The sequence below is a fragment of the Brachyistius frenatus genome, unplaced genomic scaffold, assembly GCF_029030835.1.
Source record: "Brachyistius frenatus isolate BFR_SWC_R1_liver_20210118 unplaced genomic scaffold, ASM2903083v1 Contig_288, whole genome shotgun sequence".
Taxonomy (NCBI): Eukaryota; Metazoa; Chordata; class Actinopteri; family Embiotocidae; genus Brachyistius; species Brachyistius frenatus.
This window is the reverse complement of record NW_027210887.1, coordinates 287,372-357,652: the sequence shown is the minus strand read 5'-3', so window position 1 is coordinate 357,652 and position 70,281 is coordinate 287,372. Positions and strand designations below refer to the sequence as shown.

Below are 70,281 nucleotides of genomic sequence, written 5' to 3'. Positions count from 1 at the left end.
TATTAACATGTATATTTAAAAAAGTCTAGGATCAATAATTTTAAGTCTTAGAATGACTTGAGTTCCACTGCAGTCCTCCCATGTACCCCTCAGTCACAGCACTGGTGTCCCCGGGGTGCAAGCAGCCCTGGTTGGGAATCAATGCTGTTGTTGCCGAAATCACCTTCACAGTCACCTTCACTACAAACTCAGAAAAAGACATTTTCAGTAACTGTAAAGGTTACAGTGGCAGTACACATAAATTAAATCTTAACAAAAGAATGCAATTTTCACATTGTTTTCTTTCTGGTTTGATCAAAATGAGCTGACTGGGAAGTTAAAAGTAAAGCTAAAAAATATGACATTTAAACTCTGGCACACTTTGATGCAATGTGGAAGGGTGATGCATCTCGCTGTTGCCTCACTAAAAAGGTGTCTGCATCAGTCCCTGGTATGAGTTGTCAGTTTGTTTGATTAGCGAGGGGGCACTCATTCAGTGCAGCTACCGCTTCAGCAATGTTTTCCACCGAGCCCCTGTCGAAGTTCTGCAGTCTGAAAGAAAGATCATGAAGGAGGTCAGGGAGGACTCCGCAGGCTGTCCACCCACACATGTCCTATGCAGGACTGCTATCTCTGCTGGCCAGCAGCAGATTCACACATGTCAAAGCCTCGGAGAAGGGCCATTGTTCACACTGACAGGTGGAGCTGGAATGTCAAAGGCGTGCATTGTGCAGCGGGACAATGTTCCTTCAGCAGATGCACATGCAAATACACATGCAGCTTCAAGTTTAATTTAGATTTACAGGCACACACATACACCGGCCTATACAAACATCATCCCTCCTCCCCACCGCCTACACTCAAGTGCACACAAATAATTGCCGTCAGATATATGCGCTCTCCTTCACCCATATCCCCACGGTCCTGTGTGATACTCTGCAGTGACCTGCTGTGAATTTTCTGGCTAATCACCAATTTCTACACCCACGTGTTGCATTCGATGGGTGTTTAAGATGAGCATTTACACAGAATTGTGCTCATTATCCCAAAACCAACGTAGTGCCAATTATCATCCAGCTAGCTCATGTTTGTTGCTCCTCTAACTGAGAGAGTATTTTTGATTTATTTTTTAACCACTTCTGTGAGATATGGAGGGGAAGCAAGATGAATGTTGGTATAGATTTTCCTTAACACTCAAAACTGCTTAAAGGATCGCATACAGTGCAGGAGAAAAGTTCTTCAAATTGGGCACTTCCTCTTTAAACAATTTTAGTTATATACACCAACATGCATAGAAGCTGGAGAGTACAAATCAACAGTTCAGTCCGGTTTGTTTCAGTATGATGCTGCTGTGTTTCCACTTCAATATTTAATTAAATATAGTATTAAATCATGTATCATGCTTGTAGGATGCTGTAAATAAACTCAGTATGATATTCAACGTGACCTCTCAGCTGCTCCACAGTCAAATTTACCGGCAATTTCATTGCAGATAAACTTGGAGAGACAAAAGTCACCAGTATAGTTTGCATGTGTTTTAGGTAATCAGAGTGATTCCTAAAACTCACGTGTCCCATCCATCTGACTCCCAGCTCTGATTGTCAACCGGTGAGGTGCTGGCATGTTGGTATCGAGTTACACCCAACCATTTCGATGACAGCATTACAGACGGTTCCCCCTTCTATTTCCCCCTCTGCCTCGACCTTTAAAACGGGGATCGTCCACACGTTCCTCGTCTAAAAATAGGGAAATCCCTATCGGGTATTCTGTATACAGGTACCGACAAATGAAAGTTGAAGACAAATTAAGGCTAATTATGTTCCATATTTATGTCCCGATTGCAAGTGCTTCAATTTTGTTTTAAAATATTAGTGTAATAGATTTTCTTTGGTATTACTAAGAATCAAAGTTGTCGACTGACATCAGATATAGTAGAAAGACTAAAACCTAAAACCAAAACATAAATAAGAGAAAAGAAAAGTGAAGAAAGAAAAACTGAATAAACCACAGCCATCCAAGCACATCATAGATGCAATATTACTCTGAAGACCATACTGAAAGCAGATGTCTGTCCTGAAACGGTTCAAATGGGATATTTTAATGGATTCATATCCTGCAGAAAATGGTCAAACACATTCATTTGAATAAGAATGTGCGTGCATAATGCTATGGCTTAACAGCCCACCCCTCTGAGCGCTATCTCTGTTTGAGAGATATTTTCAGTTCAGAGAGGGAAAAGGTAATCTCCCTGATGTCAGATTCGCAAGAAGAGGAAAAACATGTTCCAGAAGCGATATTGTGTGCTGAATGAGTTTCTTTTCTTTCTTTTTATCCAGCAGCGACGTTTAAACCGCTGCGTAGGTGCACCTTGGAGCACTTTGATTCAGGCGGAGAGCGACATGAAACTGCATGACAATAATTACATAGATTAAATATGACTTTAATAAATAGCAGAATTGGATGATGCTTTGAACCCGCCGAATATAGTCAGCAAAAATGCCCCCCACCCCCACCCCCCATATCACTTCTTCCACTTTTATCTTACAGAATCGTCTGCTGCTTAACATCTGCACTTCTTTACAAGAAGGCAAATCAAAAATCTATGGAATGTGCAGAACATAATACACTTTCATTTAGATAATCAAATAACTTACGTGGTCAGTGCATCGTGTCAGATGCATTCCTAAATGGTTTTGCAGCTGACGATGCCGAAACCTTTCAAGATGTCAATGTGATGTGTTAAACAATGAAATCAATACTGTTGTGCTTCTGCAAATGAAACACTGACCAGTGAAAATGAAACCTGATGCAGGTTGCTGATATATTACCCTGGACTAATACAAATGAAATGAAAAACATGAGTGCAAATGTAATATGAGAAAAATTGTTTGCCTGTAGAGTAGCTCTCACCAGTGAGTTTCTTTTTCATCTTAGGGACTAATAGAGAAGCAGGCTGGTGCAAAGCTTTTACGCCTGCAGTGAGTTGAATGAGGGTTTGCAAACAGTGAGATTCTGATTGCAGACACCTGCAGGAGAATACTGAGTAATAGTTATGAGACAACAAATACCAAGGCATGGAAACAGCATCATTCAATAGAAATACGCACTGACTACCCTCATGGATTACAGTTGCAGTTGACTGCCTTTTAATTTTTTCTTATAATGAAAAAACAGATATCTGTTCAGAGACTTCTGAAAGGAAAATTAAACTGATAGATGTTCCAAAAATATGGCTTCGATGCACATAATAAACCTGTTAATCTAATAGTTTCCACAAAACCATTCACCTGAAAAGAATATAAAGAAAGTACTTTTTATGTAAAAAAAAAAAAAAGAAAAAGAAAGAGAAAGATGATTCTGGGCCATCACGGTGTAATGCTGAGTCTCAAAGAAGTGATGTGGCCTTTCCTCACTGAGGGCGTTTATGGTGGTTCTTACTGAGCACGTTTAATGACATACTTACCCTCGACCAGCCCTCTGCTGCCACGAACAAGTGTAGTCTCAGGCGAGTGACATCATATCTTCTGGAAAATACCTGTCTGATTAGATTTACAGTAGTGTATATGTTAAACCAAGGGGAGCGATAAAATGTTTATGTGAGCTCATTATAAATATCATAGCTTCTCAAATTATTGGTTTTGGAAGCCTGAGATGGAAGCATAGTTATGATTAGCCTGCGCAGTCTGCCTCAATACAGCAAGCAATTCAAAAGTGTATAAATACTGAAGCTCATTGCTTGTAGAGATCAGTTCTCTTCTGTTAATTATAGCACTTTGGAAATTAGTTTAATCTACATTAAAGTTGATACAGTATTCACCCTTATTGGAACTCTCCTGTTGTAGTGTGACAACACTGTAATTACAGGAAATTAAATGTGGGCTTTTATTTGACATTGAGGTAAACAATTTAATGCCGAAGTGAAAGTGAATGGTACTTAGGATGAAAGTTTTGCCATAATATATGATACGTGTATTTATACTACTCACTGAAACGTTTTAGCAACTCACAATGGATTTCACTTCAACTAATTATATGTAAAGCCTTTTTTTTTTTGCAGCAGTGACGACATAAGTGGGATTTATGGTCTGTCTGCATGTTGGATGGTCTGATAGCATCAGAAACGACCTCCCCCGACACTGTTTTAATGTCAGATGAGGGCTTTCTATGTCGTCCATTAACCGGTCGTTCATATTAAAAGGGTGAATAGTTATGGAAAGAATATTGTATTTTATATTGTATTCAATTCAAATAATTTAGTAAAAATATGTTCCCAACACATTTTCTGTTGATCAGTCAAAATGATCAGATTAAATTTACTTTGATTCACAAAAAAAAAAAAAAAAAAAAAAAAAAAAGTTTAAAGGGGGAGAAAAGTGCATGGTTTTGGGTTTTTTAGCAGGAATCTGGCTGCCTCATCAATATTTAACTCAAAGAGCAGCTCCTTCAAAGAGAAGACTGCTAAATGAGACCGTAGCTTATAGTTTACCAAATGAAATCAAGTTGAAAGCTGCAGTCCATCAGAAAGTGGAAAAGTTCAAAGTTGGTTGTAAACTTTTAAGAAAAAGTGTGGTTTAGGTTTTCCCAGACCGGCCAGGATTGTATATAAGTACGGCCAGAGGCATTGAATAATGAAATCACAATTTTACAATCAATTAAAAAACAAATCTGCTGCTCTTGAAGGTAACTTAGAGATGGGCTACCTGGTTCCACCCTTTATGTTACACTAAACTGATGGTTAGGCTCAGGGAAAAAACAAATACACAAAACAGAAACACAACAAACACACATCTATAGTGTCTACTCCGGACTCACATTCTGGCCTCCTGCATGGCGGTCACCTTCTGCTACCCCTCCAGCCTCTTTATAAGAACGTCACATTACCCGTCTCCGTTGATGTTTGTCTATTTCTCGTGCTCAGTCTATTCTGGGCCAGTAGAAACGTGGCGGTGCAACACGCTCTGTGGAGGAGGACCGGCTCCCTATGCAGATATGAAGAGGTCAGTCTAAGGTCAAAGAAAACACAGCGACTTTTAGTTGCAGGTACTTATACAGTAATGAAAAGATAAAAGTGTTTTTTATATTCCATTTCTGTCAATAGATCCCCTAAATCTTACTCGCTGAACTTTTAAAGACCTCCCATGTTTTCTATTTTTATTTGAACTCTCAGCCAACAGTGGAGGTATTCCTTTGAAAGTGAAATTCAAAACATTATTAAGAAAACATACAAATGCAGCTCGTGAAGGCTTTGTTAAAGCCAACCTCAGTAAGGGCGGGAAAATGATGTGTAATCCCTACTTTACATTCCACTGTTGGACTCTGCATACTCCTGCAGCTTTGAGTGAACAAACATTCTACAAATATAAATATGTAAATTAAAAGTCAAGATGTCGTTGTATTTATTCATGTTACACACTTGTTATGTATTGTATTGTGTTGTTTGAATTGTCGTGTTGCAGCAGTGCACTATTTTTTTGTGGTACCGCTTTAAACATTGCTGTTGTGCCGACTGCTTTGATCAGGCCTCATGTGAAATAACAGCCTTCACATTTCGGCCAAACACAGAAAAGCGGATGGAACTTTGGAAGCTGTGTCCACAGACGGCTTCAAATAACTTTTTCAAAGCCAAAGCTTGTTAAAGCCGCCTCAGTTTATTTCAAAATCAATCCATCCTCCGGAGGAGATTTTAATGAATTTAATTAGAAAGTTTAAACAGCAACACATAAAAGAAAAGTATCGGCTCTCCTGTGTACCACATCCGCATTATAAAGAGCTACAACTGGGTCTGCTCTCTGTCTGCCACAAGTTGTTCTTTCTTTGGTCTCAACCACTTCGTTCATGCCCTTGCCAGGCGTTCCCCACTTTAAATGTGGCTTACAAGGGGAACATTTCGATGAATCAGCCATGTTGCAGTGGCCCTGTGTCACTTCTGCTAATAAATGTATGAACATCTAATTAAGGAAATTGGCCTTGAGAGACCAAAGATGTAGGGAGATATCTGACCTGCACACTGATGCACTTGCCCCTGCTGATTATCTCATCCAGACACAATTAGGCTTTATTGAGTGGAACATTCTTGTCCTGTGCTGGATCACTACAATGATAACAACTCATTTAAGGTGGCAGGTCATAAAAACAATATTTAGAGATGGTATTATAAGACATACCTCCCATGGGGTGAGAGATTTATCTCTGTCACAAAGCAACTCAAACATGTATTTTCCATGAGTCGAAGTGTGACAGCTTTGTATTATTGTAATATACAGCCTTTGGCTTCTTCCCATGCAGACTCGTGAAGAAATAGAGTAAAACAAAGTTTGCTATCAGTCTCATGAAAAATGTAACAGACAAAACTAAAAGACTGCTTTCTGTCATAAAAGTGAAACTTACTCTTGAGTATTGCCTGAGGGTGCGTTCAACAACTGGGAAGTGGAACATTTCTGTCGAAGATTTGATTTTTTTTTAAGCGCTTCGAGATGTAGGTTTGACGTCACTTCACATGGGAGCATTTGTGGTGAAAGGAAGACGTGTTTGCTCCAAAAATATGGTGAAATAGCCAGATTTAGTTTACCAAGGCACCGAGCAGTGTTAAATGCTGAAAACATCAGTTGCGTGAAAATAGGCAGAAATGTCGTGCATAAATAATACCGACCTCCTGAGCTCTATTTTGTTGGTTTATATGGAGGATGACGAGATTGTTTGTCACTTTTCTGCATCAGGACAGCAGGAATAGAACAGATTTTCTGGGGGAGGCCATGTTGCCTGTTTGTTGTCCTCATGTGAACACACTCAACTGAGGACGTTCCCAAATGGGAATTTACCCAACGCCCAGCTGCATGAACGCACAATGAGACTGCAAATGAGAGGGATGATTATGTGAAATAAAAATGTCATACAGAATTTTGAAATGAAGCCATTGGTAAATATGAAAAACATGAATAACACAATGAATCGGAAAAAATGACTAAAACAGATATTTGCAGAAAATTCACATTTTAAGGAAATTAAATTTTTGCCTTCTTGTGAGAGAAAAAAAAATAGAAGAGCAGTCTCATGCTCTCTATCTGTATGAATTAGTTTGACATTTAGGGAAACACAATTATTTGCCTTTTTGCTGAGTCAGATTAGAAGATTGATCCCACTCATATCTGTTCATTAACTATAGCTACAGTCAGTAGCAGGCTAGTTCAACACAAAGACTGGAAAAGTCTTAAGTCTCCTTAACATGACAGATCACAATTCATAGACTTTTGTTTTTTATTTTTATAAAGATTATCAAACAAGATCGAGGTCTAATAAGTGAGCTTCAGAGAATGCACAACCGTGGTATTAATCCTCTCATGTAACTCTGCCAGAAAATGAATGAGCATACTTCCCACAAACTATTCCTTTAAGTTTGAGGTCGAGCCAGGAGAAGGCCAGCGTTAGCGTAAAGGGTTCAGCTCCTGGCTTCTACTTAATACTTATGCACAGCCATTCCTGAATAACTTATTACCCAGAGTGAGATCTTCTCAGAAGCTTGTCAAATCCTTTAATCAATAAATTGTAAATGAATGTCTCAGCTCATGACAATCGCTGTTTTTTTTAGCTACTCCATCTTAATCTGCCCCCAGGAACAGTTGGCCTGACCTCCTTCCTCTGCACATTAATGAAACATGATATTCCTCTGTAGCCTTGGCCTCCTTTCTAAAGGCTGTGAACAAGTTTCAGTGGCTGCAGGTGCCTCTGACTCCTCTCCAACCACTGCAGCAACAGGTGAAAGGTCTGTTATAGGCACTGCAAAAAGCCCCCCACGACAAATGGAGCCATATTATAATCCAAATAAGCTGTGAAAGAACATCAGTGAGCCGCCATGAAAATGTATGACCAAGAGAGGATGTGGGGACTCATCGAGGAGATTAAGACGTCAAACTGTGATGAAATGTTGTGTCCTTGTCTTTGTGCCGGGAAATAATGAAAGTCCCTTGGCCCGTTTGTCCCCTGCGTGGATCACTGTTGGTGATTACAGACACACAGCAATGTGGAATTCACTCTGTCATCCCTGGTAAGGAAAATGACAGAGTGAGACAAGAAATGAATATGACAGTGACACGACTATCTACTACTATCCCCCCCCCCCCGCAGCAGCCTCAGATCAAAGCTGCAGGAGTGATAAACAGTGTGTCACTGCAGTGGGATATTTATACAGTCATTACAGAGAGGATCTGTGCAGTCTGAGGGGAGCGGCAGAAGTTAGGCGAAGAGTAAAAGATCTGTTAGAATATTATTTTTAAAGGAGGCAATTAGATCAGAGCCAACAGTGAATGTTTTCTGAGGGTGGGCTACTGAAAAAATATTGATGGGAGTTCTGTTTAATTTTATTTGTCTCTTCACAACCGAGTGTTGGCATGAAAATGAACTTTGAAAGAGGTCAGTCAGGCCTTCTCTTGAAAATGAAAAGTTCAATAAGCAATTAAACGTACCAAATCAATACTCTGTTGTTTGCTGGTCTGGTATGATCAGTGGTTTATAGTGGCTAATATTAGCTGATGTTAATTACATTAGTTTGGCAACTTTATGACTTTTCTTGTTTCACTTGAGGCCACCTTGGAAGTTGGTCTTTTAGCAAAATTGACCACTTGTTCATCAACATTTTCTTAAAGGGTTACTTCACTCAAATAGTTAAATACACTTTTGCTAAATTTAGTTAACTGCAATTTTCTTTCTTACTTTGATGGCAGATAGTTTTGGTTTAGTTTGCACAAGTTCAGGAAGCCTATTTCTGTTTTTGTGTCCACTCTAAACTCACAACACTGAAAAATTCAATTTGAAATATTCAGCAGCAATTTCAGAGGTTTTAGACTATTTCTTCAAAAGAAGGACAGTGTTTCTGTTGATGTGTCCAAAAATGCTCTATTATTTCTACTTGAACAATTTCGTGTCTTACCAGTGTGTACGATAGCTTCAACATATTTTCCTTCACAAGTGGTCGACTAGTTTGTTTTAAGCATCAGCTTTTGTTTTGGAAAGACAATTTGCTAAGGATTTTTCAAAATGTGATTTATTTCCCTTTTTTTAGGTACAAATGACAGAGATAGAAACAACCCCTGGGCAGATGGTTACTCTCTCTTACAATTTCCACTTTGTCAAGGTCATTCTTAAATTAAAAAAAAACAAACAAGCTGTATCTAGATTTTTTATTTTTTTTAAACAGCTTCCTTAAACTGATACTCCATCTCTCATTGCTGCTTTATGTCCTTCATAAATTGTGTTGCCGTTAAGTTGTTGTCATCCGGACATTTTGGTTGCATTTTTAGGATAAACAGGTGTTTTATTTCTCAGCATTTCTATGTGTAGGTATACTGAGACAGCCTCCAACCAAACCTTTACTCCTGCAATAAAACAGCCTCGATTTGTGGCAGTGTTAAACATGGCATCCATCTAGGAAGAACTGCCTAATAGCCCATTTCCCTGGAGAGCATAGGAGGCCATTTACAACAAGCAATCATACAGTAGACGAAGCGACCTCAGTCCTTTTTGCCAATAATGAGATAATGCTCACAGGCAACACCACATTTCTTTCCCCATGTTTATGTTGTCAAGTGGTGCGATGATTTATGAGCGGGGGAATGACATGAATAAAATCCATGTATTATTATGATAAATGAAGATGCAGATTAATGCACGGCCTTGTTCTATATTTCAACACTCACCACCCTCAACTGCTAATGGTGACATTTATTAAATGTGCTGAAGGAATACGTGCTGCAATGCATGCCGGTCCCGAACATGCACAGGTTTGAGGGATAAACAAAACGCTGTCAATCCAGAGTAAAAAGCGTGGGAGGGTTGATAAAGGGCTCAGTGGGAGTGTTTTACTGTTAAGTGCTTGCACGGTAATGGCCTGAAGCTCCTGACGGCAGCCACAGTGTGACTTCTCTCACCCACCTGGAGGTAAGCTTTTAATGAGTCTAACAACCTATTTTCTTATTTCAGCCTGGGCTCAAACACGCATAACAGAAAGGGTGAACGTGACCTGTGAAATATCAAGGTTGAAGAACAGAGGTGCACTGCTGCAGTGCAGACAGACAAAAGATTTTTCTGCTGGTGGATTAGTGTCTTGATAGAGTGGAAAGGGAGTTTGGGGATTTTCTTTGTATTTGTGATTAATTGTATTGCAGCCCACAATATTTGGTTTGAACTTGGTAAAAACAAACGTGATGCAGTTTTGGATGTATAAAGAATGAATTGTATAATAAAGACTACGTGGATCACGTATTCACATCCTGAAAGTTATGATGCAAACCAACATAGAAATATTTTAACCCTAAATGATCATAATGATCATTGAAGTGGCCAAACATCTGTTTTTCAAATTGACATGATTACAACTGCTTGCATTTAAAATCTGTCTGATGAGGTTTTAGCAGAACAAAATTATTTAAATATCAAAGGTATATATGCAGAATGGCTCCTATCAGGATGTTATTTTGAATACATATGTAAATTACATTGTAGAATCATTAGCACTGATGCATTAAGATGTAATTAGTATGGTTAAGGTCAAGTCTGGCATGTTGGCCATTTCCATTTTGTTTTTCAGAAGTGATCATATTTGGAGGAGCAGGGGCTGGATCTGACTGAGAACCTGAGGACACTGCGTCTGCCCACCTATACCGCAAACCTGACTGCACTTGGTATGTCAATCAAAACAGGCACACTTTTAAGCATACCTCTCTTTGCATCCCAATATCTAATCAATTATGGAATTATTTTCAGTAGGACTACCAGAATACTGACCAGAAGAAGTAAATGTAGAAAATGACATCATAATAATGTGTGGACATTTTTTATATTGACTTTGTATTTCATGAGAGAAGTTGATGCTATTTAAATGGGAGTCTATGGAGCCTGAGGTTTTTTTGGAGCCAACCTGTGGCCCACAGCGGTATTGCACTTTAAGGCACCTCTGTATTACCTTCAGTTTTGAGCTGGAGACCAGATCCATTTTTATATAGATAGAGATAACTCACCAAAAGGTACATTTTTGTTTAAAATTGTGTGGTACTATTGTTGTTTTCCACGAGTGCTCGTTTTGGATTGTTGTGAACAAGGTGTTTCAATCTATCGTTGAGCACTGAAAAAAATATTTTCAAAATTCGTATCGTTGCAGACAGAATAAAAAATAGAATTCACAGCATTGACAACACCTCAAGTAAAACAAAGTAAAATAGAAAGATAAAGGAAAGACTTGCCTTAGTTTAATGTCAAGTTAGAAGCACTCTATTATGTGCTAATGAGCAGCCATCAAAGAAGATCATGTCTCAATTATTACACCACTAAGTCAGAAAGGACACAGTAATTCTCAAGTACATGAAAGCCTTGCTTGTGACCTTTTAGATTTCAGTGTCAGTCAGTCATCATGAGCAGACTGCAAGGCAGCACGCCAGAGAGCAGGCTCTATTCCGCCATACTGATCAGGGCAGGAAGCTTCATCCTCATTTATCCAAGGAAAGTAATGTCCAACACGATATACTCACAGTCGGGGGGTTCACAGGAGCAGATGGAGATTGAATGTCCTGCCCGAAGAGCAGCAGTGGTTGATAAGGTAGAGGAGAGTGCGCTTTCCCCCAAAACAGATGTTCACATCCATAGGGGATTCTTATAAAAGGGAATTAGGATTTGAACAGGCAAGCCCACTTCCTCAACCTCTAACCTTCAGGATACAATTCAGAGAGGTGGAATGAAAGACATACATCAAACCTCTGAAGTTCTCCTTCAGCTCTTTGGGGAACATTTACAAACAAGGTTTAATTTTCATGAGTAACAGTCCCGAGAGGCGGCAATGCTTTATATTTTATAAGAGTAATAAATTACAGTCTGGTGCACTCAGTGTGATCAAAGCTTGAGGATGGGGGTTTGTGGGCATAAGGATGATATATATTCACGTACAGTATGAGAGAGAGATCTAAAGAAAGAGAGAGAGAGATATTTAAACACATGCAGGAGAGGTCAGCTTCAAGACTGAACCATTGCGCTGCCCACACACTCCCACATGCTCAACATCATTAAAAACAAAAGGGCACGACTAAAACAATGCTGCAATCTGTGATGCAACCAACAACAATTGAGACAGATCTGTTGGGGTAAGGATGCATCATAAGGATCGCAAAAGAGCTCGTTTCCCTGCAAATCTTCTGCCACCACAGATGTCCATGTCTCCTCTTAATCACAGCCTCTTGAACTATCCATTACACATTTATGAAAATATTATCAATCACCTACAAAATTGAACATTTTATACGTATAATTATACTCACTTACAATTAGATCATGAGCCGAACAGAAAGTTAGTTTTAAAAGATCAATAAAATCAGAATTTATGAGCCACAGCATTTGCTTTAAAACATTTTTGGCAGGGATGTACTGAGTCAATTAGTTCTTAAGGGAGCTGCACTGTCTGTTCAGCTCACTGGTTTGAACATTTATTGAGTAAGTTACGCCACCCGGTGGGCTGGACAGAATCCAAATAATAGAGAAATTAAGGACAGATCTTAAGAGAGCCGTGACACAGTGGGATATTTGTGAATATTTTATTTATTTGACAGAAGGATGCAGGGAGGAAGTGCAAAATATTCACTTCTCTTTTGCTGTGCTTGTGATTTCTTTTAAAAACCAAGCTGGTCGTCAGTTAAAGATACTACTTGTTGGTTTTTCAGAGCTTCGGGTCCATCACAGGTCACCTCCTCCAGAAAGAAAACATTTTGAGGATGGACAGTAAGCCACCTCCACAGATATTCCATCTTCCCATCACACTCCCAGGGGTTACCTGTGATAATCATCCGAAACGAGGGTTTTCTGTCATCCAGCAGGCCTGAGGGGAGATGCCGCAGCTGATTCTGATTGAGCAGCAGAAGTTCGAGGTGTTGCAGACCCTGGAGGAGGGTCGCTGGCAGCACCTGGAGCTGATTCTCCTGCAGAAACAGATGGGAGAGCTTAAGGTTGTGAGCAAAGGTTGCCGGTTTCAGGGAGATGAATTTGTTTCCGGCGAGGTTTAGTGTCCCCAGGTGATGCAGGTCCTGCAGGGCGTCAGGTTGTAGCTTTTGCAGGTTGTTATGACTCAAATCTAGATTCTCCAGCTGGGGCAGCCTCTGAAGCAGAGCCGCTGGGATGCTGGTTAAACGGTTCCCAGACAAATCCAGCCAGGTGAGGCCGCTGTCGCCAGGAAACCACTCTGGATCTGCCTTTTCAAACAGGTTGTTCTTCATCACCAGATTACGGAGAGAGGCGTGGCTGAAGACTTTTGGAGGCAGATGAACCAATTGATTACCAGTGAGATCCAACGTGTTGAGGTGTGGAACGACACCCAATAGGTCTGAAGGAAGGCCTGTGAGGTTGTTGTGATACAGCTGGAGGTTGTTTAAAAGGGGCACAATGCTCAAGTCAACAGCTGTAATACTGCTGAGGTTAGTGGACTGGATGGACAATCGTGTGGTGTTGGGAGGTAAACTGTCTACAGGGAAATGTGTGAGCGAGCTTTGGCTGCACTCCACCTCTGCACCTGAGAGTGGAAAAGAGCAGGAGCAGAGATCTGGGCACGAGTAGGCGCCTCTTCTTTGGGAACCACATTCAACCAGTGTGGTGAAAGTCAGGAGCAGCCACAAGTTCATCTTTGGAGCCCTGTTCTGGGAACAAAATATACATTTTAAGCACGAATGATTTACCGGTAACAACTAAATTGTGAAAATTGATGATAATAAATGCATTCCTACCTGAAACGGACAGCAGATTTGATCCTCTGTTTTTGATCACGGATTTGGTTTTATGCAATGTTGAGCATATTTGTTCACAGCAGTGAGTCAGGACGAAATGTTGAAAGAGGCAAACAAAACCGAGCAAACAAACCAGTTAATCAGCTGGTGACTTGACTTGTTTCTGTACTTTCTAAAAGTAAAGATGTTACCACACAAGGATCAATATTTTCTCTTTTCACTACTGCAAAAATAAGTGATGCAACCCTATATATTATATGTGATGTAAATAATTGCTCTGTGCAAAACAAATTCAAAAAGGAGGAGTTTAATGTAGCTCTTTAATACATTTTAATATTCACATGAGATGGATTTCTTTTTGTTAGAGAACATACAGTTTGTTAAAGTTAAGCATTTTGGAAAATATCCTTATTCACTTTTTTGCTGTGAATCAGATGAGCACATCATGTTTGTCCATTCAGTACAAAACTAACGACTGATTAACACAAAGGCTGGAAATAAAGGGAAACGGTTAGCTTGGCTCTGTTCAAAAATCCACCTGTCATCTATTCCTTAAAATTTACCAAATGTTTAACTTTTACAAGACTCTAGGGGTTCTGATAGGTGGTTTGTTATTTAATTATGAACAGAGCTGGGCCAGGTGTCCCCATTTATGCTGAGCTAAATGTCACCATGTGCGAGTGGCATTGATCTTCTCATCTAAATCCCATCAAGAAAGCAACACACGAGCTTTTAAATGCATTCAAGTAAAGACAGAAAAGACTAAATGTTCAATTTATTTAATATTTAATCATACACTCATTCACAAAAGGGAACATTTAAGTGATTAAAATGTAAAGACAGTTGTGACAGGCTGAATTGAATACATTTCCATATCAGATCATAACAAATATGAAGAATGTTAAGACTGAAGATTTAGTTCACTTTCAGTCAGTGACATTACTGAGCGCCCTGTTAGAGACTCAGGTCTGGCACATGTGATGGTGTCTGGCAGGAAAACCTTCTCCTTGTTCTCCTGAAGCCATCTCCACAGGTACCCCACCTTCCCATCGCAAAGCAAGGGGTTGACTGTCAGGTCCAGACCCTGCTCATCGAGGGACTTCAGCTGGTCCAGCAAACCTGTAGGGATGTGATTTAGCTGGTTGTCATCCAGACTCAGGTGTCTGAGCTGTGTGAGCTCCTGAAAAAGGTTTTGGGGGAGTTTGTTGAGCTTATTTCGAGTGAGGAACAGATTGGTGAGGTTACGCGTGCTCTGAAATATGGAAGCATCCAGAGTGTCCAGCTTGTTGTTCTGCAGGTTTAACCTCTCAAGTTTGGTCAGCGGTTCCAGAGAATTTGCAGATAACTTCTCCAGATTGTTGCTGGAAAGGTCAAGCACCTCCAGGTGGGGCAGCTTCTCAAGCAAATCTGTGGGAATGTTTGTTAAATGGTTTCCAGACAAATCCAACCAGGTCAGGCTGCTGTTGGCAGGAAGCCACTCAGCATCAGCTTTTTTAATCTGATTATCCTTCAGCACCAAGCTACGGAGAGGGGCGTGGCTGAAGACATCCACCGGCAGATCCATTAGTTTGTTTCCTGTGAGATCCAAAGTGGTGAGGTAAGGAACGCCCCTGAGAAGGTGAGAGGAGAGACTCTGCAGGCGGTTGCTGTACAGGTGGAGCTCTTGCAGCAAGGGCGTGGCGTTCAGATCCAGTTCGGACAGGGAGGTGATGTTTGTGAACTGGATTGTCAGCATGGTGGTGTTCTTTGGGAGTCCCTCGGTGGGGTACTCTGTAAGGGGAACCTGATTGCAGACCACCTCGGTTCTTCTGGTGTAGCATTTGCAGAAAGCTGGGCAGGAAAGAGCCCCATGGCAGAAAAATGCCAACCAGAGAAAAACGAGAACACACCGGCACTTCATGACTAGAAGACAAGGAGAACACAGACAGTTAAATATACGAGGGAATTATTGCAACACTGCAAAACGTCAGACCGCAAATAAAACCGGTACAAGGGACACATCTTTTCCAGTCATGCACATGATGTTCAGTAACATGAGTAACAAAATAAACTTACTGATGTTTTCCTGTTGAATGAGCATCAGCCAGACAGCTTCTTACATCAGAGTCAGTAGTGGGAGTCATTTGGGAAAAAGAATCAGCCAATCTAATCATTACTTATTGTGTCAACAAGAACCCGTCACTGCACAGTCAAGGACGGACAGTTGCAACAGACTGAGTGACTCTGATCTGCAGGGAAAGTACAAAACCTAGCAGCTCTGATTTTGGTGATTTGTTGAATTAAAATACTGCATTTCTACAACTACTGCTGATTGTGAAACACGATGTTGAATTCATTCAGAACTGCAAGCTATACATGTAAATACTGTGGATTTGATAAATATTGGAAAGGAGGAGGAGAGAGAGAGGGAGGGAGAGAGGTAAAAATGCATCATCATCATTTTAAAATTAGGTGGATTTGATTTATCTTGCTGGAAATTCATTCATCATCAGAATATCCGAGTTCATAAGAATGTCTACTTAGCAGGAGCAAAAAAAAGTATTCAGAAGCAAACAGTATACATTTACAGTTTCTATTTTTCTAAAAGTTTAGAACAGTCGGTTTCCGTTTATTTTCTGTCTCCACTGTATGGATTGCAAACAGAACTATACTGACACCACAAGTAAAATCTTTTACTTTGGCAACAGTGGCCACAAAAAAATGTAAAAACAGTCCTGCATTCATTTTTATAAATCCAAGTAAAAATTCACGAGTATTAGCAGCTTCAGGTACAAATAGTACTCTTGCAGAAAATGTCATTTGTGTTATAGATGTATCTTTTAATATTGCAAAATTATATGGTGTATCATTGGATTATAACTGTATTACTGATGCCTTAATGTGCGGCATTGTACCACTGCAGCTGGTCATGTTGGGGCTCATTTGAACTATATTAGACTGGTGGGTGGAACAATTATCATAGTTTACTGTATATTCTACAGTTTATCACACTTCAGGTGTTATATCTTGAAATAATGTTGACGCCTATATAATATCTTCTAAAGAGTGGAAAATAATCCATGCCAGTTACAGTTTAATAAACTGTAGCTATGAGACAAAACCGAGGCGGTAAAGAGCAAAGCCAGGACAAAGTTGAAACTTCTAGAAGCAGTGGCCTACCAGTGGGTTGGCCATTACAAAGTTTATGCTCTGCATAGATCTATTTATGTCCAGCCTCATATAATATATGTAGTCAAGACTTTGAAGGAATTTGGCAAATAAACCGATTCCGATTGACCACAGAGTTGTAGCCATGACAGTAGAAAATGCTTCAAATATGGATATTGCTGCAAAGAAGCTACACATTCTCAAACGTGGATGCTTCACACACATCGTCAACCCGACAGCACAGTTGGAAGGCGGCATGGGATGGAAGAATGGAGGAGTGGACGTTCATATGTCTGGACAGAAAACCTGAAAACATAATGCCTCTGACCACAGCTGTCATCAGCACGGAGGCATGAAAAACTAAAAGATTTCAATTATAGTGGAAATAACAAGGTTTGTGTGTTCAGTGAAATCTTGATCTCTGAAGTAACAAGTAACTACAATTCTTAAATACGGCAAATTTCCCTCCGAAATATAGAGGAGTACAAATATAAAGGAGAAATACTTTGGTTAAATGTGTACTAAACTTATGACCACTGGAAAAAAGCTACACCTGTTTATAATGCAAATGAAAAGAGCAGAGATACAAGAATGAACGTACATTCATGAGGGGGAAGAGAGAGACCACACTCATCTGTACAGCAGGTGTCATTCATGGGTCAATTAACCAGATCACAGAGCCACACAGCTGATTGAGAGAATGGATTAGACCTGCAGTATGAAATATGATTTTAGCAGATGGGCAACATGATGAACCATTACATTATGTATGATGAGTGCCAGTTGGCTTTAGGCTGTTCTGAAAGATTTATTTCAGTCAAGCCCACTCACTCCACATGCACTTGTGAGATAGAAACAGACCTATTCTGGTATAGTTCAAATGGTCTCCTGAAATACACTGCAGTCAGATGTAATACTGCGACAGGAAGGATCACAACGGTATGACTGGAACATTTCTCTATTAATAATGTGTCTGTAATACCAAACAATGACTGGTTATTGATCTCATTGTCCTTTTTGGCAATGTTTAGTATCATTAAACAGCTTATACGTAGACTTTTACATATACTTTGCACTCTACTCTAGTTTCCACCCAATTTTCTCCGCAAAAACCAAGTAAAACTCATTATAAAGGAGTTTAAACTCTCTTTTTATAGTTCTTACATTACTTCACTATTGCTTATGATTCATTCTCTACATTATCTTCAAAGGGGAGTCTGATAAAAGCTTTCAAATAGGAAATCAATGCACAAAATTCCTCTTTAGAGTCACTGATTCAAAAGCTGTAAATCTGTCTTTTTTTAAAAAAAAAATACATTTATGAATCAGGCCAAAATCTACCATTTGGGTTTTTAAACATAACTGAGAAGTCAATAATTGTCTTGAATGGCAAGAAAAAAAAAAACACTGTTCCTGTTCAAATCACATTATTCTGTCATATTTCATGATGGATATACTTTGTGTAATGAAAGAAGTCCAAGAAATAAAGGCTCAAAAAGGTATTTGATCTTCCAATCAGGAAAAACAATTGTATTCATACATTTACAGGACAAGCATAAACTGTATAATGTGCTGCTGAGTTATATTCATAAAATAAAACAATCATACTATCCGCTACACTTTCTGTGCTACAATACACAGACAGATCTCTTAATCCTATATACAAATGTTCACACACATGCCTAACATTTCACAAACACAAATCAAAGTGAGTCTGACATACAAAAATGTCCATGTTTTTGTCACGATGATTATTAAAAATAGCTATGGTTGTTCTTTTTCTTTGGATGAAGACCCGCTGTAATACGAAGACTGATTTTCCTCTTGTTAAAATGAGAAAGGCAATCCCAGTTCTCATGACGACAGCCGGCCTCTGTGAATGTGTCTGTCCATGATTAGTGTCAGTCTACTTCTCTGAACAAATAACACACGTAGGCACCGCGTCCAGACCACCATCATTAATCCACACGGATGAAAATACAGGTCTCTGATTAGCCAGGGTTAACTGTGAAGAGAGAGGGAAATAAACAAAATGATGTGAAAACCTGGCACGTGCTCATCTGAATGGCAGGACTTCAAAGACACGCCCACACTAAATCCACAGATACTAAACAAGGAAGCTACGTGGTGTCCACACAATGCGAGTAAAATGCATGAAAAGCAGAAAGACAAAGGAATAATCTTGGTCTGCATGTCTAGGTTGATGCTAGATTGGATGAGTCGGAGCAAAGAGGATCTTCTCAGCCAAACTGGTATCACGCCAAGGCGTGTAATACACACAACGATTCACCAGAAGACAGCCTGTCAGTATCACTGTTTCGCTTCGCCTTAGCAGGAGAAACACGCGGTTATGATGTGTATAAAGCTACAACTGGTGGCGAGTTACCTTACAGGACTTTTTGTTCGGCACAAAAACTACTTAGAAAATGGTTTCTTTAAAGAAATCCACATTGATTTACCACAGACTTGAACCCTGATCTCCTGGGTGAAAGTTTGCTGTTGTACCCATCCAACCACTCCAACCTGCATTAACTTAAGCAGATTTTGTATTTCATCAGATGTCCTCCGTCACAAGACTCATGTCACATGTCAAGTGACGTGCATCTACTGTTTATGCCGAGCGAGGTCAACCATCACACTGACACGTTATCCTCTGGTGGACGGGCCGTGATACTGGCCTGTCTGAACTGTGTGCTGCTGTGACTGGTTGTTTTACTGTCGTTCAAATGGTCCTTCACTGTACCCTATCACTACTGGCAACCCTAACCTGCCCACAAAGTAACAACCAATCACAGGCCGATCGTCCCTCTCCCTGATCCGACCTAGCACCAGCGATGTGAATATTTACAAGAAGTAACAGGTTGACATGTTGGGGAAGATGCTTATTTTCTATTTAGTAGGCTAAGCTTAGCATGGAGACCAGACAAGGAAAAATAGCTCGCTTACTAAATCTGCCTACCTGTACCTTTAATGGTCACTAATTAACAGGCAGCAACTTAACTTGCAACACTGATGAAGTTCAAACAATGAGTTTATAATTTGCACTCAAGTGTAAATGTTGAAATCACTCAAAAACATGCTTCTGGTTACATTAAGGCCTCCTACAAACTGCAAACACACACGTCTCATGCAGAGGTCCAGTTACCCTCTGTCCATCCTCCTTCACTTCCTTCAGAAGAACATATCATCATCATCATCATCATCATCATCATCACCGACATCATCCAATGCCCAACTCCAGCCTTTCAGGTCAAAGTCAAGCAGTCTGAAACAGTAAGTGTGAGGTTCAAGGAGGGGTCAAAAGCCTTCAGTGATTCACAAATCTGTTGGGGCGTTACATGCCACGTTCAGCAGGGGGCGGTGTAGAGCTGATAGTAGTCCACGGGTGACTAAAAGCGCTTGTTATGATGAGAGGGTTATTATGCACAGCAGCACAGAGATACAGCGGGCGGAGAGGCTCACAGAGCGCTGCTACTTACAGTCTCCCAGCATGAGAGACGTTACAATGGTTGGGGTCAGAGGTGAAGAGGTCAGTGGAGGATGATGCGGAGCATGGGGCCAGTGCTGAAGGATGAAAGCCAGTTAGGGTGTGGCTGAAAGTACAAACTACTGAGTGTTTTAACTGTCACAGAAAACAAGACAGATACAGTTAGTTAGCTCCGTAATGGTTTGATGCCATTTCCTACTCAGTTAGGTCGATATTAATGCCGAGTGAGGCGCCATGTTGGAGCATTAATGCTGCATACAGTGATATGTGAATGTTTCAGGAAGCTTGTTTAAAGCCAGACAGAAGCTTTGGGCCCCTTTCATCAACAGACACAACAAAATGGTTAAACATTTTTTTTTAATATAGATTAAATTTCAAACCAAGTCTTACTGAAAAATGAATGGGTTTTCTTTGTAAGAGTTCAAGATTTCTATCCTCATTTTGGGTCCCGAGGACACTTAGCACCACAGTTTACAGTAGATTAAGTTGTCTTGTGATGAAAAAGGTTGAGGTAAATGGAAAAAAAAGGAAACACAAATGAGCTGCTGATAAGCACCAGATCATCCAAGTTAAATATTAGTTATAATAATTATAACTGCTTTTGGAAAAGGGTATTTTCAAAATCGAAATTCAACCCAAAACTTTGAGGATACGAAACTGTATCCTGAAAGACGGCAGCTGAATAAGGAACAGACGCTTTTACAGGGCCGTGACATTTTGACCATATATCCTTAATTGATTTAGTCAAAACACGGTAGCTGTGCTCATTAAGTAGTTTGTTTCGAAGCATCTATTGCCTTTTCTCGCAGCGGACTGTATATGTCCATACACCGTTTTATGGTTTTAACATCGTCTTACAGATGACTGTGAATGAGATGGTCACACAGTGGATCAATAGTCATTGTATCTGAGTACTTAAACATTTCCAAACTGCTTTTTCTAGGGTTGCTCACCTCGGTTTTCCCGACTGCTGCTGCTGCTGTCTGCTGGGCTGGATCTTGATGGCTCCGCGGTGGGCCGACAGGTGGGGAGAACCCCTGGGTGAAGGTCGAGGGGAGATCCGTGGAGGGGAACGTGATGTTGCTTCCAGGGGAATGCTTGGTGCCGCAGAGGGAGGACCCATCGTCGGGTGTTTCCTCGGGATGCGTTTGAGGAGGTGACTGACCCAGCGCTGCTGATCCTCCTGAGAGCCGGTCAGCAGCAGCAGGTCTTTGGCAGTGGACATGTCATAGTTCACTAAAGGATTAAAAATAGATCAGAAACAGAGTGAAGATGAGAGATTTCCTCTCCTCCTGGCGCGAACAGGCATTTTTCCATCATAATCAAATCCAAGGCTTCAAAATATCAACAAATCATCATCACAAAAACAGTGTAATTCAAAAGCCCCTCAGATATTTAGCTTTTACTTAACATGTGCAGTTTATCCTGTGAATACTTTATTTTGTTGTAAAGTAAAAAAAAAAAAAAATCATACAACTAAAATATTGAATGTATTGTATCTTTGTGGAACTAATAGTTTCTACAGAACCAACATCCATACATTTGGGATAGTGTTTTCCATCATTCAGTGCATAATCTAATAATTATTTAATTTTTCTAGCAAAAATAAACATTTACTGACATTTAATTGTTGGCAATACAAAGAACAGGAAGCTATTTGAAGATTGTGTTGGGCTCTCGTAAACTGGGAAGGACATTTTTGCAATTTTCTGAGTTCAAAAGAGCAATTTGAAAATTAATCAATAGTTAATTGACAATGAAAATGTTGGCTCGTTGCAACCCTGAATATTACATTACATTTATCTGACTCTTTTATCCAAAGAGACTTACAATAAATTCATTTCAACCATGAGGGTTCAAAACCAGAACAACAGGAATCAGGAAAATACAATTTCTTCCAGAAAGCCAAACTACAAAGTTCTGTCAGAAAGTTCCATTTTAAAATACTAAAGTTCTGCTGTTCAAGGTGAAGGAGGACGAGGTGTGCTTTTAGTTTGTGGTGGAAGATGTTCAGAGTTTCTGCTTCCTGATGTCGTTGGAGCTCATTCTACCGTTTAGGAGTCAGGACAGCAGAATATAAATCTAATTCAACATGTTTTTATAGTCAGAGATCAAAGCAAACAAGCACAACGATGGTGGGATTCTCATCTTCTAATTTTACTCCCTGTAATATTCCAACAACCTCGCTAAGCTGCAGGCATTGGGGCTGTGAGCTAGCGAGACATGTGCACCAAAATATATGTACTCCATAATGATGAGAAAACTTTTGGTTCCACGGTAAAAGCTCTACATGACCTCTTGAATGAGCATACTGACCCCTGCAGGGTACAATAACCTCCTCCTTTTTGTCCAGGTGGTCTTTGTGGCACTTGGTGTGGCAGCGGCGGCACTCGAGGGCCGGCGGGGGCTTGAAGACGTGCCACAGGGGCCGAGTGCAGGCCTCACAGCTGGAGGGGAAGTGGTAGAGAGTGAGGATGAACTCGTGGCCCTTGTGGCTGATGTAGGAGGGTCGCTCACTGTACGCCGTGGATTCCACCACGACTTCCTGCTCGCGTTTGCTCTCGCCTTCATTGGCATACAGGATCTGGAGAGAGAAAAGATTGAAAATTGAAGGTTTCATGAGGTAAGAAAAGCATACCTGATCCATACCAACGGCAAGTGAAAGAAGGGAACGGGGACAGAAAGAGAAGGAAACGAAGAGGGTCCTTGCTCATTACCTGGAATATCTTTGGAATTTCTCTGGCATCTGCTCGGTACACATCAGTTTGAGTGACAGGTCTGACATGAAACAGCTTACTGAAGGAGGAAGAGAGATAGAAAAGTTAAGTGTGGAGCTCAGCCAAAATAATTAATGTATTTACTACTCTGTGTAGATTGATTTAACTCATTGTAAGTAAAGAAAATGATGTAAAAAGATACACCAGTTATAGCAGCAACTCATACTTTTGTTGTGCTGGGTTGAGCTGATTCTACTCACATTATTCTACTCATTTATACTCAGTCATTGTCTGCCACGACAGCTGCACAGCTCCTGAGCACCCCTGACACTATCCAATCAAAGAGCAGACTGACGGGTCTACTGCCATGAACTGTATTGCAGATATTTGCAGTTTCCAGATAATAAATCCCAACAAAATGAAACATTCTTAGTTAAATCTCTAGACAAATACTAAATGGATAGTCATTAAACCTGGTAAAAAATATGCATGTTCCTTCAAGATGACTTAGAATTCCTTAGCTTTGTATCTAAAGCCCAAATGTAAAATTGTCATTTTTCCAATACTCTGCTGTATGATTAAACATCTGCTGCCATTCCCATCTGTCTCTGCTTCATGTTTAATAAGTTACATGCTTCAATGTTGCTTTCAGTGACTCACTCGATGTCCAGGGTCATGAACGGGTTGGCTTGCTCTCGGTCCAGCTCACTGTTATAGAACAGGATCTTCTTGCTGCTCACCACTACATACTGTGAAGGAAATGGAAACAGTTAAGAGTGGCAAGTGACTCATTGGTAAAGGTGATTTCTAAGAAAACAGATTTGTACATATAATGTTGGATACGTTACCTTTTTGTCCCAGCCAAACCGCTTTGTGTTCTTGGTAGGAAGTGAAATCCAGCCCTCCAGCCTGGCATCTAGGGAGTGTAGAGAAAACAGGAAAAAGTTACCATAAAATGGAGAACAGCCTTTAATCATCTGAATCGCTTTAAAAGAACACCACGACATTTTTAAGCTTTGGTGGCATTTCCGTCAAGCAGACACTCAGAGAGGAAACGATTCCTCGCTAAAAGCAAAGGGCAAGCTCCTTGCTTTAACCAACAGCAACAGAGTATTCAGCAGGAACGACAAGGAATCACCTGCACAGAATACAAGAGGTGTTTGTAAAGAAAAATATATTACAATTGTAACCTTTAATTATTAGTTAACAAAAAAAGCTTCACACACAAACTTCACTCTCCCCACATCTTCTGTCGTGGAGTAAACTTTCCACAAAGCTGGGCAGTTTCAAGCTGTGAGTATTCACGTGTCTAATGAACATTAAAAAGGATTAAAGCACAGCAGACACAGAGTCAACAGACTGCAGGGATTAGCTGCAAATTTGCAGGGTTGAACAAGGTAGGAGTTGTTACTTTCCAAAGTGAGTGAGTTTAGAAAAAAAAAGAAAAGAGGAGAACACTGGAAGTATTAATAGATAAATGTTATAAAACAGTGTTTATGGTCAATTGCAGTTTATAGTTTCCCAGGTTTGAAGTGCCATGCAGGGTCACCTCCAGGTTCAGGCCCAGAGGACGGTTCATAGGTGAGAGCCAGGGGACGTTGGCCCCGCTCCTCCTGCCCGTCATATTCTTCCTCCTCCTCCTCCTCCTCAGAGTCAAAGAGAGTGCGGGCCGAGCGAAGGTTGGGCCGCGTGTCGATGCAGACAGATTTGTGTGTGCGCTGGTAGGTGAAGGACATTGATTCTGAGGTGTGAGAGTGAGTAATGCGCACTGCACCGGACCACAAGAGAGAAGTTGAAGTGAAATGAAGGGGCGAAAAAAGGAAGAGGAATAATGAGGAAGAAGTGAAAACAAGGGAAAAAGAAAAGGAATGCATGCAGAGATGTATTTGTATACACAAGTGTCTTTGAGCATTTAGATATACATGTTGGTGCCAGATAAACAAAGAGTTAGAGAATAAGTCTCGACCTGGGTATCCCTCTCCCATGTCCAAGTCGTTGCCACTGCTGATGCTGGTGGAGTCCAGAGAGTGAACGCTGAGGGAGGTGATCTGGCAGCGAAGCTGTTCGATGTCACTGTCTTTACTGTCCAACGCCATCTGAAGCTCCAGACGGACCTGGTTCTCTTCTGCTATCAGCTGAACAACAAACACAAACAGATTTTTAGATGCACACAGTTCTTTGTGCTACATTATTTATCTGAGCAGGTTATTAACCGGAAGCATGGTGCACAAAAAAGAGCCTCTGCAATAATTCGGAGAAACAATCTTTACACACGTAATTCCAACGACAAAAGATGCCCATTTTTTCACTTTTGCTGTCAACCTGGAGGAATTTCCTCCCATCCTACTACCAAAGAACAAACCTATTAATTCCAAGCAAATGCAGAAGTCAGTATCTCCATCCACATCTTGCTGCGCAGTAAGAATTGAAATTCGTCATAGAAACTCAGCCCCCCACTTTCTCCACTGACTCAGAAATACAGATGTTTTTTGCTTTATGTATATATTTCTGTGCATCTTCAGACGGTGTGGGTGTACTGACCGCCTGCATTTCTGTCAGCTCTTTCTGGTATTTGATGATAGTGCTGTTGAGTTTCTCCTTCTCTGTTCTCAGCTCCAGCTGCAGCTTCCTGTTTTCCTTCTCCTTCCTGTGCACCTCGGTGTCGATGGTTCGGTGGCCTCCCCGCAACGTCTCCCTTCTGTTCATCACCTCAGCCAGCTTGTTCACAGCCTGCGAGCAACACAGCACGATGTAGCTTTACAAAGATCTATTTATGATAAAGATGAACTCAGTAAATACGCAGGGAAGCCTGCAGGAATATCAATGCTGCTGCAAGAACCATTTTTTTATGCTTGCTTCAAATACCAGTGATTTTGCCCAGAGTTCAACACAAGCCTGTGGGACAAAATTATTCTTAACAACAAATGATGTGAGATAAGACTTGTCTGTGAAAATAGATTGAGTATAGAAGGTATTCCAGGCTTTTGAGACCTGTGTAGGTGCCCAGACACACACCTGAATTTTTAGTGTCCTTTCATTCTGCAGCTGCTTTTCAAAGGACAGTTTGAGAGAGTTGATCTGCTTCTCCTCCTCCCTGGCTTTCTGGAGCTCTGTAAAAATAGCAGTGATAAATATTAATCAGGGATAATATACATTTTTATGTGGCATAAATTTCATAGCAGTAATGCACATGGCCAGCAAAAAAACAATATTCTGCTGTACTGCAGGCACCTTACTCACATGAGGACATCAATCATTACATTTCATGACATTTTTACAGCTTTCTCTCCATAAACCATGTGGACATGTAAGACAGCTTATAAACACATTTTCCTGGACTCAGGAAAAATGTCATTTTGGTGGAAATCTGTTCTCTCTGGTGCTCATTAAGTCAAAATGACACTCACGTTGCTGCATGTCTTTCAGCTGGTTGTTGAGCTCTTCTTTCTCACTGGCCAGATTGGCTACGTCCACCGTCAGAGTGCGATTGGACTCCTCCAGCTGTGATGGGTGAGAGAATGGAGGCGAGCTGGTGTCATTAATACATACAGTGCTGGCAAGAAGAGGTCATTTTTATGTTCATTTCGGAACAGAAGTGACGGTGTGCTTTACAGGAGGAAGAAGTCGAATAATATGTCAATGGGTCTAAAAGTTTGTATAATTTATGACCCTTTTACTACAAATGTTTTCATCAAACTGTCTAGTTACAGGAGAATTTTATATCTGAACCACCTGCAAAGACAAGCAACTCATTGATAATCAACTCATTAAAAGCAACGTGTGTAGATTATGACCACCAGGAGTGCTAAAGAGTCACCTTTTTGTGTGGAGGTTCCCAACTTGTTTCTATCTTTTTATAGTCTTGCTACCAGGTTTAGGTGATTCCATTGAGGTGAATCTGACTGAGAACCCAAGGACACTATGCCCGCCCACCTACAGCTGAAACCTGACTGCACCAAAGGCCTGTCAATCAAACCAGGCATGCCCCAAACATACATGTCATACCTAATTATTTATGGAACTAATTTCAGAAGCACCACCAGGACACTGATCAGAAGGAGGGAATAAATGACATCATGACTTGTGAATTTTTTTTTTACTTGAAGTTGTCTATGGATGAATGTCTATGGAGCCAGGTGTTTTGTGGATCCAACCCCTAGTGGCCCTCAGTGGTATTGAACTTTAAGGCACTTCTGCAATGGCTTTCATTTTATTTAGACACGGAGACACAAGCTAGTGATGGTTACAACTCATGAGGAAGGCCAAAAACTGAACAGATTTGTTAGAGCTAAATGACACACATAATACCTTTTGGTGAGTAATACTCATTGTAAACAGAAATTGTTTACAAAAGTCAAGAGGATACTTTTAGCTAGCAGAACAGAAAAGCAGAAATGAAAAGGAAAGCTGTTTTAGATGAAGTCTGCACATCTGCTGAAGTAATATCAATTCAAATTCACACCTGAATTTGAAAACAAAACAAAGAAATCTCAAACTTAATCTTAAAATAAACTTTCTGGATCGAATCAACTGACATCTGATCTGATCTCACCGAGCTGATGGTGGCCTCCTTGTCGCTGAGCTCCTGTTTGTGTCTCGCCATCATGTCTTTGATCTCCAGCTCCTTCATGATCTTCTCCTTCTCCAGGTCGGAGTACTGCTCCTCCGCAATGGAGCGAGCCAGCTGCTCAGAGTCCGCTTTGGTCAAACTGATTTCCAGCTGGGCTGTCATCGAATCCCTGTGGAGGGAGACAGAGCATGAATTGTTATTACCTTGTGGCACAGCTAGAGCTGGATAAATATTTGAGCTACAAAAAAAATCCCTGCTGTTAATATGCCAGTCAGAAATCGACTACCTGCAGTGTAACCGTCCATTATTATCGCAGTGCCCTTTTTGTCATTGCAGACCTTTACAGCATTTTCGACGTGACACTATGTGAACTGGTTTAACTACATGTAATCTGTGGCTTCTGTGCATCTGGGAAAGCCACTAATCTGGTTCAACTTTATTCAAATCCTGCAATTTGGCTGAGATGAATTCACAGAGGGCAAATAACGCTAATCTAGGAAGTCTGTTACATTCTTTAAATTACAGAGAATATGAAGTTTATAGTGTTTAAGTGCCACTGTCATTTAAATGTAAAAATACAGTGGGTACGGAAAGTATTCAGACCCCTTTAAATTTTTCACTCTTTGTTTCATTGCAGCCATTTGCTAAAATCAAAAAAGTTCATTTTATTTCTCATTAATGTACACTCAGCATGTTGACAGAAAAAAACAGAAATGTAGAAATTTGTGCAAATTTATTAAAAAACAAAAACTGAAATATCACATGGTCATAAGTATTCAGACCCTTTGCTGTGACACTCATATTTAACTCACATGCTGTCCATTTCTTCTGATCCTCCGTGAGATGGTTCTACTCCTTCATTGGAGTCCAGCTGTGTTTAATTAAACTGATTGGCCTTGATTAGGAAAGGCACACACCTGTCTATATAAGACCTTACAGCTCACAGTGCATGTCAGAGCAAATGAGAATCATGAGGTCGAAGGAACTGTCCAAGGAGCTCAGAGACAGAGTTGTGGCAAGGCACAGATCTGGCCAAGGTTACCAAATAATGTCTGCAGCACTCAAGGTTCCTAAGAGCACAGTGGCCTCCATAATCCTTAAATGGAAGAAGTTTGGGACGACCAGAACTCTTCCTAGACCTGGCCGTCCAGCCAAACTGAGCAATCGTGGAAGAAGAGCCTTGGTGAGAGAGGTAAAGAAGAACCCAAAGATCACTGTGGCTGAGCTCCAGAGATGCAGTAGGGAGATGGGAGAAAGTTCCACCAAGTCAACTATCACTGCAGCCCTCCACCAGTCGGGGCTTTATGGCAGAGTGGCCCGACAGAAGCCTCTCCTCAGTGCAAGACATATGAAAGCCCGCATAGAGTTTGCCAAAAAAAACACATGGAGGACTCCCAGACTATGAGAAATAAGATTCTCTGGTCTGATGAGACCAAGATTGAACTTGTTGGCGTTAATTCTAAGCGGTATGTGCGGAGAAAACCAGGCACTGCTCATCACCTGCCCACTACAATCCCAACAGTGAAACATGGTGGTGGCAGCATCATGCTATGGGGGTGTTTTTCAGCTGCAGGGACAGGACGACTGGTTGCAATTGAAGGAAAGATGAATGCGGCCAAGTACAGAGATATCCTGGAAGAAAACCTCTTCCAGAGTGCTCTGGACCTCAGACTGGGCCGAAGGTTCACCTTCCAACAAGACAATGACCCGAAGCACACAGCTAAAATAACAAAGGAGTGGCTTCGGAACAACTCTGTGACCATTCTTGACTGGCCCAGCCAGAGCCCTGACCTAAACCCAATGGAGCATCTCTGGAGAGACCTGAAAATGGCTGTCCACCAACGTTCACCATCCAACCTGACGGAACTGGAGAGGATCTGCAAGGAAGAATGGCAGAGGATCCCCAAATCCAGGTGTGAAAAGCTTGTTGCATCATTCCCAAGAAGACTCATGGCTGTACGAGCTCAAAAGGGTGCTTCTACTCAATACTGAGCAAAGGGTCTGAATACTTATGACCATGTGATATTTCAGGTTTTCTTTTTTAATAAATTTGCACAAATTTCTACATTTCTGTTTTTTTCTGTCAAGATGGGGTGCTGAGTGTACATTAATGAGAAATAAAATGAACCTTTTTGATTTTAGCAAATGGCTGCAATGAAACAAAGAGTGAAAAATTTAAAGGGGTCTGAATACTTTCCGTACCCACTGTATACTGTACCCGAGTTTGCATCTTGTCGTGTAGCATGTTTTATTATTTATAATTTTTTGTCTTGACATGTCCATGTCCCTTTTTGTTCTTCTTGTTAATATCTGGACGAGTGTGTTATGTGTATGTTGCAAGTTCATTGCTATACTGTTTCTTGCTAAAGCGTTTCTCAACCAGATAAGGAGTCCACTGGAGGTCCAAGCACAGACAGCAGTGACAGTTACCTTTCCTCCTGGTATTCTGCCAGTCGCTGCTGCGCCTCTTTGTACAGCTTGTTCCTCTCATCACATTCATCCTTCAGCTCGCGGATCTGCGTCTTGTAAAGGGTCTTAGATGAAGACAACATGTACGTTCAGTTAGTTTCATATCACACGTTAAAAGACGATTGCACCTAGACAATACATACACTTAGGGAGTCAATTTTGAGAAATGTACTCTCTCCACGTTCAAGCCACATATTGTAGATATATGATATTTATAGCTAGGCTGACCATATATGTTAGCTGTGCTGACTTTCAAATGTTTGGCTGTCACTGCTGTTCGCAGGCAGGAGGCACAAAAAAAGCAAAGAAAGAGTTACTGTGAAATACTGCTCTGCCTCCAGTTGGTCCTTCAGTTCCTTCAACTGGCCGTCAGCCTCCTGCTTTTCCCTGAAACACCACCAAAAATCTGTCAATCACTGCTGCAGGCCAGCTGAACACCAGAGCCAAAGCAGCGTCCTCAAATCACATAAAAACCGAGATGTGCCAGCAACGTTACAACAGTCACAAATGCAGCTTCTCTGTGTGTGTGTGTGTGTGTGTGTGTGTGTGTGTGTGTCTGTCTGTCTGTCTGTCTGTCTGTCTGTCTGTCTGACCTGCGTAGCTCCTGGTTCTGTTTCTCCAGAATCTGCTTCATGTCCAGCAGGTGGTTGAGCTCCTGTTTGAGCTGTTTTTCTGAGGAGCGCAGCACAGACACCTGCTGGTTCTGGATCTTCAGATCACTCTGGCTCAAACTGCGCTTGTGCATCTCCTGCTCCAGACGAAGCCTCAGGTGCACCACCTGTAGACACAAACATAATGTGGTTCCTCAAAATGGTAGTTAGCTACACATATAGGGAGCTGCAATTTACTGTTTATTATTTTAAGAATTTGAAAAGCTTTATAGTCCATAAATTGCCAGAAAATAAGACATCGCGAGTTTTTTTTTTTACCATTTTGTCTGTTTTGTTTCAGCTCCACAAAATGAAAGTATGCACTCTGTGAATTATATAGAGGCTCTAGGATATGTCTTTACAACCGTTATGGTTACATGATGCTGTTGGACACCGTGATTGGGTCGTACCTCTTCAGAAAGTTTCTCCTTCTGAGCCTGCAGCTCGTCCATCTTGTGCTGCGCCTGCTTGTAGTCGCAGTCCAGCATGGAGTGGTCCTTCTCCAGCTGCAGCAGCTTCCCCTCCACCTGCAGCTTCAAGCTGCGCTCCTCCTGCAGGGTGCACTCCATCTCTGGAGCAAAGGAAATGGCAAAGAAAACCATCAGGAGGGGAATCGACACCGCGCTCAATAGTGCAGTATCGACAAAACCATTCTTGCCTTTCAATGAACTTGCTCGGAGCAGCAGATAAATGGTTGAGTGTGAGAGGGACAATCAGCAAAGTGTCTGAAGGCCAGTTTATTATAGTTTTATGTCGCAGCCCTGTAGTTATTTGCAAATGCTGTCTGTTATATGTCTTCTCCATAAATCAAGCCTCCACTTTCATTCACGCCTTCTCCAGCTTTCCTAAAAAGTTGCAGACACTTTTGGACTTTCGAGATTGGTATTTCTTTTGGTTCTTTGTGTTATTTAATGCAATGTTTGTGTTAAGTTATGTGAGTAAAATATAGTTTAAAGCACTGCTTTCATATCTACGTTATTCATCTACAGTATATTATAGTACTGAGTATTCTTGGATCAACTTTCATTTTATTGTTCTCCCGCTTGCTCACCTTTTAAGGCCTCAGATTTAGCCTCCTCAATGGACTGGTAGATATTGTTTTTATCGGCAAGCTTGGCTTTGGTGGCCTTGTGTTCGGCTTCCTCCTGCTCCAGATTCTGCTGGAGCGACTTCAGCTTGAACGTCAAGTCGATCTCTTGATTGTTCTTTTCCTACAGAGTGGAAATGAAGGTTTTTAGGATGAATATTTCTCAGTTAATGCTGGAAATTAGAAGGTAGAAATGACAACCAACCTTCTCGAGGTCATTGAGCTTCTCCTGTAGGTCCTTCTTCTCAGTCTGGACCTTGGAGAGAGATGATTTCACCTCTTTCAGCTCTTCTTCTAGGCCAGATATACGTCCTAAGGTGGGGGAATAGGAATGGGGGGGGAAGGACATAATAACAAATTTATTATAGAAAGAATTTAGGACAACTTGTACGATTTTTCAGGATTGCTGCCAGAATTAGGTTGTATATGATGTGACAGTCTTCAGACAAACGTGCAGTAAATTAAATAAATGCACCGGAGCTGTTCTGTTTCAGACATTACATAATGACCCAGCCCATGTTCGGCCTTAAATATTCAAAAAAAACGCTGCACTTCATGATTTATTTCCTTTTCCCTAACTCCGCCTACAAGGGGGAAAATCATGAAGCATCACAGTAAATAGGTAACACTTGTGTTTGAATACATCCTCCTCTGACCTCAGCGACGGGCCTCTTTGCATGGACTGAGCATGTTGAAGTTTCCAAACAGCAACTCACAAGAGGTTCTGGCTCAGGTCTTGTTTTGGCTTTTATTGCCGCTTTGCTTCTCTCTCAGCCTTTTGAGCAGATGTTTCCACCTATGATCAAACATTTCCCAAAGCCGGGTCCAAAAAAACGATTCACATCTAAATACCCTGTTTGGTCTCCAGCTCCAACTCCTGTAATCACTTTTTCCTGTTGCTGAGGAGATGTTTACTGCAGTAGCTTTCAACAAGTCGATGAAGATCAATCTGATTACCTGTAGTTGTGGCATTGAATTACCGTCTTCGACTGGTAAATTTTAAATTTTCCAACCCTTTACTATTTTAATAGACACATTAAAGTTAGTCAAACAGATAGTTATTGAAATCAAATTTAACAGCCACACCTTAACAACAGCTTTCCTCAGCTTGTTGCTAGTTTTTGACATCTTTGTTTTGGCTACGTATATGAATTAAAGTGACAGTCCTGTGAGAGTTTACCTACATTTTGCTAACATTAGCCACTAACAACTACTGATTGCACCGCATCAAGTAGTGTGTTGGGAAACTAAACCTTTAATTTGCCTTGCTTTAAATCTACTTGAGACTATTTACTGGGTGCATTTTAACACCTGCTATGCTCAAAGTGTAATAGAGAGACTCCATTGTCTCACCCTGCAGGTCAGTAATAGTTTCGGTTCCAAGGTTGCGGTCTCTTCTCTCCTCCTCCAGCTCGGCCTGCAGTCCCCTCAGCTGCTTCTCCAGCTCCATCTTGCTGTTTTCCAGTTGGCTGCACTTTTCCTGCATCTCCCTGAGGTTGACCTCGAGGCTCTGGGCTTGTTTCTGCGCCTCCGCTTGACTCTTCTTCAGCCGCGCTACTGCCTCCTGCTCAGCCTGAAGCACAATGTTGGCCTCCTCGAGCTACAGATACAAATATTTTGTGATGTGAAAAAAAGATCAAAACAGCGGTCACAGTTGCTTGCTGGGATAAGGCTTACTGAATTTACATGTCTGATTTGCACAAGTACAATTACTCATGAAACAGTGAAGCATTGTGAAAAATTATGAATTGTAAAGATATGGTGGGTGATGTTAAAAAGCCCTCTACTCACTTGTTTTTGCAGCTGGATGTTTTTCTCATTTGAGATCTGTGAATTCTGGTTCCTCTTCCTCAGATCCTCCAGCTGGTCCCTCAGGTTATTCACTGATTAATAAACACATAGTCATGTAGAGCGTTAATGTAGTATTTGATATAACACATTCAGTGGACCCCGGAAATACCGCAATCCATTCAATTAGAGCTTGTATTTATTCACAGTGGAAAACGAGGCGTCCTGGATGTCCTTGAGTTTCAGTTACATTTGAATACTTTTAACTTTCAAAGGGAAATGATCAGATTCATAGGTACAATTTTTGTAAATTAGAACAATCAATGACCTGCACTGTATAAATATACGGGTATCCAATTTTATAAAATCATTACAATAAAGGAATCGGAAAATGCACATGAAAACATATTCAGGAGTTGTAAGCCAAATATTTTCATAGGATTTCTTCTTGGCTGCTCACATTCATTCTCCAGGCTGCGTTTTCTGTCAGTTTCAATCTCCACCTTGCGCAGACTCTCGGCACTCTGGTGCTGCAGCAGAGCTCGCTCTCTCTCCAGCTGCCTCAGTGAGGCCTCAACTCTCTGCCTGCTATTCATCTAACGAGAGAAGGATTCACACACACTGTAAGTGAAAACAAACTCCGACCTACTGTAGCATATCAGGTATATCGTTTAAATGCATCCATTCATTCTTACCTCCTTATCCAAGTCTTTGACCAGCTTGTCTAAACGATTGGTAGCATTTCTGGGGAGTAAAAACAGTTTAATGAATTAGATTATTAGACAAAGTTTCTCTTTATTTATATGCACATTGTCTACTGCAATTGTTAAAAAATATTCTAAAACACAATATAGACTATGTGCGAGACAAAAACAACTTTGTTCTGTCTGTGCTTTTGTTGAAAGGTTTTTCTTTTAATTTGCCTTCATAAGAGTCTCTAAAAACTTCAGCTTTGGGGGATGTGATGTCACGTCCTGTTTTCTAAACAAACCTGCATACTTCCTGACAAAATGAAAATCTCTTCCGTGCCTGAAAGAATGGGACAATCTTTTAACTGATTGTCAGTTTTACAGACACCAGTTACACCAGTGTCTAAAATTGAAGGGATCAATATAAGCATGTTGCATGTACCACTGTAAAAATATTAAATATAAATTGGATAATTATGTATTCATTTCCTTTTCATGGTAAAGATCCATTTAAATAACACTTTAAAGTAAAAGTTTAGTTGTTAGTTAGATTGTTTGAATGAGATGCTTTATTATGAGTGAAAAGTAGCTTCATGTTTTCAGTTTGTACAGTAACTAGTATCATATATCATGGTGGTGCTCAGTTTGTGTGTTTGTGTGCGTTTCGTCGTACTTGCACTTGTGGTCCAGCTCGTCTTTGGCCTGCATGTCATGGTTGAGCTGCTCCTCCAGCTGTTGAAGCTTTTTTAGCAGCTGCTCAGAAAGACAGACAGATGACCAGAAAATATTGATATTATCTAATCTATTACCATACTTTAGGATCTGTTTTTTTATTTCACCTCTGACCTCACGCAGAAAAACACCCACCTCTTTCTTACTGTCTGAACAATTCTCCTTATCCTCCAAGTTTTCCTCACACTTTTCTGAATCCCCCACAGAGTCACTGTTATTTCCCTTCAGCAGCCTGAGCGAGAGAGAAGGAGAGAGCCATGAATGTTTGGAGCCGAGTTTACCCGAGGTGCTTTTCCAACCCTGACAACATCCCACACGTCCCGCAGGTCCAAATTTAGACAACCAAGTCACATATTTCGACTTCACCAGATCCATAATGCCAATCGGTTTGTCAGAGGAAGCGGGATGTTCATCCAGATACATGTTGCATGATTTTCTCGTTACCATGTAGACAGCGTTTATACTGAATAACCCAAAGCTCACGCATGGAGCACATAACCTGGAACAACACACTGTGAAAAAAAACACAGTCTTATTCTTACATCTGAATCGGTTTACCTTTGGAGAAATCTTTCAACCCACTCAGTCTGTTTCCAACTGTTAACCATGTTGGTGGACTTGTAATGGTGGGCAATCTCTGGGAATCATTAAATAAATCTGCCACATTGCTGCATAATGACCAAAGAATCTGAAAGTCTTTTTGTGAGACCAGTTTTGCCCTTTAGGGAAACAGTTCTTGCATGGTGTTCATAATTTCTTAAAAATAAAAAAGGCTTACAGCTGAAAAGGATGTGTCTTAAAATGATCTGTTAGACTTCTTCAGTGTGAGTTATTATCAGTCAGTATTCATGTTAAATAAGAAAACTGAGCACTTGATTGCCACGTAAGCTGTTCAATCATTTACTGAATGGTTTAAATTGCATTGTTTTGACCTTGATTCTGTTTTTTCAGATTAATGTGGAAGACACAAATAGCTGAACATTCATTTTCATTAATACAAGCCTAAAAAGTTGAATAATAACTTTAGTTAGACAACATTACTGAAAAAATCAATATAGGATCATAAATCCAACACATAAATGTATATTTTTTCAGTTTTCACTGAACAAAACCCTGGTTTAGAAACTAGGATTCATCATAAGTAAAGTGGGCAGCTAAAGGGAATGTCAGTACAAGGCAGTAGTGTGAAAGTGAAACAGGCCTCCAGTGTCTGACCGGTGTAAGACTGGATTAAAGGTATGAAGCTGTCTTTTCTCTCGTGTTTCAGGCACGCTGCTGTCCTGAAGCCTGCTTCCTTAGTGTAGGAATCTCACATATTCACAAGCATTGAATTGGCATTTGTCTACATAAAATCCTTATATCAATATTTAAAGCACATTAACAAAAATAAAAGCTCACCAAGTATGAATATAGATAAAACTCCTGAGCACAACAGCAGAGACAAGTAAAGAAAGTATTAGAAAAAAAGACTTACTGATCCTCCTTGAAGTACGTGAAGCCAATAAATGGTAGCTGGTTGCCCACAAAGGCTTTGGGTGGAGGAAAGGTCTCAGCATCTCCTTTATCCTCCTCTATGTCATCAAAGTTACTAGTGTCTATGTCACTGTTCAGCTCCGGCACAACTGGGGCCACAGCTGGAAGACAGAAACAGAAAGAGAGTCATGGGGCGAAAAGGGGAAAGAGGAGGAGGTGCGAACCAGGAGAGCTCGACGAAAGAGAAAGATGCTGTTTTACATAAAATGAAATAGTCAAAGGTTGAAATCTCACACTGCAGGTATTTAAATTTTAAATACATTTTCAGAAATCTTTCAGCATTGCATATTTGTTTCAGCACTTTGAGGAAACTCTGTGCCAACTTTGGCACTGCTTATGGCAGGAGTAAGCTTTCTGCAGGTTGGCGTGAGCCTGACACCACTCCTTTTCCCGTACAGTACTCGCTTTGTGCCCCACACACAGCGCCTTTCACAAACGAAGCCTAACCACGCCAGGAGAGAACGCTCCTTCTCCTCCCTTCTCATAGCCAGGCGCACTTTAAAAGTCTGCGCAACACGCAGACAAAAATGTGTCATAGGGCCAATCAGATAAAACTAAGCGAGTACTTTAGCTTATAAATAGTCCCTAATTTAGAAAAAAAAAAAAAAAAAAAAAAAAAAAGCAGCCATTGTAAATCGAGTCCTTCAGACCAGGGCAATTCTGGCTCTAAGCAAAGATCTCATTACTGTTAGGTCAAGACACAACCTCCGGCGTGACAAATGTGACTCAAAGATGGTGGAGAAAATACAGGCAAAGATCAAGCAGAGGAATGAAACAAATGATGGGGAAATAAAAAAGAAGAGGCAGAAAAAAAAGCTAGAATGTGGTGAGACAGAGAGACAGGCCGCTCCGTGGAGGCCCTTGTGGCACGACTTCCCAGAATGCTCTCTGATAGCGGGCGACTAATGACAGGCAGCCGTGGCCACAGTGAGAGTCAGAGAGCGGGAGCAACCCTCCAAACTGGGGCGCCCCTCTCATTAGGCCGCTCCACGCAGGCCGCACAGCCTGCCCCGCCTGCCGCTGAGCGGGACGCTGCCTCCCGTCGCATCCATCCATCACCCCTCAACCATCCACGGTGCTCCCCTCAACCATCCACGGTGCTCCCCTCAACCATCCACGGTGCTCCCCTCAACCATCCACGGTGCTCCCCTCAACCATCCACGGTGCTCCCCTCAAACATCCACGGTGCTCCCCTCAACCATCCACGGTGCTCCCCTCAACCATCCACGGTGCTCCCCTCAACCATCCCGAGGCTTATTAAACATTAAGACAACTAGGAGAGGATAAGAGCCCAAAACACACCGGAGTCAGGGGCACAAAGCAGAGAGTAAACAGACACAGAGGGTCGGGAGGTACAAGCAGCTCTGCGGGATGCCAGAACAGGAGCAGGGTCATGTTTTTAATGTGTGTGTGTGTGTGTGTGTGTGTGTGTGTGTGTGTGTGTGTGTGTGTGTGTGTGTGTGTGTGCGCGTGTGCGTGTGTGTGTGTGTGTGTGTGTGCGTGTGTGTGTGTGTGTGTGTGTGTGTGTGTGTGTGTGTGTGTGTGTGTGTGTGTGTGTGTGTGTGTGTGTGTGTATGTGTGTGTGTGTGTGTGTGTGCGTGTGTGTGTATGTGTGTGTGTGCGTATGTGTGTGTATGTGTGTGTGCGTGTCTGTGTGTGTGCGTGTCTGCGTGAGACAGGACATGCATGTGCAAACATGAGGGGAGCTGAGCAGCACAGCGGTGGCACAGCAGTGGTTTCTTGTTCCAGACTGCCAGGCTCTGATCAGGAGTTCTGTCTGTTGTCTTAATCAGAACCAGGTGAAGCAGCACGAGCGAGAGCCAAAGAAAAAGAGTCTGAATTTAATTATACACAGACACAGAGGTCCTGTTCATATTCCTGATTTATCCTTTCCCTGTATTTTCCTTCTTATTTCTTATTTCCTTCCTTCATAGTTGATGATATGGTGCAGAGGGTTTATGTCAGTGATCAAATGGTAAATTTGAAATGTTGCAGTAAACACCTGATAATGTTGTATCTGATATATATATAATAACAACTTCCAATCTGTACAAAAAAAACTTAGAATCTCTTTCTGTAATGTTTTTTATTTTTATTTTATGTGACCCAGAAAAGGTCATGAGTGCAATCTGTATTCTTTCATTCTCGCTTTTTATTTTTGTTTGATTATCTTTTTTCATACAACTGTGTGTAAAATAAACTCTATAACAGCATTTTAAAATCCATATCCCAAGTATATGGCTGTATGATTATTGATTTAGCATTGATTACTGATGTTTTCTTCTCTTTCTCTGCTGAATTAACTTGTAAATGCAAATGAAACCTGAAAGAAAATTGAATATTTTAATCATACCAAATCATTTTAAATGTAACAGCATCACATTCTTGTATGTTATCTGTAATATGTTGTTGTTTTAATAAGTAATCAGCCAAAAATAATATACCATATCATCACAAGGACAAGCTATTGCAATAATCTATTGACTATATAAAACTAGCAGTTGTTATTGCACTTGGGACTCATCTTAATGGATAAACTGAGTCTTGGATTTATATTATTTAGACATGGTTATGCTGTCCGTCCCCCTGCCACAACATATTCCAACTTTGAATCAATCGTCCTTCAGTTTCATCAGTGTGTGTCATTCTATTACGTTTGCTGCAGGAATAAGATGTTTAATCTATTGAAGGATGCAGGGCAACGACATTTTCTTATATTGAACACATTCATTCACACTTTCATATTCTCAATTCTCTCTGAATTAAGCTTGTAGGTTGTAGCCATATGTAGTTGCTTATTCTGCAGGTTTTTCTGCGATATGTGATCTCTTGCTCTGCACAGCATCTTGTAATATAATGTAAGATATGAGTGTGGAGCATATGGAGAGCATGTGTACCATATATGTAGGCTTAATGACTGAGGAGGTGGAAATAAACTTCGAACTCGGGCTGAAGCGAAACAGAGCTGCAGAGGAATGAGCTGGAGATGATAAGAGAAGCAAAATAAGAGCAATGGCAACGAGAAGGAGAGACAACAAGTTGCGTATTACAAGAGATGGAAATCTGCACCTGCATTGTGGGGATTCAAAAATAGAACAGAAGAGAAAAACATGCATGTGCACACACTTACTGTCACGGATGTTGTCAAAGGTCCACTGGTCGTTCTTGAAGAAGGGGTGACATTTGATCTCATCCACTCCGGTGCGGCCCAAACGAACCTTCCTGCACACAGTGACAGGAGCAAGCAGTCAGACTGTGAGCAGAGTCGCCCCAGTGTGAACACAAAACACCCCCCGCTCCTCCTCCCTCCCCCCACCATCACCAACATGTCACACCAGACACACGGAGCCTAGCCGAGTGACCACTCTGCACTAACCACACTGACCGGCATGGAGAGCCGCATGATCACTGGTGGAACCTGGACACGCCTGAGAACCTCCTCTACCCAGCCAGACCCGCCTGAGAACCTCCTCTACCCAGCCAGACCCGCCTGAGAACCTCCTCTACCCAGCCAGACCCGGGATAATACAGTCCCAGTGAGTGAAGACAGCAGGATCAGAGAGCAGAAGGCAACATCAACAACCCGACTGACTCAACACAACTGCTAAACCTTCCCTCCTTCTCTCCTCTCTCGCTCTGTGAACCTCCACACACGCTCTGTTTCTCTCTTTTCGCCTCGTCCCCCTTTTCTCCCTCCTTCACCTCTGGGTACTGGGCTGGAGGGGTGCGGCAGTTTGGGCTTGCCACGTGTGGGACATTCCAGATCCAGCCAAGAGGAAGAGAGGGCAGGGGTGGGGAGGAAGAAAGAGCGAAAAGGAGAGTTTTTGAACCCCTGCATAAAAAAAAAGAAGTGACATGCAACCAAGTCAGGCTTACAAGCTGTGTCTCAGTGCCAAGAAAACTGTCGGGCTGCAGAGGAGAAAGTTACAGCTGAAAAGGGAGCATGGAGAAATGGAAAGTGGCACCAAGAAAAGCTGGAGGAAAGGATTTATAAATACAGAGTGATGAAAAACATATGAAGAAGGAAAGATTAAAAACAAGAGAGGGTGGTAGTGGTTACAGAAATGATTCAGCAAGATAGGGAGAGAGTGACAGAGCATGTGGGTTAAATGGTGAATGCAGTCATTGGTTGGAGTGTCCAAGATTTGTGAGTGAGTGAGTGAGTGAGTGAGTGTGAGTGTGTGAGTGTGTGTGTGTGTGTGTGTGTGTGTGTGTGTGTGTGTGTGTGTGTGTGTGTGTGTGTGTGTGTGTGTGTGTGTGTGTGCGCGTCGCTTGGCAGCTGTACACACATGTGAGAATCTGTCTGTGGTGAGAGAATAGTGAGTGAGAAGGTAAATAAACTGAGTGACGAAAAATGAAAGGCTGCTCTGTATGAAGCAGAAAGGGCCTGTGTTTGAGCCCCGTTGGGGAGGGGCTACTAATGTAAACAGGAAGTGGTTTCTTCCAGGGTGATGGGCCACTAACCAGGAACATGACCGATACACGCATTCATACTTTTTTTAGTTTTAATACGAATATAACAACCAATAGAAAAATGGTACTTAAATGGTAGCTGTGACCTGCAGTATGCTACACTATACGATAAATCCACAACTGATGATAAATTGAACCAACTGAAGTATTATTTGTGTAGGTAAAGCCTGATAAGTTATTCCTCATTGTAATGAACATACTGTAGGTGCAGTGGTTTATATGGAGTTGATCCCACATACTATACATTATCATTATTACTATATCATTAGTACACCAAATGTTCTGCCAGTGAAAATGGTCTTTTCAAATGTACTTTTTGCTTCTGTTTGAAAATAGATTTTTCTAATAACTACAGTGCCCGATTTTAAGAAAAGTGTTTAGAAATGTTTTTGTCGTTACATTTTTTGTATTGAAGTATGTGAAACTCAAAGGGCCCCTAGATGGAGTTGGTGGTTTTAACTCCAGCTGCACTGAACAAAAGTTCTTTAACTACGTAAACTCTGTTGTTATTTTGACAGAAAAGTCTAAATTGAGCTGTTAGGTGAATGCTTTCCATCCTCCTGTGATCCAAACTTTCTCATTTCATTGGTACACAGTCAACAATCAAGAGAATAGTAGAGTAGAAAAGAAAAGGCTGGGTGTGTGTCCAACTGTCTGCACATGCAATGTCATGTAATTTATAGTTCCATGTGCAAACCTGTCGGTGAGAAAAGCACAGATGAGATCTTTGGCATCCTGAGAAATCGCTACATCGTCTGGGAAGACAAGGGAATTCTTGTGGTTCATGATCTTCCCATAAGTTCCAACCAGAGATTCAGCATAGAAAGGAGTTTCCCCTGTGAGAAGAGGAAGAGGGCAAACCTTCAAAACACTGAACCAAGAACAGCAAAAAGGTTGTCTTTAACAATGATTCATTTCAGTGGACTTGTGTTAAGTTTGAACTGCCATAAAGCAACAAAAATGAAACTAATGCATCCATTACTGATGATTAGACCATTGATTCAGTGATTATAGCTTCACTCCAACATCCTACAACACAACAGGCACTAAATTATATTGTTGCTTGATAAAAAAAAAAAAAAAAATGACTGAATGAAAAGTAGGTAACTTACCAACAAACAACTCAAAGATAAATACTCCTACAGACCACCAGTCACACTCCCGGCCATAGTAACCGTCACCACCTTGAGACTGGAGCACCTCGGGGGAGATGTAGTCTGGTGTGCCTACAGCTGTGTCGCAGTGCACCATACCCATCTGCAGACAGACAAATACACAACACAATATGTAAGAAAAGGATAATGGAATAATAGAGAAGTGACAGTAATAGGGTTGGCAGATATTGTATGTAAATCAGAAATTAACAAAGAGACCTTAACTCCACCTTTACACGATCAAACCTCTTATAAATCGCATTGAACAGCAATGAATGTATAAAACGAGTTTAGAAATGCATGATTGTACATTCTTTCATTACAACTTCTTTGCAAACTTTCTTGACTGTCCTTAACATTTTCTCGAAGTAACACATTTTTCAATATTCCATTTTAAGACAGCGGGTAGGAATAGAGATCATTGCACATGAAGTCTATTTAGAGCTTCCTCTTTGTAGTTCTTACTCTACCAGATTGCTTGGCCTGCTTACGAGAGAAGAAATTACATGACACGCTCTGTCTAATAGTAGATTTCCAGAGAGCTCAAATGTGTGAAACCAGCTATTCTGAAATTGTTGTGGTGAAAACAAAAAAGGTCGAAAAACACTTCCTGGCCCAGAGCAGAGGCGGGACTGCTGCCGGACTCTACATTGGTTGTTTAGAACAATAACCTCTGAGGCTTTTTGAAAAACAGCCTGATGTAAGAGTGCGGCGCTGAACTTCACTTCACTATCTGAACACCTGGTGGTGCACTAAGGCCCTGAAAAAACTTGTCAATTCAGTCTCATTTCAGCTGATTCAGGAGGTGTATTCTCTTCCAAATTAAAGGACTAAAATTCAAAGGGATTCAAACAGATCGGAAAACAAGAGACACAACTATAGATTCCACCTACCGAGTCCATCTTCATGCACGTGCCGAAGTCGGCCAGTTTTAGGTGTCCCTGTTGGTCCAACAGCATGTTGTCAGGTTTAACGTCGCGGTGGATGAAGCCCATGGAGTGGATGGTGTTCAGCGCCAGCACCACTTCGGCCGTGTAGAAGCGAGCCCACTTCTCGGGGATGTCGTAGTTCATGGTGAGTGTGACCAGGTCTCCTCCAGGCATGAACTCCATCACCATATAGAGGTGGCGATCGTCTTGGAAAGCACAGCAGAGCTAGGAGACAGTCACCTGAGTCACTATACTGTCATTACAATAAAAGATTTGATGGGAAAAGGTGTGAGTGTGTTTCCTCTGAATGATCTGTGTTGATTTAACAACTGTAAAACTTAATGCCAAAATTATGAGGCCGGATTATAATCTGAGTAGTAGAGCTAGTGTATGAAACAAACATGCAAATTCACAAAATATATGATTTATTCCCTATAATTTGTTAAATTTGTTGTATTTCCAGCTCTTTAAAGCAGCATTGTCCTTTAGTCTTCATACTCGCATTACTAATTATTTTCAAAGTATTTCCTAAATGACTTTGACAGACTTTACAGACATGTTCTCTGTTAACACTTCATGTAACATAACAAGACATATTTCACTATTTATTGGTTCTGTCCATACTGAACATAGCTCAGTTTATTCCCATTATTTCATAATTGTTCAAATTAAATCTGTTAAATCAATGTTATTGTTCTGGTGGAGCCCTTACTGGTGTAGTACCAATAACATTTAATGCAATCTAATCTAAAGGATTAATAATGATCCCCATATTTAAAAAAATGTCATGTTCATACAAATAGAAATAACAGTTTGTCATTGCCATTGCTAATTCCCATGTTCAATCCTGAATGTTTAGAAAAGGAAACAAGTAAACGTTCACACCTGGACGACCCAGGGGCTGTGGGAAAAGGCCATGATGTGTCTCTCCTCCCAGAAGAAGGCCGAGTCTGAGCGCTTGATCATCTCAAACTTGTTGAGCTGCTTCATGGCGTAAACTTTCTGAGAGGCCTTGTGCCGGACCTGCATCAGAGGAGGGGGGGGGGGGGGGGGCAAAAAGAGGAGATGCTGGAATGTAAACAGTGACATCTCTGCAAAGACAATAAGAACCAGATTGTAAGAATCTCACAATGACCGAGATAACGTGAGAGACGCGGATGCTGAGATGGGAAGCCATAGTTGTGGTACACACCCATAGAAAGACATGCTTACACAAGAATCCAAGCACAAACACACCGAGTCCCCCCCACACACCCCCACACCAGACTTCACACTCATCTCCCACACATTGAGCCTGTTCAGACTTGCAACAACCACAAGATCTGATGCCTCAGATACCAGATTCAACCAGCTCAAGAGGCAGACATCTGGAAAAACTGGGAGTTAGGGTTAGGAATCACTGCCTGCTTTAAATTTAGAGGCAATTAAGTTGGTCATGATGTAAAAACAAAAGTTGCAGTTGTGTCTGACATGCCAACAACAAGTTGTACATGCGATATGTGCATTTTTGTAGATTGCTGCTCCCTCTAGTGGCTTAAATATGTCTGATGCTTTGCTGCAAACTGCTGAATTCAGGAACAGGAGAAGAACTTCCACCTTTAAGTAGCTAAATCCCACTGCTGCATGATGGTAATTTAAAAAAATGAAAAGTGTAACGGAACAATCGCACACCGATTTATTATCCCTCCACAGAGAAACATCTCACCAGCTGCACTTCTCCGTAGGCTCCTCTCCCGATCAGCTTCACTCTTTCAAAGTCTTCGAGCTTCACCTGGAGCTCTCGCAGCTGACTCACCGCCTTTTCATCTGCGGGACGGACATACACGTTACCATAGCAACACAAAGGTCAAGCCACAGCCACTAGGGTTCAAATGCTCCTTGGGGAGGTCAGTAACATTTGTGTGGGTCAAGAAACTCATCAAACGGCCACAGTGGCAAGTTTGTCTAGAGTCAAATGAAATGTACTGTCCCCATGGTAGATTTGAAGAAGGCAGAATAGAGGTACCCTCGGTAGTTTTTTATAAGGTACATACAAATTTGATCCCAAGGTCTGAAAAGTCGTGCTTGTAATCACAAAGACATAAAAACATCTTAAACAGTCGGTGTGCAAATACAGTATATATGTATATAGGTATTACAAGCTCAGCAAAAGCATTTGATCTGCTCCACATACACAAAAACAATACACACACTGGAGCTCTTACATCTGCTCAGAAATGCCTCGATGTTTTTGTTTTTCCGCAGGGCAGGATAGTTTAAATCATGAGCCAATGCGTTCATGGAATCCTGAAAGACACAAAAAGAAAAGAATTAGTCTGTCTTTGGGGAGAAGGAAAAAAAAGAAAACAAGCAAAATACTGATACCTGTTCCTAAAAATACAGAACTTCCAGGTTTAACTTTAGTGTATTAAAAAGCCGTATTTAAAAGCAATTCTGCCTCATAAATATCATCAAACGCCAGAAATACTCTTTGGGTCTGGCTGGATTTTTCATTGACAAATTGAGAAACATGAAAATACACTCATGCTTTAAAGCTGACTTCTTTTATATTCATGATTTTATGATTCATGATCATTAATCTGTCAATACAAATCTCACCAGCTGGGCAACCCTGACCTTCTGTTGGCTGATAGAAGCGAAGAAAACAAAATGAATGAAAGAAGCAACAAAGGAAGCAAAAAGTGGCACTTTTGTAAACTGAGTTCTCCAAAACCCGACATAAGTGGGAGAGAAATTTAGGCTGCTAATGTGGAACAAAGCAAAACAAACACAAAAGGACAATGGAGGCGGGATAATACAGACATAACAAGTCATGTAACAACAAAAAGGAGTCACGTGATGTTGTTACGGCTGCCTGCCCAAATACACAGACCATCCACCCGGCCCACCGACACCCACCCGAGTCAAACACGCACAAATCCCCCCTATGGCTCAACACAGAGGGGCAGTGGCAGCATCAGACTAAAAGCCGAAGCATCAGTAGTGTCATCAGACCTTAAATCAGCGGTGTTGGGTTTCATGTCGAACCAAAATGTCTCAGTGATCCAAACGCATGACGCTGGTAGGGTAAATTGGCAGGTGGGTGGGTGGGTGGGGGTTTATTAGGGGTGTTAGGGTGTAGTATGACCCTCTGTTTCTCAAAAACAGGGGTCAAGTGGAGTCATCCAGTGTGTGTGTGTGTGTGTGTGTGTGTGTGTGTGTGTGTGTGTGTGTGTGTGTGTGTGTGTGTGTGTGTGTGTGTGTGTGTGTGTGTGTGTGTGTGTGTGTGTTTGTGTATAGGGGAATTGAGACCTGACAGTATCTCCTGGTGTGTTTGTTCGGGGACATGTGAGAGGATGGACGGGGGCATGTGGAACAATTCTGCACCTTTAAATAGCAGCGGTGAGGAGAGATGTCCCCCCCCCCCCCACCCACCCACACACCCCCCCCCCCCCCACCCCCACCGCCGACGGGTGGAAATAGACCTAAAGGCTCAGAAGCTATTGTGGGACAAACAGCTTATGGCTCCGGAGCGCTCGAGGATCTGTGATCATTTTACACTGTGTGTGTGTGTGTGTGTGTGTGTGTGTGTGTGTGTGTGTGTGTGTGTGTGTGTGTGTGTGTGTGTGTGTGTGTGTGTGTGTGTGTGTGTGTGTGTGTGTGTGTGTGTGTGTGTGTGTGTGTGTGTGTGTCTTGTAACAGCCGTGTTTAGTGCAGTAGAGAGGGAACTCTGTTTCCAAGAGTGGGTGATGGTGAACTTTGTAATATTTGAATCATATGTAAATGCAATCTAATTTGAGCAGATTGAAATGAAGCATCAGGAGTGGATCTGCAGACTGTGGGGATGTGTGACTAAAACCATAAATTTGTTCAGACTGCTGCAGCCTTGTTTCTAGATTTCTAAAATATCTTTTCGATCCGTCCATGTACAGTACATTAAAGGTGCTGGAAATATAAAGCTGTGCGTTGCTTGAGTTACTTACATGCGGTACATTTCCTGGTTTGTTACCGACGTGTGTCGTGTGTGCACGGCGCTGTCCTTTAGAGCTAAAACGTTTCATCAATTCTAACCCATCAAAGTTTAGGGTTAAAGTTAGGGGTCCTCAAATTTAGTAAGTAACATCTACAAAACTGTGAGGCTAAAATGAACAGCATTGGGTTTTATGGGTAAGAGACACTTTGGAGAATTTAGAAATACAATAACTAATACAATATAATCTGTTTGTGTTTATCACCAGGCCAGAATTAGATTTTAAAAATGTAAGCAAAGGGGACATTTTTTACTTCCACTGGACTAAAATTATGAACTATAAATAGTCTCATAATAGTCAGTCGACACTGATGTTATTGAACCCGTTCTATAAATTCTCAACTGCAGCTGCAACAAAAATGAAGTATGACAAGGCTGCAACCATTTAAACACAACACGTGGCAACCTCTGAACAATGGTAACGGTAGATATTATATATTAGATGCAGCTTGGTGCTGCTCAGAGACCTCCAGGGTGGAAGTGACAAAACTTATAAATATGCAGTAACTTCATATCTAAGAAAAACAATGCATTTTGTCATATAAATATCCCATTTATTTACGGTATATGCCTGAATCTTTTCTGGGTTGCATTTTGCTGAATAGATTTGTTCAGTTATGATTTAAAAAAGAAAAAAAGAAAATGGAAACCTAAAACATCACGCCTTCATAATAAATAAGGTGTTCAACTTCTGTGACTTTCAGGTGAAAAAGGTTGATTCCATATTTTAAAGCCATCCAGGGCTTCTATAAAGATCTACTGATTGTTTCAAAACTCCTCATACTTCATGGATTTGTATAATACAACTTCTCCGTTCAGTGTATTGATATATTTTACAGCAAAATGTGGACTAGTGCTCACATCCTGTCCACCAATCTATTCAGTAGTCTCTGTACGCATGGGCCACACTGAAGCAGCTAAATGAAAGAGCATCTTCAATTTGATCATTTCCACGTCTGCCTTCTGTCATTCAGGGGTTCAAATCAACATGAACTGGATCACACTGATAATAACAGTGGCCTTTAGTCTTTGTCCTTTATTTTTCTATCATAATTATTCAGACCCAATTATCTATGGTCTATTAAGATAGTTTGTGATTTATCCTATAAGCGCCCTCATTATGGTACGTCAGTCTGTGTTATCTTGTGATGTGAAGGGTTTAAGATTTACGTCTCTTGGCTCCTGACTGAGACGAAGACAATTAGATCCAACTTGTTTGATTTTGCTGGAATCTGGACAAATCTAAACACAGTCCGGTACTTCAGACTTATTTGTGTGTCCTCGCTTCCTCAGACACCACCTCCCACCCACTCCACTGTAAGCTGATACTGTGAAGGACCACATTCAGCAATCAGGGCTTGTTCCAGGTGCTCGGCTGCGCCAGCGGACAGCAACACGGCCTGCCTTGCATTGTTCCTCGGATTCCTGTTTGAAGTTACTTTCCCGTAGAGCGTCTGATCGGTACATGTTTTCAATTCTTTACAAGGGAGTTGTCACATACCTCCGATTGTATGCCGACAAACTCTAAGAATCTTTATCCGTTTGAAATAAACAGTATGTGTCTCCTGAATTTATTCTCTTATATACTCTCATATACATGGCTATTAGGAAAATATTGACCGTCACATTCAGTGCATTTGTCCTGGGTTGTCTCTAAATATGTGTAATAATGTTTTATGGTTCTGTTGTAAGGACTTTACTATGTCAAGTGGCTTGAAATAACTTTTGTTGTGATTTAGCACCATATAAATACAAATGATATTGAATTGAAATTGGTATGCTGATTGGGGAATAATCATACATCTACATGGTCTTCTATAGTACTTTCACAATTATGTAATTATGTCATAAATCGACCAATGAAACATCATATTTTTATTTGAAACACTATTTTCAGTATTTTTTAAAACATAACAGATAATTCTGCATCTGCTTAGTAATATTAGTACTTATTTTCTAATTGCATTTCTCTCAATAGGTTCATTAATTTTTATCAGTGAGAATATTTCTGTGTTTGTTCAAGTGCCAGCAGTGATTAGTAAGTGTTTTCTGAAACCAATGTATGGATGTATGGCTGGAATTAATAGTAATAATTAGTTTGATTTAGTCATTTACTTAATGACTCCTTATTTTTGAGTATAGGATGTCAGAAATTTGGGGAATTTCTCATGAGACCAGAGCTTCATTTATCTGGTCAGTATAGCATTATATTTTAGAAGCTGGACTGAACACTTTTTTTTCTTCAGATAATCATTACAGCACAACACACTTAAAAAAAAAGCTCAAATTAAACATGAATTTAGTGACAGAGGAGCATCACCCTTCACGGTAATCACTTTCAACTTAGCAAACACGTCTCTTTAGCAAGTGTTCAGTCTTTAACACTCGGTAGAATCACACGAGTTAAAGTGATTAAAATTAGAGCTACCACTACATTAATCAGTAAGTAATGAAAAATATCAACACTATATTTTCCAAAAGACACAATTTCCGATTCGGGATGATGATTTAAAAAAAATAAATAAATAAATAAAATTCTCTTTTGTGCCTATACAACAAAAATAATTGTGGACAAACAGGAAATAGTGAGTGAGGTCATGGCAGGTTATCGCTATCTCAATTCCAGGAAGTGACTTCAGCTTCCTGTGTGGTAGCTCCCTGCATTAAGCAGCAGGATGGCCATTGTTACATCCACTGCAGAGCTGCTTAACAAACAGCCACAGCTGACTGTCAAGATAAACTCAAAGACGATGACTGCTGAGATGATACGGGCTCACATGGATTCGGATCACTTTGTTGTCTGTAACGGTGTGACACAAAGTGGGGTTGCTCATAGAGCACTGGCTTTACACTGGACTTCACTCGTGAGTCATCAGCAGTGAGAATAGACATTGGCCCCTCCAGCAGGAAATACTGCAGACAGACCGGTGTGGACACCATGGATAACCTCAAATCTCCTTTAACTGTCTGAAGTATTCATCCGGTTGACTTATTGACCTCAATAATGATCTCCAAGTGTGACTGTCCTGGTTGTCTTTGCTCATATTATCACCATAACAAGCGGACAGTTCTGTTAATATCAAACTTGTATGAAGCAACTAAATAACTTGTACAGTCAATTTACTTTTCTGAACATTTTCCCATCATTTCCTGAGCGAACCATGACTGTCTGATTCGTAATGCAGTCTATACATTTTCCCAAAGCCATCTCTGGATGAAGAAATCACTTTTACCATAAGCATGGCGTTGAAAGAAAACATCTCAGCTTCACCCCGTGCCCTGGTACAAGACCCCGTCAAGGCAGTTGACAAAGCTACCCCATTTGTTGTGAGACGTTGGCGAAGAGGAGCTCAGAGGTGTGGCAGGAGATGGCCGAATACATTGTGAGTGCAGGTCAGAGGGAGGACATGTCATTTAGAGACCGCTCCAAGAGATTCAACAGGCAATCACAAACAGACACTGATGGAGTGGAGAAAGAGGAATGATTATTAGCTCCTGAGAGTAGATTTTAGGGAGAGCATTGATTGGTTCATTTGAATGACGTTCAGTTTTTGAGTTTAAGGCCCCTTTTTTTTTTTTTTTAAGATATCACATTTTATTATCATTACACTAAATTTTCCATTATATAATTCTACTGTGAATGTAAAGAGAATCTATTTGTAGGTCTTTTCCATACAGGAAGTTTAGGTGGAGTTTCCCTCTGTGATTAAAGGCCAAAGTAATGATAAACTTGGGTGATAGCAGCTGAAAGGTTTACTTATCTCACGTGTTAGTATTCAGTCATGCATTAAAAACATTCAGTAAACTGCTTTTCTTCTTTGGATTATTAGTGCTGTTTGTATGGACTTGTCTTTTCAGCTATTCCATAATCATGACAGAATAGTTACTCATAAATATGTGTGACTCCTGACGCCAGAAGACCTTTGGGGGAAATGCAAACTCACCAGCAGGGTTTCCAAGTTTAGTGCCGACTGTGGATTCCCCATTAGGGACTCCAGCTTCTTCAGTCGGCTTTCCAGTCTGCTCTCTGCTCCGAGCATGATTACAGAAAAAGTGAATCCAGTCCAAATGGTAGAAGAGGAAGAAAAAGTCCAAACACCTGCAGCCCTGTGTTGTGTTTTCGGTCCCGGTGCGGTGGAGGCGCACTCCGCTGGATTCAGCTCCTCAGTGAACTGCGGCTTGAGTTGTCACGTTCATTATTCATCCGCTGCCAAAGTAAAGCTGTCTCGTTGCTTTTTCATTAATATCTCACAAGAAAGTGAAACCCGAGCGGCCGTGTCGGGCCGGACGACGAGCACTCGTCTCTCAGGTGCCGCCGCGTCTGCTCCGGGACAGGTAGGTGAAACACACTCCGATCCGACCACAACGTGTCCAACCTGTAGGACAAAACCGCTGTCAAGTCGGACAGGACATAACATGAAGACTTCCGGTTACAAATGTCAACCTAAAAGTCGAGGTCTGCTTGGGTCACCCTCAAAATGAACAACACCGTGGCGACGGGTTCCGAAAATTATTGGAAAATGGAGTCAGAAGTTTTTTAATAAATTAAGAGATTTGATAAGAAAAAAAATCTGAAGTAGAAATCAATAATTTACCTGCTTTTCCAGATCTGCAAAAATAGTTTACAAAAGGAAAAAAAACTGAACAACAAAAATCTTCAGTGATGAATTAATATCAAACAAAAACACATTGTAAATAGCTAGGGAGCAAATGTACATTGAGTGTGTTTTGGGGGGATTAAACTACATTCCCTACTGTCAAAGAGGACTTTAATGAAAATAAATGCAGAAAGTATTTCATGTTAGTTTTATTCATCTTAGAGAATCTTTTTTCTGTTTTAAAACATATTTAAAGATTCTCGATTTGCCATCGAAGCCATCTTTTTGCGATGTATATTTTTGCCTCTTTTGTGAAACACATTTTTGTCTTATACGAGTTGTTGGAACTTTTTAAAATAGGACTCTTACTTTAAATCTGTTTTTAAATAAGTTTTAAATAAATTACGATACAATAATGACAAAAATGTTCTACCACATGCTTTACCATATTCTGGTTGGTTTATGCTTTTATTTTGAGGGATTGTCCCACATCCGGTTTTGTACTGCCTATTTAGAGCTGCTTTAACGAGAATACATCCCATGGTGTTCCCTTTATGTTGCTCCTTGAAAATTCTGTGTAGCAGTTTTGGTTTCTGACTTGGCCTTGTAATTTGCCCCAGCCCGGGATACCACTGCCCTCCTAAAAACGCCCAATCACTGCTCCCAGCAATCTCTAACCGAGCCGGAATTCCTGCTCTCTTACCTCATTTATCTGTTTTACCGTCGCTGCATGTAGGCTCGACCAACTTTCAGTATTTTAGGAATGCTGGTACGCTGCCTTTCAGACACGCAGGCTCTAAGAATAGACATTTACAGGGTTCAAGTGTGTTAGCAGTCCTTATCTACAGCTCAAAATCTCTCAAAATCTTGGTCATCACAAGGCCAATATTAAGATTTATGGTGATACAGAACAACAAAATAAATCTCAGATAAAAGAAAAAATACATATTCTAACTTCTTGAGTAAAAAAAAAGATGGGGTAGAAAAAATATAAAATAATCTGAATAAAATACATTAGAAATGTTCTTGCTCTTAGAATAACTTTTATTTATTTTACTTTACAAAGAGGTTTTCACCAAAGCTCTTGGTTACTTAATCTTTACTCAAATACAAACAATGTGACAGATTCAATTCGTATAGTGGGCTAAATGTTTGACAGGGGTGGTCAGAAAGTACATTTGCATTTCAGGCAACAACAGCAACAAAACTTCTGACAACGGTCAAAACTTTGCTTTAACACATATATTGTATCAGGTGAGTAATGGCAATGTTAAAAAAAAATATATAAACGAATAATGGCAGTCTTAATGTATTTTTGGGGCCTCTGCTGTCAGAGTGAAGGATCACTTGTTGACACTGCAGCTATCTGTATGGAGTGATGTCATCACTGACTCACACAAGATATTGACAAAGTCCCCTTCGCCAGCCGAGGATGACACTGACATAATGGCGTGACCTGTGGTGAGGATGCAGGCTGGAATGAGTGGGGAGATGGTGAAATGGGTTGACACACACACACACACACACACACACACACACGCACGCACGCACACACACACACACACACGCACGCACGCACACACACACACACACACACACACACACACACACACACACACACACACACACACACACACACACACACACACATCTGATTTTGGAATGATGACAGGGGTGGGTCACATTGGTAAGTATTTTAGGAGTAGGACCAGTAGGACCACTTATCCAGGGGACTGTTGAACTCTTCATTAAGAAGAGGCTTTGAAAGGCTGCTGACTGCATCCTGGGTATATGACACTGCTGTAATGGTAGGCAATATTTAGATATTTAAAAAAAAATGGCGAGATGCGATCAAAAAGCTGTCTACTTGGCATTGGATATCAGTCAGATGGCACTGAGTGCAGTGTCAAGTGCACAGAGATTGTTTCCTGGTGCTTTCTTGTCAGAGAGGGGCAGGTGCAAAGTTACGAAGGCAAACACTGCTCTCTAGTGGGGATACAGCATATAAACATGAGACGGATGGCATGTAAGAGCTTCGGCACTCCCAAAATACAATCATCAAAGAAAAAAAACATCAAGAAATAAAGCAATTTTGTTGTGAAGATCTACAGATGCATCATCCATAAGTTAATATAACATCAAATAGTATCTGTGTAGAGTTCAACTACAAAGCTGAAATCTTACAATGGGACAAGCGTTGACAAGCCTCTACGTGATCTAGCTGGATCAAATCTCAATAGGTATCCCCAACAGCGGGAACTGTAATACTGATCGCTGCATACTACAGCATTTGATGCTTTTGAGTATAATACCACATTTGGTAAAATTACAAGACTGTTTTTCTCAGAATCGTCTGATAAGCCAATAGCTCATTGAAAAGAAATCTGAATCAGGATCAGTTTAACTGTCACGTCCCATGAATGTTTAAAGGATTTGACGTAAACATCCATGGCACTCAGTGCTATAAATGATTCAAATTCTGATGTGCTATCCAAGATTTGGTAGATCAGGTGAATAGTGAGAGTGGGTCTGTAAATCACACATTTGTGTACCAGCGTCATCAAGACGACTAACGTGTCCACAGACCATCTCAGCTGCTGCGTTTCAGTAGGTGTACCCTCATTTATTCTGGGTAGTTTTACATTGTTTTAGAGGAGGAAGGGGGAATTCTCCTCAGGGACTGTTACACCGCTCGGTCGTCTTAACAGCCCAGCCTGACTCTCTCTACTCGGTGAGTAAACTGCTCAAGGATAAAGTCTCGATCTCAGCAGAATTTCTCTCCTCCCTCAAAGGACGTGAGCAGCGTAGGGAATCGCAGGCAATCAGTTGTGAGGGATGAAACCTCGGAACTAGTGTGTGTAGTTTGTGCCGTATTTAGATTGGGCGGATAGGTGGAAGAGAGAAGGGTATACTATATTCCTGGCTGTCGGTCAAAAAAATAAAAAATAAAAAGCTCCTGAAGTCTGAGCCCCCGTCGGCCAGGTAACCCAAAACCTGGAGTGGGGAGTCAGCGTGGGATATGGGGAGAGGAACAATGTGGCTCTTTGTGCAAGCCGGGCAGAGAAAACAAACCGTTTCCCCTGGAAAGAGATCATGTTCAGACTCCATCTCCAGACCACACAAGGCTGATCAGAGCCCTGTCTGCTGTATGGAGCAAGGATAGGAGGAAGAGGAGGAGGAGGAGGAGGAAGAGCGCATCTGGGCAGCCACACTAACTCGTACACCAATACACACTTTCGGGCAATATCAGAGAGGAAGAAGATCTGAGATGCTCCACTTCAAGCGCTCACCGAACACAATGCGACACACGAGCCAGCGATGCTCTTTGGTCCAATACTAAATGTGTGAGTGTGTTGTGTTCTTCTCCCATGGTGGCTTGTGATAATTCGGCCATCTGGACTGCTTCCTGGGTTGGCACCCTGCTGGTCGACAGGCAGAGCAACACTCTGGTGGGCTGACAGGCTGGAGGACAGGCTGGAGGGTGTTAGCACTGGTGTTGTCCACAAGAGGGCGTGGCACTGAATCTGGCACTGCCATACAGTGTTAAACAGTGAGTCTGTTCATTAGGTGGAGAGGGGGGAGTGCAAAAAAACAGAAAAAAGGAGAGAGAGAGTGGTGAGATGTTATAGAGTGTAGGCTGATTCTGTGTAACTTCCATTTGTACCATATCTTATATCAACCTCCTGCTCTGGACACTCATTCCTTAATCCGCCCATTCTACATAAACACTGAGAATGAGGCTTTTAGTCATGTCAACACTCAGATAACTGTTGCACAGGGCACAATCAAACTAAGAACATCTGGTCTCTTTTCTCTCTCACACTTACACAGACTCTCATTGAAACACACATATTAAACGCAAACAGACACACACACGCACACGTAAGGGCCAAACCAGGGTTCTGTACTCCCTCTGTCCCATTGCGTTTTAGTTTCAAACGCTCAGCGAATACCCATGTGGTGGGATCGGATTACACGGGGCTATAAAATATCCCAAATAAAGGCAAGGAAAACTGAGACGAAAAAACGGGCTGTTTCCTGAGGTGAAATCCTCCAGTTGGCTGCTGACTCTGTCAGTGTGGGAGATTTTTTTTTTGGAGACTTTTAGCAGTCGAGACAATAGAACAGGACAGCAACGTTCAGTTCAGAGCGCCGAGGTGGCAAGTTAAAGTCATTCACATACGGCAGCCAGCTCCCATTACACACAACGCACGGCCATAAATCCGTCTGCACGACACAAGCAGCACTCTGTGATTTCATATGTATTGGTTACTAAGGCGATGCATTAAACCACAACAAATGACAAAGAGTAAAGTGGGAACTCATTTAGTGAAAGGAAATCTTGTTGTGCTTAGGCCTAAACCATCTGGGGTATAAGACAAAGGTTTATGTTGTTCTTTCTCTATCAGCCGCAATCATTTTTAAACACAATTATTAAGGTGACCCCTGGCCTTTGGAGGCTTGGAGTGAAATATAGAGAGAAAAACAGGCCAGTTGAAATCTAAACCGTCTCTGTAGTATCAGGAAATTAATCTTAGGACACACAGTAAAATGGTAACATGATCTTGTTATGGTGAGACACCAGAGGGTGAGGATGACGACTGGTGTTACAGCCATTTGGACGAACAATCGGGCAAGTGAAATCAAGAAGGCCTTTGATTGGCCCTGAGAGGCTTTCCTGCTGCATTCTAACAACAACATCTGGTTGGCAGCGGACAGCCGTGGTGAGTGAAGAAAAGGAAAAGGATTGAAAAGGGAGAGGAGAGTGCAAAACTTGTACATGGGAGTGAGACGAGCCAAAGCCAGAACAGGGTGTCATTATGACATATGTAATCGGATCGCCTTGGTTCTGGCCCTGTGTTTTCAAATGAAGCCCCAGAGCTCCGTCACAGCTGAGAGCTGGCTCTTATACTCACAGAGCCTTGTAGTCTGCCTGACAATCACCTCTGTTTCTACAGCAACCTCAGAAAGACATCTGCACTGCCTCAGTTCATACTGCAAAATGCAAGAGCTGGATTTTGGGGTCACACAGAGACTTGATGTGTCTCTTTGTCTGAATGTAATTTTGTGCAAACAATCCCATAACCTCAAGGTCAGTAATGATTCCACAGGAGCCATCTGATCTCATCTCAGATGGGCTAACAGGTTAAAATGTAGAATTCTCTCCCTCCCTCTTAAACAGACGTACACTGACGTATCTTGGTAAATTTGAGCCTACAAAACAGGCTGCCATGCAAACAAAGTATTGTGACTGTCAGGTTGTGGTGAAGTGATCGCCTTTCAAAGTGACTCTCACTGCCTGTGTCCTCCACCTCCTTCCCCTGTTGTAACCTTAGAGCACTGAAGAGTGCCAGGTTACTGGGATTCTCTCTCTTTGGCGCCATGCTGTTTAGTGACCATGCGCATACTGTGAGACCTGTGATTAAGCCTGCCCCACATATGTGTGAATGTGTGTGTGTGCACACATTTTCCAATCCCTGGTTAAATGGCATTTAAAAATAATTGCTGGCTTTTAATTTATCCAATGTAGAATACCACAGAAAGTTTATGCAAATACAGCTGCAGTGAACTAAGTACACTATGACATTTACGTGACAATATCCGCAGATGTGTGAGTAAGATAAGGAGATATAAGAGTTCTGGTCCCTCTTACAATGGGACACTCAGTAATACTAGATATAATAGAATCCACTGTAAGCTATGCTATCCGTATCTTCCCTCACACCGTAACAGAAAGTCTCACCTCCATCCTCTACTTATTCTGATCTCGGATTCGTAGGCATCGCCTCTTCAGAGCTGGCTCCATGTCTCCTGTGCTGGGCACATTAGCAGGGCTCCGCAGGCTACCCTTGTCCCTGAGTTTGGGCAAGAGCAGTGGGGTGGTGGTCCCACCTGTCTTTGGCGCTGTGGGCAGGGCATAGGCATGGTCCTCATCAGGAACATGAGAGTCCTCTCCTGCGTCCCCAACAACTGTTAAGGGCTCTTCTGACTGGCTGACGAGGACCTCAACCCGCACTGGGCTAACAACAGAGCACTTGTTCTCTTTGATAGCTTCCAGCTCACCAAGTGCAGGATCAAGGGGTGGTGCTGGTAATCTGTGGGGTAGGGAGGAGTCTGGACTGGCAGGTGTGGATGAGGAGGACATCCCATTTTGACCAAGGTCCTGAGATTTTAGGGCAGAGGACGTGGCATCGTGTGGATGGCTGCTCCCCATGGGGCTGGGTGGGGTGCGAGAGGGTGGAGTGTGAAAGTCCAGGTGCTGGTAGCTAGTGTCATGTGAAGGTGACTGTGGTAGAGAAGGGGTGGGTCGGATGATATCATGGAGCCCTGATCTGTTGACCTGCCCAGTTCCTGACTCCCCCAGCCCTGACAGGTCCACCGCTCCGTTGGCACTGGGCTCCAGCTTCACTTGGGTCCTTTGAAGAACCCTTTGGATGACATGTCGCTCCGTCTGCTGCTGCTTATAGTCTGTGAGCCCCTCCGGCCCGGGGGCTGGGCAGGGGGATTGATTGTACTGTGCTCTGGGGGAGGATCCCCCACTTTGGGGTGTGGATACTGGGGACAGAAAAGGCCTCTCTGATTTAACCCAATCTGTGTCTCTTGTGCCGGGGTCACTCAGTGAGGAGAGACCTTGAAGCAAGGTTCCACCCAGGTTGTTGGCTACCAATCTGCTGTCCCCTTCAGAGATCCCTGGAGATGGTGGCCTGGTAACCCAGGATCTACCCCGGTCTACCCCCTCTGGCACAGGCTGAATAACTCCACTGTGACTTGGAGTTTCTACAGTTGCTTTAGGAGGGACTGGAATGGGGATAGGAATAGGTATGGGGACAGGTAAGGGAACAATAATGGGATAAGGCACCAGGATGGTGGGTTGAGGCAGAAGGGGGCTAAAAGAAGGAATACCAAAGTTCATTAGGTGGGGCATTGGGACAGGACCCCGTGGCATCATATTCAGAGGGGGGGAGTGCAAACCAGGGAAATAGGCTCCTGGGAAGGGATGCATGAGTCCAGGGGGATTCATGGAAGAAGAGGTAGGGGGCTGCAGGTGGGGCGAGTGTGGAGGTCTGTGGATGGGACTGGAAGGAGGGGCTGGATGTCTGTAAGGATTGGCATGGGGGCTTTTCAGACCCTGAGCATGAAGAGGAGGCCTAATGAAGGGTATGGGAATTTGAGGTATAGGCTTTTGTTCCAGATTGGGACGAAGAGAAGATGGATGAGGAAGGGGCGCAGGGTGGGCTGACACTTCCACAGAATTGGGAGGTGGAGGAGGCTGAATGGATCTCTCCAAGGTCCTCAGCCCAGAAACAGGGACTTTGGAAGAAGAAGAAGAAGAAGACGCTTCTGAGGGGGAGACGGAGGTGAATTCTGCAGATCCATGGATTAGTGCAGCCCTTTTTGGGGAGAGGTTTCTATTACGGGCTTCCCCTGCACTGTTGTTGCTGTTCCAAGACTCCGGAGTGAGAAGCTTTATCCCGGCCCCGCTGCCGTCTACCCTCCCCTCCTGACTGGTTCGGTTTGGGCTGGAGTTGGTGCTGGTGAGAGCTGCACGGGCTTCTCGGTAGAAAACATCCATCTTGTACTGGTTCAGACACTTGGTGCTGCAGAACTGGAGTCTTTCCTCACCAGATCCGAAGTCCAGGTATTCTTTAGTGTGACGAACATGCTTGCACCAATCACATACCTGGGGCACAGGGGAGAGAGACTGTGGGGGGTCAATGAAGTGGCAGATTCTAGTAGAAAACTTTAAGACCTTTTACAAACATACAGAAACAGGGCAAAGGCAGATTTTTCCCAATACCCCCGCATAATAAACCTTGTAATTTCATAGCATACTTATATTAACACCTCACAATGGAAAACAAAAGATACATTGATAGTGTCCTCTTACTCTGACATTAGTGTTTATCTTCAACACCAGTCTGGGCGAGTCCTCTATATGCGGGTGCTGAGGAGATCTCTCACCATGGAGGTCTTCATCTCTGGCCTGACAGGGGAAAACCACAGTATGACAAACATGACACAAACGTCTGAGAGACCGTTTGTCAGCCTGGAGTTAATTCTCAAATGCCATACAGCAATCGTTCTACAGTCATTAAATCAAATTTGAGCTTCTTACATAACAGGTACAAAAAAATAGTTTCAAATAAATTGGCTTGTAATGAAGGGTAGAAGTGGTTTGAACTTCAGGCTGACCAACAAACCCCAAAGGGCAGTACGACAAAGGGTGAAATCGGTGTTGTGAAATAGATACAATTCTACAACCATGCAGGGAGATAATACAGGTGATGTATTGTCATATTATTAACGGCCCTGCCAGTATTAATATAGGAAATTCCTCTTGATTCATGCAAGCAGATCTGCTGTTGATCCGAGTGCTCCCCCATCTCTGTGACCCATCGAGTCGTGTTGAGTTTCGAAACATGAGGCAGCTGAAGGTAAGGTATGCACTGAAAGTGGACACCTCGCCCCAGGCCTCCTGGCCTTCCTCTCAGACAAGCAGCAACAAGCCAACAGAATTGCTTTCCTCCCCGCCTCTGAAAAACTAGAGGGCTTGTTGCGCACAGTCTGTCCAGCCCTCCTTTGTGTCTCTGTTGTTGTGTGAATAAACCTAACACAGTATAAACAACAGTGAGGGTGAAGTCGATACAGCTCCTTGTCACCCTGCACCTCTAAAGAAGGTATATCCATGTCGTAATGGAGGGTGAAAAATCACGGCAATGTGCATCAGGGCGGCTCTCCGTCGTAGCAGCTTTCTTGTCCTCCAGACCAAAGCCACTTAATGGCCGGCCCCTTCTCCATTAACACGAAACTGATACTATGTGTCCTCTACAAACTTTGACCTCCCTCCCACCACTCTTAAACTAGCTCCTCCACACTAACTAGGAATTGTGGTCTTAGAGATCCCTCTTTTAAATTCCTGTAAATGAATCATCATGTATGACCTCACAAGATCAGGAGTATCTGTTTTTTAAGGTCTGTGTACCTGCAGAAATCACTTGGTGCCTGGTCTCCTGTGTATGCAGAGTGACACATGTGGTGCAAACTGTATGTACAGTTTCTGTGTATGTCTGCGCATGTGAATGCTTGTGTGTGATAATCCAGCTGAGCTCAACACATTTAAAAAACAAAAAGAAATTCAAAGCTCGTCAGCATGAAGATTCAAGATTTCCAACAGCTCACCAAACAGGGACAAGCAACAACTAAATGTTTGTGAATACCCACAGTGACGTTGATGTGCAGTCTACTGTATACATTTTTCATTCAGCACTCACCTTATTGCGTTTGAAGTAGGCCCGTCTGCAAGCGGCAAAGCACTTCTCACTGCAGAAGCTCTTGAGCTCTGAGCCCATACATAGAGAGTAACGTTTGACGCCTTCCTTCTGGCACCAAACACATACTATCTGCACATTCTGTACATCTTCCACTGCAGAGACACAATCAGAAGAGAGGAGGGCAATCAGTGAATGTTATTTGTAGAGGTATTAATACACAGCACAGTGATAGAGAAGCGTTTGGGGTTGGAAGAGCCTGGTGCTGAACAGCTAAAGCTGAGGACTTTTCAGTGGGCTAACTAAAACTATTTAATATCACCAGATCTCCATGAGTCAGCTGTGTCTCTGTTTGAGCAGGAACTTATCCTTTAGCTAATCATATGGTCAAGTATAGTATATGTCTGAGAAACATGAGTATGCTAGAGAATCATACGTCCTTGGCCCACAGCTGGACGTGCTCCAAACTTTCTGTGTGATGTACCCTACAATTAATTAACTGAAGCAGCCTCATGGTTATTTTCTTTTAGGGAACCCACAGGTCCTGCTGCATCCCCGTTATACTTTATTTTCAGCTTTATGTACTTGCAGCCCAGTAAATATAGTGGCATATTTTGTCGTGATTTAGTATCCCAGCACTGTGGCATTGAGCATTTTGGCATTATTTAGTACGGTAACGATATATGTAACATCAATTTCCAAAAGGACACTAAACTAAACTGAAATGATGGCACCAAGTAATTGGAGGAGCAAGGGACACGTCATGTAATTGCAACGCCTCTTTACTTTTTACAGAGCTACTATTACTGCTCAGGAGCCCATGACGAAAAGCTGAAACTAATACGTGCTCCATCGCCTGCAGCTCACCCTACACTCTGACCTCTTAGCACATAAACATAAAACCAATCATGGGTTACGTGCGCTTGTGTGAAGCAGCGGTATAAACCAAAGTCATACTTTCATATACAGAATTTACAAGGATCTTTCACCCACTACCTGCTGATGGCTTTATGAGGGGCACAATGACAGGGGCACTCTTGTGCTCCTTGGGGGTGGTCAGCGATGAACTTGTTGAGGAAGAGGAGGGTGAAGAGGAGGGGACACTGCAGGACTCTCTCTCTCCGCTCTTCATGGCCAGGACTGAGTGACTGACTTTGGTGTCCATGCTTTTGGGTTTTGGCAAGGAGTTTTCTGAAAAGAGACAATCAAAAGGTAACGCTAACTTGAATTTGTTGTGTAATACGATAGCACACATCCACACCATGGCTCACATGATACTATAATAACGTTTGCACAAACAACAGATGTGCCTGAATGAATGAAATTTGGGAAGCTGCAACTACAGGAGATTGTGTCTAGTGACTCGATGTCTGCACCAAAACCTGCAGAACCTGTTAGTTAGTGTAAATTCAAGGAGAGTGTGCCAACGGTGAACACCTGCCCTCACCTTTTAGCACGGACACATGCTGACGCCTCTCTCTGTAGTTTCTGATCTCGTTGGCCTCCGAGTCTCTGAGCTCCACCTTGTCGTACCCATACCATCCCAGGAGCTCGTTCATGGTGCTTTCTGCAAATGTCTGCACGAGAAAAAGAGGAAAACATCCCTGGTTAACATTCCACGTAAAGGGACAGTGAAACTGAGCCGTAGCCTGCCTACAAATGGGAAATTGTGAGTACACATTTTAGGCTTATTAGTGGAACTTTTTATCCTATGTTAAACATAATCAGACCTTCCTACTCTGAATCAATGTGAGGGATTCTTTCTCAGCCCCAGCCCTGTTGTAGAAATGAATAGGGGCACAGTGGAGTACAGCATCACGCTTTTTCCATGATGTATTCAAGTTGTTTACGCTTGCTAAATCTGAGACGGAAAGGTTTAAAACCTAACACCAGTGTGAAATCTATGAATCATCCTTTGTTTATCTCTGTTAATTGGAAAAAAGAGGGAGAAAAGAAAACTGTTCTCCACAGATGGGATGTGTGGTCTCTCTTATTTTTTTTATTACGACCAGATGAAAAAAAAAAAAAAAAAAAAAATACAAAGGTCTCTCTCTTTATCCACCCACCTCCCTCTGTGGCTTTGCAAGGACCGGATTGGAGGAGAAACCCGATCCGGAACGAGCAGAAATCAGAGCGGGACACCCTACACCACAGCGAGGTCCCACGGTTCTCGGAAATGCCCCGCTCCTCTCTTCTCCTCTCTCCAATGTCCACCACTCTCTCTCTCTCTTTCTCCAGCTCTCGCCTGTCCCTCCCCGAGCCTCTTTTTCTCTCCTCTGCCCCCCCTCACCTCTCATCTTAACCATCCTCCCCTCCATCCCAGCACCTTCCAGCCCTGACACCCGACACAGCACTGCCTCTCAGGTTTCACCCTTTTCCAGCACAGCCAGTCTGCTGTGGTGGTGTTGTAGTGCTGTAGTACTGACTGCACATTCTTTCCCCTGCTTTCCTCACTCCGACCTCTGCTCTGCACTAGGGCCTCAAAGAAATGGATCTCTCCCTTGCTTGCTCACTTTCTGCTGTGTGTGTGTGTGTGTGTCTGGGAGAGTGTGTGGGTGAGTGCAAGCAGTGGTATCATATCCAGCTAAATATGCCTAACGATGATTAAAGTTAAGTATCCGGTGTCTGGTGCTGCGCTCAGGTCTGACGTGGAGGGAGTAGGTCCGAATGTGGTGTTGAAACAGATGTATTACAGAGACAACACTGGGACGGACCTCAGCTGAGCTGGAAATCAGTTTGCCTGCTTTCTTGCCTCTCTTTCTTTTACTGTTCCCGTCTTTTCATCATTTGACATTTTTTAAAAGGTGCACATCTCAGGGAATTTAAGTCTTATACATTTCCCATCGTGCCGAATTTTGGTATTGTGGTGTCCTCCACAAGGATTACACTGATGGCAGCGCTCCTATATAACCCAGTGCCACTGGTCTTTCTTTTTTCTTGTTAACGAAAGATGGGCAAGTTTTTTTTTTCCTCACCCACCCCTCCACTTCCCACAATGTTGTTTTTGTTTCTTTTTGGCAGTTTAGACAAACATCTGCTTTGTGAGAGTGACAAGCCATATCCCAAACCGCAGAGAGGGTTGCAGCCAAAGGCAACAAACTGGGGCCGACCCTGAGATTCAGCCCAGGCAGGCTTACATCAAGCGGGGATAACGTTTCACATGTTTTGATTAAAATTAGTTAAGATGTAACACTACACCTCCCCTGGATATCAAACGCTACAATCCAAACCACTTACACAAAAAGAACACAGTTCCTCTCTCACAAAATGCCAGAATCTCCCCCAAGAAAACGGCTCGTCTTTTTAGATTTCTCAGCTTCAGCTTGAAGGAGCCTCGGATATCCCTTACCGGCAGTCAACAGTCTCAAATAGCCAGTGTCCAAACCCAAACAAAGCAGACAATCCGTGGATTAGTTTCCATGCAGTAAAAGGCTCATAATGGTGGGTGGGAATCATGTCTGTTGCTGCGATTTAACTTCTTACTGCCTGAGCAGAGACTGTCCTTTAACACAAGCAACAGAGAAGAGATTCCTAAAGGACATGTCACTGCTCATTATGTTCCAGCAGAGACTTTCATTGAATGTAATGTTTGCATTCTTGAAAATTATGTGATAGCGCTTGAGAATTTTCCCAGTGTGAGGCTGAAGCAGGCTATTTAAAGAATATAAATGCTCCCTCTCTTTTTCATGAGGACAAGCCTCTGTGGTGCAGCAAGTGAGCGCGCCGCAGGAGCGGGGAAGAAGTGACGCACATCTGGATCTCGGCTGGACATTACAGCGTGCGCGTTCGGCCACAGCTGGCCTTACATGGCGTCACGAGAAGGCAAAGGTCAATCTTTTTCTTCTTCTTTTTTTTTTTTTTTTTTTTACAAACATCTATAATGAAAACGTCCTGTGTGACGTTTTCTGTTTACGTTTATAAAAATGTTTAGGATTTGTTTGTCGTGTCCCAAAGGGTGAAAACTTCCGAGGGGCCCAGAACTTGGTTTTTTCTAAATCTGCAATAAAACCTCAGAAAGTATGATTGGTTACATAAAAGAAACAAAGAGAGCATTTAGAGCAAACAAGCGCAGTACGTGTCTGATTATTCGCAGCACTGGTTCGGGCGCAGTTGACTCTCGCTGTCCTGCGTATCGGAAGACGTGCGCGGAAAGAAGTTATAACTCGATCAACAACACTTCTCACTGGATAAAAATGAATTGATCAGAGGCACACAAACTCCTTCTCACCTTCATCTCCTGGTTGATCTCCCTCTTTACGGGGTGCGCGGGTTTCCTGCTGCGTTTGTTTTCCGGAGGTCTCCCTTTCTCCATCTCTGGCATAGTCCCGGTCTGGCTGGATCCGATCCGGATCAGGGTTGGGTGTCAGCTGATGTACTTTTAGCGGAGTAGCTCAGAGTGAAAGCTGTCACTCCCGGTGACAGCGGCTGTCATTCCCGGACGTCTGAGTCCCTCATTTGGGGCTTCACACCATCCGAGTCCACTGAACACGCGTGCACTCCGGGGTGAAGCTCCGCGGCGGAACAATCCTCTCTCTCTCTTCTCCACTGCCGCCAAGTTCGCACTGACACGCAAGATACGTCTTCCGGTTGGGACTTTCAAAGTTTAGGCAACTATCAACGACGGTGAGCGTTTTTAGTTGTTGTAGAGAATGTAAATTAAACAAAAGATTAATCACCAATTTATTTAGGAAACTTTGAAGTTGATGTATAAATTAAAAACGTGAAAATCATTATGATTTGAATCTAGTAACATGTAGTATATTACAATTTAGATTTTAAATCAAAACTTAAGAAAGTAGGCCAAGGAGGCGTAATACTAGTTGAATCCCAATATAATGTTAACTACCGTCTTCAGACAAACCAGATTAAAACTAAAAGCAAAAAAGTTTCTGATAAAAACTTAAATAGACTTACTTATTTTAGCCTCTTAACATCTTAATGTTGCAGCATTTATAATACGATTTTTAAATTTAAACACAACATATTTTTTACCAGAAGCAAGAACTCATTAGTTCTGCTAAAAACAGCCATTATTGCACCATTTATTTGTTCTGGAGACAATGCTGCACTGAAAAGTATTACATAAGAAATATTAGTATTAAGTTACATAAGAAAGTGGTACATACGTCAGAAATACATGTTTATATGTCACGCTACATCATTTGTGCCAATTGAAAGGACTTCAATAGCATATGACACTCAACAGATTGATTTGCTTTTATTATGAAAGGTAAATCACCCGCCACCGGTCTAATTCGTGCACTCTCTGTGAAGGGAGGGCCCTCTGAGTTGATGTAACCCAACACCTGGCGCCCACCCCTCCCAAATCTCAACAGATACATTTCATAAGGAATGCAAAGACTGTGTTTTATCTGAGGGGACACAGTACAAACACTGTGTCCATACTCTTGTCTTAAAATAAAGAGATGAAAAGAGCGCTGCCAGTTAAATGATACCATAGCACAATGTTTGGAGCTTTCTCAGATGACATCTGTTTGATCAGTGCCCGTGTGTGCGTGTGCGTGTGTGTGTGTGTGTGTGTGTGTGTGTGTGTGTGTGTGTGTGTACACTGCATTAAAAACACCTGAAATGTCCACAGTTGGCCCGAAGCCACCCTGGCCAGAGGAAAAGTACCACATGCCTGAGGGCAGGATTTACATGGAAGGAGGCGTGTGTTCTTGTCTCCCTGCACAAACAAGGGCTTTGAACATAAACATTTGTCTCATGGTTATTCTTGATGGTAAAGGCCAGAGGATTTATTACCGTATCATGTTCCCCTGCTGGTGATTCAATTCCAGCAGTACATAAACAATGTTATTCCAGACTTGTAGGACACATTTCATTTTATTGTTTTTACCACCATGAGTATTTCTGCCAAGACAGGCAGATAAAATGACACTTCAATTATGTGTAAACGCTTCACGCTTGATTAAATGAAAAAGGTTAAATTTACCCTGGCGGTGGTGATTGTCTGAGAGACAGAATCATCCGAGCCTTTTTAAAGGAGGATGCATGTTATGAAGAAAATGTTATGTAGAAATAAATAGAGCACATTTCACATAACCAAAGTTGACACAGATTGTGTACATTTTGAAAAACATTGCATCTTATGTCTGCATCTGACAGTGGGCCGTCACAAGAACAGGAGATATAATGGGAGAATTCCACTACAGGATACTTTCTGAAATTAGGTGTAAAAATGACATCATCTATTTCGCTGTAAGAGTTTTCAGTTCATCCTTTAGAAAGACTTTTTTTCCTTTTTTCCTTTGTGTTGTTAAGTACTCCTAATCATGCAGAAATTTAGTGGAAACAACTCATCTTTGCCCAACATGTAAATATACAATTTTCTATTTAAAATTTTCAGTCCTGGAAACATCGGGTTCTTCGGACTTTAAGTGTTTTTGATAGGAGTTAAATAAACAGACTGCCGAGAGCTCTCAACTCATTAGAAAGAAACATCAGATTATTATTAGACATCCCAGTATCAGTTTTGTTCAGAGTGCAAACTTTCCTGAGATCACCCTTTCATATATTTAAAGAAAATATTGATAAGGGAAACTTAATGCCTGTCTTTAATACATTTTAAATTAGGTCACAGTTGTTTCTATTCATAACAAAAACTATTTGAACCATAATGAAAGCTCGTGTCACATTCAGTCCCTACCTACAGATAGGTCATGGTGTCTTTACCCTGACTGGTACAAAGTGTCTCCAACAGCTGCAAGTTTGTCATGTCAAATAAGGAAGTGACTCTAGTGAATGAAAACTGATGTCAGCGTGACCGACCAACTCTTTTAATTTCAACCAGGAAAAACCACCAACTAATAGAATTAACAGTTTCACTTGATATAAAGTTTGTGAGCATACACACTAATCGTATGCTCATCCCGATTTTCAAAGGTGCAAATGAATGCAAACTATTTATTAATTTTTCATAAAATAAATAAAGTCAACCATATTGGACAGTGACAGGGACAGAGAGGCGCGGCGGCCGACTCGAGGCATAGCCATGTCACAGCAGTTATGCAAAAACACAACACAGAAAAATAAAAATGGTCCTTACCATTTGTTGATCTACCTGGAAACAAAAAGTTAGTGTAACCAACTCGATCCAAGTTAACTTAGCAGAAATAAATGATCTTGGTATGGCGGCCATGTTTAAAAAGGAGAGAGAGACTGAAGGAGACAGAAGAGGACGGTGGCCAAGACGAGGCACAGCAATGGCAAAGCGGCCACAACAGCTATAACATTAACAAATACAAATTACACTTACTGTTTGTAGATCTGTCTGCTGCCTGAGGAGAGAGAAAAAAATGTGAGTCAAGTCTAAACCTTCTAATGTTTCCAGCTTAATAGGCCCTATTTTTTTTTTTTGCAGTAGCGCAACAGTCAAATTATTGACCTTTTTGGGTGAGTTAAGGCTCCTTTGACAAGGACAAGTCTGTTTTTTCAAATTCCATCCCGGTTGGAGACTGTATATAGAAATGGCCAAAGTACCTGGCTCTGAAGGGTGAAAGACCTCTAAGTGCAACACCACTGTAGGTGCAACACCACTGTAGGTGCAACACCACTGTAGGTGCAACACCACTGTAGGTGCAACACCACTGTAGGTGCTGGCTCCAATCGACTCCCATTCAACGTGTCATTAAATACACATTTCTTTCATAAGTCATAATGGTGGCAGCTAAATTCGCTGCTTTATGGTCAGTGTTCTTGTGGTACTTCTGAGAAAAGTTCAATAATTAGACACTCGTCCTCGGACAGAGTGCGTGTTGGGGATGTGCCTGGATTGATTGACATGCATGGGATGAAGTAAGGTTTCCAATCCTCAGATTTTCATCCAGATCCACCTGTTGCTCCTCCCCAGCTCGTCCAAATATGGTCACTTCTGGCTTCATATAAGCAAGATGGCGACAGCAGAAATGCCAGACTCAAGGCTTCAAAGCAATCAAATATAAATCAACTTAAATAACAAAAGATTGTAAAGTCCATTCTTTAACGTTCAGTGGTTCTCTGTGTTCTACAAGCACAATGGTTTGGAGGGGAAAAGGTTTTGCAGGCCAAAAAGGGTGGGGTTGTACAACTTCCTGGGTGTGTCTAACAGGGCAGCAGCCCACGCAGTGCTGAGAGTTTACAGTGTGCTTTAACAAGTACACAGACCGACCTAAACATCTGCACACATATATAAAACCGTATTTTAAAAGTGTAAACTTAGCTCACCTGAATATGGGTCTGAGCTTGAAGCCAAGTCCTGACTATCTGCAGGATGCAGCAGATATCTGCTCGTCTGTCGTCATCGCTGACACTCCTGATTCAGTGAAAACGACATGACTTCCAAGAGAGTGCCACAGTGTCAAGAAGCTTCAAACCCAAACGTGAAATCCAGCTGAAATCACCGCACCTGTATTCAAATCAGTCCAATCAGCCAATCGGTGGGTCCATGCCCATTACGTCACTAACCAGTGATCCCCCGAAGACAATAAAGGTACCTTCGTGCTCGGCCGAATGCTGTCTTCCTGTAAATTTCTTCAAATTAAAAGTGCTCCAGCGTTTCTTCCAGTCCAGATTGACGAGTCTCAATTCTCTTACTTTCGTTAGTACATCTACCGGAAATGACGACAACAACATCTGGCTTTGCCCGGTTATTTTCCTTAAAAATAGATGTTTTCATGCCCCTGTTTTACTCACACATTGAAAACACCGATGGCTTAAATTCCGCAAACGTTTAGTGGTAGGCTATCCAGTAAAGAAGAGAATATTACGTGGACATGTCCAACTTGTATATCTACAGAGCAGTGTTTCAAACCGGGCGGTGGTCCCTCGACCTCTGCAGCAGAGATGGAGACTGTTGAAGGGAAGAAGTGTTCTGCCTTACAGGTTGTTTTTTGACTTGGTAGCCTTTGAGTACATCTGAGTACTAGTTCACTGTTGCTACAGCCTACTTGAGCAGCACAGCATCCACTGTTCTCAAGTAACTTAAAATGCACACAGTAATCTCCAGCCTGAGCCAACAGGAGTTAATAGAAAGTATACCAATGCTGTTACAAAGAAAATCGTACAATCATCCTTGTGAACTGAAGACCATCTCTATGTCTAAAAGCAAGCAGCACACAATACTAACTATTTATGCTTTTATTTAGCTCTCAGTAGCCTTTCTATACCTAAAATACAAAAGGTAATAGATGCATTGAAAACTTCATCAGTGCGGGTGCAGGGTTGGGATATAGAAATAGACCCAGGTAGCGTGAAC

At 41.9% G+C, this 70,281-nt stretch overlaps 4 protein-coding genes across 8 annotated transcripts; all 4 read right to left on the bottom strand.

Annotated features, from left to right (window-relative positions):
- Positions 1-12,534: 12,534 nt before the first annotated feature.
- Positions 12,535-13,783, bottom strand: LOC138635062 (leucine-rich alpha-2-glycoprotein-like). The gene is made up of 2 exons (XM_069722373.1): positions 13,728-13,783; positions 12,535-13,640 (listed from the first exon to the last, which is right to left on the bottom strand). The coding sequence occupies exon 2, from the start codon at positions 13,623-13,625 to the stop codon at positions 12,624-12,626; it is 1,002 nt and encodes a 333-aa protein (XP_069578474.1). The 5' UTR covers positions 13,626-13,640; positions 13,728-13,783; the 3' UTR covers positions 12,535-12,623.
- Positions 13,784-14,018: 235 nt separating this feature from the next.
- Positions 14,019-15,885, bottom strand: LOC138635059 (leucine-rich alpha-2-glycoprotein-like). Its single transcript, XM_069722369.1, has 2 exons — positions 15,783-15,885; positions 14,019-15,629 (listed from the first exon to the last, which is right to left on the bottom strand). Exons 1-2 carry the CDS (start codon positions 15,805-15,807, stop codon positions 14,629-14,631), a joined length of 1,026 nt encoding a protein of 341 aa, XP_069578470.1. The 5' UTR covers positions 15,808-15,885; the 3' UTR covers positions 14,019-14,628.
- A 2,491-nt stretch (positions 15,886-18,376) lies between these two features.
- LOC138635070 (rho-associated protein kinase 2-like) lies at positions 18,377-51,322 on the bottom strand. 4 transcript variants are annotated; one of them, XR_011312053.1, is made up of 34 exons: positions 51,106-51,322; positions 45,357-45,438; positions 44,858-44,958; positions 44,038-44,175; positions 43,117-43,377; positions 42,182-42,326; positions 41,767-41,905; positions 39,727-39,818; positions 36,538-36,697; positions 35,199-35,295; positions 35,005-35,084; positions 34,338-34,386; positions 34,103-34,238; positions 33,646-33,737; positions 33,208-33,454; positions 32,060-32,166; positions 31,819-31,978; positions 31,178-31,338; positions 30,711-30,895; positions 30,435-30,504; positions 30,079-30,182; positions 27,631-27,817; positions 26,486-26,579; positions 26,094-26,188; positions 25,620-25,808; positions 25,045-25,213; positions 24,628-24,846; positions 23,927-23,994; positions 23,739-23,827; positions 23,079-23,157; positions 22,678-22,945; positions 21,315-21,597; positions 20,354-20,438; positions 18,377-18,879 (listed from the first exon to the last, which is right to left on the bottom strand). XR_011312053.1 is itself a non-coding variant. In XM_069722379.1 (34 exons), exons 1-33 carry the CDS (start codon positions 51,199-51,201, stop codon positions 20,046-20,048), a joined length of 4,536 nt encoding a protein of 1,511 aa, XP_069578480.1. In that variant the 5' UTR covers positions 51,202-51,322; the 3' UTR covers positions 18,377-18,879; positions 20,020-20,045. The 4 variants fall into 4 exon arrangements, 3 of the variants coding, with proteins under 3 accessions (XP_069578480.1, XP_069578481.1, XP_069578482.1); XM_069722379.1 differs by lacking the exon at positions 20,354-20,438 and adding an exon at positions 20,020-20,139; XM_069722380.1 differs by lacking the exon at positions 20,354-20,438.
- Positions 51,323-52,791: 1,469 nt separating this feature from the next.
- On the bottom strand, positions 52,792-65,619 carry LOC138635071 (sine oculis-binding protein homolog A-like). Of its 2 annotated transcripts, none has more exons than XM_069722382.1 (7): positions 65,257-65,619; positions 62,476-62,605; positions 62,025-62,219; positions 61,032-61,183; positions 59,648-59,743; positions 57,503-59,461; positions 52,792-55,315 (listed from the first exon to the last, which is right to left on the bottom strand). In XM_069722382.1, the coding sequence occupies exons 1-6, from the start codon at positions 65,347-65,349 to the stop codon at positions 57,512-57,514; spliced, it is 2,616 nt and encodes an 871-aa protein (XP_069578483.1). In that variant the 5' UTR covers positions 65,350-65,619; the 3' UTR covers positions 52,792-55,315; positions 57,503-57,511. The 2 variants fall into 2 exon arrangements, with proteins under 2 accessions (XP_069578483.1, XP_069578484.1); XM_069722383.1 differs by having other exon boundaries at positions 57,503-59,440.
- Between the last annotated feature and the right edge of the window lie 4,662 nt (positions 65,620-70,281).

Bases quoted from the DNA above. Each gene is read 5' to 3' on its own strand.
- LOC138635071 (XM_069722382.1), bottom strand. From the start codon at position 65,349: ATGCCAGAGATGGAGAAAGGGAGACCTCCGGAAAACAAACGCAGCAGG. The intron at 62,606-65,256 runs GTGAGAAGGAGT...TTTCTCGTGCAG, and splicing joins AGATCAACCAGGAGATGAAG to ACATTTGCAGAAAGCACCAT. The intron at 61,184-62,024 runs GTAGTGGGTGAA...GTGTCTCTGCAG, and splicing joins CCTCATAAAGCCATCAGCAG to TGGAAGATGTACAGAATGTG.
- LOC138635059 (XM_069722369.1), bottom strand. From the start codon at position 15,807: ATGCTCATTCAACAGGAAAACATCA. The intron at 15,630-15,782 runs GTAAGTTTATTT...CTTGTCTTCTAG, and splicing joins CATTCAACAGGAAAACATCA to TCATGAAGTGCCGGTGTGTT.
- LOC138635070 (XM_069722379.1), bottom strand. From the start codon at position 51,201: ATGCTCGGAGCAGAGAGCAGACTGGAAAGCCGACTGAAGAAGCTGGAG. The intron at 27,818-30,078 runs GTAACTGTCACT...CTCCCTCCACAG, and splicing joins GCAGAATACCAGGAGGAAAG to GGATTCGATGACAGCCCAGC. The intron at 26,580-27,630 runs GTGAGATCAGAT...CACCCATCACAG, and splicing joins AGGAGGCCACCATCAGCTCG to CTGGAGGAGTCCAATCGCAC.
- LOC138635062 (XM_069722373.1), bottom strand. From the start codon at position 13,625: ATGAACTTGTGGCTGCTCCTGACTTTCACCACACTGGTTGAATGTGGT.